Genomic DNA, 72,089 nt, shown 5'->3' on the forward strand with positions numbered 1-72,089 from the left:
GAGCCAAGATCATGCCACTGCAATCCAGCCTGGGTCACAGAACGAGACTCCGTCTCAAAAAAAAAAAAATGTTGAATATTGGCCCCCACTCTTCTGGCTTGAAGGGTTTCTGCAGAGAGATCTACTGTTAGTCTGATGGGCTTCCCTTTGTGGGTAACCTAACCTTTCTCTCAGGCTGCCCTTAATATTTTTTCTTTCATTTCAACCTTGGTAAATCTGACGACTGTGTATTATGTGTCTTAGGGTTGCTCTTCTCAAGGAGTATCTTTGTGGTGTTCTCTGTATTTCCTGAATTTGAATGTTGGCCTGTCTTGCTAGGCTAGGGAAGTTCTGGATAATATCCTGAAGAGGGTTTTCCAACTCGGTTCCATTCTCTCCATCACTTTCAGGTACACCAGTCAAACTTAGGTTTGGTCTTCTCACATAGTCCCATATTTCTGGAGGCTTTGTTCATTCCTTTTCATTTTTTTTCTCTAATCTTGTCTTCACACTTTATTTCATTAAGTTGATCTTCAATCTCTGATACCCTTTCTTCCACTTGATCGATTTGGCTATTGATACTTATGTAAGCTTCACAACGTTCTCGTGCTGTGTTTTTCAGCTCCATCAGGTCATTTATGTTCTTCTCTAAACTGGTTATTCTCGTTAGCAATTCCTCTAACTTTTTTCAAGGTTCTTAGCTTCCTTGAATTGGGTTAGAACATGCTCCTTTAGCTTGGAGGAGTTTGTTATTACCCACCTTCTGAAGCCTACTTCTGTCAATACATGAAACTCTTTCTCCATCAAGTTTTGTTCCTTTGCTGGCAAGGAGTTGTGATCCTTTGAAGGAGAAGAGGCCTTCTGGTTTTTGAAATTTTCAGCCTTTTTGTGCTGGTTTTTCCTCATCTTCATGGATTTATCTACCTTTGGCCCTTGATGCTGGTGACCTTCAGATGGGGTTTTTGTGTGGATGTCCTTTTTTGTTGATGTTGATGTTATTCCTTTCTGTTTGTTAGTTTTCCTTCTAACAGTCAGGACCCTCTGCTGCAGGTCTGCTGGAGTTTGCTGGAGGTCCACTCCAGACCCTGCTTGCCTGGGTATCACCAGCGGAGGTTCAGTTGGAAATGCAGAAATCACCCACCTTCTCTGTTGGTCTCGCTAGGAACTGCAGACCGCAGCAGTTCCTATTCAGCCATCTTTCCAGCCATGGTAAGTTAAAACTTTTAACAATCTCAATGGTTCCCCTTGTTCATACACAAAATCAGTATTTTCTCTCAGATACTAGTACAAACACTAAGAGCCAAATTTTTAGAATTCAGTATTGGGGTTTACATCTAGCAGAATTTCACAGGATCTCCGACTATTAGTTTGGGAATAGATCAGAGAAAGGCTCATAGGGAAGGTGAGTGACAGATCAAAGGGGTTAGGAGAGGATTGTTTCAGTAGTACTAGGCCAGCTCTAGCTTTTGTTCCCCTTCTTCTATAGAAGGTGAGGCAAAGCATGAATCATACATCATGAAGTTTATGCTATCCTCCTTGCTCTCCTTGAATTTTAACTGATATCTAAAGGCAATCAAATATACAAACAATTCACAGATACCAATCTCTAAGAGAGAAAACAATATAAAGATGATATCCCAAAAGAAACTGTCAAGGCTGAAGAGGTTTAATTAGAGAGTAGCTTGGGACTATATTGATATTTTCTCTCTTCCTTTACAAAGTGGAAACAAATCACAGCAAAGACATACAACTATGTATCAGAAGCACTAACGCCTACAGAAATGTTATCTGAAAGAAATTTAAAAGCAGTAATTAATACCTATACCTCACAAAAAGTGTTTTATATCAACTCTTATCCCTTATAGAACACCTACAAAAGACCTTTTAAATGACTGCATGGTTTCATAAATTAAGCTTATATTTTCAAATTTCAATATTAAATATTCATTAAATAAGTGAACATATTTGCTCAAATACTTTAAATGTTGATGAAATAGGTTAAAATCCCTTCTATGGATTTCTTATGATAACTCTATAACACAGAGTTTTACTTGAGGAAGAGGATGTAAACTGGAGAATAACAATTATATCTTTCAGCTCTTTTTTTTTTTTTTTTTTTTTTGAGACAGAGTCTCACCCTGTCACCCAGGTCGGAGTCCAGTGGCGTAATCTCGGCTCACCGCAACTTCTGCCTCCTGGGTTCAAGCAATTTTCCTGCTTTGGCCTCCCAAGTAGCTGGGACTACAGACACACGCCACCACACCTGGCTAATTTTTGTATTTTTAGTTGAGATGGGGTTTTACCATATTGGCCAGGCTGGTCTCGAACTCCTGACCTCAGGTGATCTGCCCCACTTGGCCTCCCAAAGTGCTGGGATTATAGGCATGAGCCACAGCACCTGGCCTCTTTTTTTTTATTTTATTTTATTGTTATTATACTTTAAGTTTTAGGGTACATGTGCACAATGTGCAGGTTTGTTACATATGTATACATGTGCCATGTTGGTGTGCTGCACCCATTAACTCATCATTTAGCATTAGGTATATCTCCGAATACTATCCCTCCCCCCTCCCCCCACCCCACAACAGTCCAACAGTCCCCAGAGTGTGATGTTCCCCTTCCTGTGTCCATGTGTTCTCATTGTTCAATTCCCACCTATGAGTGAGAACATGCGGTGTTTGGTTTTTTTGTCCTTGTGATAGTTTGCTGAGAATGATGGTTTCCAGCTTCATCCATGTCCCTACAAAGGACATGAACTCATCATTTTTTATGGCTGCATGGTATTCCATGGTGTGTATGTGCCACATTTTCTTAATCCAGTCTATCATTGTTGGACATTTGGGTTGGTTCCAACTCTTTGCTATTGTGAATAATGCCACAATAAACATACGTGTGCATGTGTCTTTATAGCAGCATGATTTATAATCCTTTGGGTATATACCCAGTAATGGGATGGCTGGGTCAAATGCTATTTCTACTTCTAGATCCTTGAGGAATCATCACACTGACTTCCACAATGGTGGAACTAGTTTACAGTCCCACCAACAGTGTAAAAGTGTTCCTATTTCTCCACATCCTCTCCAGCACCTGTTGTTTCCTGACTTTTTAATGATTGCCATTCTAACTGGTGTGAGATGGTATCTGATTGTGGTTTTGATTTGCATTTCTCTGATGGCCAGTGATGATGAGCATTTTTTCATGTGTTTTTTGGCTGCATAAATGTCTTTTTTTTTTTCCCAGTTTTTCCCCGTTTTTTTTTCTTTTTTTTATTTTTTTTTTTTGCACACAAAACAATAAACATTTTCTAAAGGTACATACAAACAAAAAGATGCATATCAAACATATTAGGAAGGTTGCACATGGGAAGACGGGGAATAGAAATGGGGGGTGGGAATTAAAGAAAATAAATGAGAGAGGGACTTTGTATGGATCAATGATAATAACTCAATCCTCTATTTGACAAAGAAGAAGGAGAAGGAAGAGGAAGAAAAAGAAAGTGGGATAAAGGATCAGAAAGGGAGGAAAACAGAAAAAATTAGAGTATGACTCCAGGGTAGACCTGTTTTGCTGTCGCTTGGTTGGTTGGTTGGTTTGTCAGTTGTATTTTTCATATGTTTCGCCATGTTGGCCAGGCTGGTCTCGAACTCCTAGCCTCAAGTGATCAACCCGCCTCGGCCTCCCAGAGTACTGGGACTACAGGCGTGAGCCACCACGTCCAGACCCCACATTGCTTCTGGCCTCTGTGGTAGACGTCCCAGACGGGGTGGCCAGGCAGAGGCACTCCCCACATCCCAGACGGGGTGGCCGGGCAGAGGCGCTCACTTCCCAGACGGGGCGGCCAGGCAGAGGCACTCCTCACTTCCCAGACAGGGCGGCCGGGCAGAGGGGCTCCTCACATCCCAGAAGGGGCGGCCGGGCAGAGGCGCTCCTCACTTCCCAGACAGGGCGGCCGGGCAGAGGCGCTCCTCACTTCCCAGACAGGGCGGCCGGGCAGAGGGGCTCCTCACTTCCCAGATGGGGCGGCCAGGCAGAGGCGCTCGTCACATCCCAGACGATGGGTGGCGGGCAGAGGCGCTCCTCACATCCCAGAAGGGGCAGCCGGGCAGAGGCACTCCTCACTTCCCAGAAGGGGCTGCCGGGCAGAGGCGCTCCTCACTTCCCAGAAGGGGCGGCCAGGCAGAGGCGCTCCTCACTTCCCAGACGGGGCGGCCGGGCAGAGGCGCTCCTCACATCCACGCCACCGCACTGCAGCCCGGGCAACAGCGAGCACCGAGTGAGCGAGCCTCCGTCTGCAGTCCCGGCACCTCTAGAGGCTGAGGCGGGCAGACCACCGGAGGTCAGGAGCTGGAGACCAGCCTGGCCGACATGGCGAAACCGCGCCTCCAGCCAAAGGAGAAAAACCAGGGAGGGGTGGTGGCACGCGCCGGCAATCCCAGGCAGCCTGCAGGCCAGGGCAGGAGAATCACAGGAGCCGGACACAGGGAGTCTGCAGCGAGCCGAGTGTACTCCAGCCTGGGCCACAGAGGGAAGAAAAGAAAAGGAAGGAAGGAAGGAAGGAGGGAAGGAGGGAAGGAGGGAAGGAGGGAAGGAGGGAAGGAGGGAAGGAGGGAAGGAGGGAGGGAGGGAGGGAGGGAGGGAGGGAGCCATAAATGTCTTCTTTTGAGAAGTGTCTGTTCATATCCTTTGCCCACTTTTTGATGGGGTTGTTTTTTTTTCTTGTAAATTTGTTGGAGTTCATTGTAGATTCTGGATATTAGCCCTTTGTCAGATGAGTAGGTTGTGAAAATTTTCTCCCATTTTGTAGGTTGCCTGTTCACTCTGATGGTAGTTTCTTTTGCTGTGCAGAAGCTCTTTAGTTGAATTAGATCCTATTGGTCAATTTTGGCTTTTGTTGCCATTGCTTTTGGTGTTTTAGACATGAAGTCCTTGCCCATGCCTATGTCCTGAGTGGTATTGCCTAGGTTTTCTTCTAGGGTTTTCATGGTTTTAGGTCTAACATGTAAGTCTTTAATCCATCTTGAATTAATTTTTGTATAAGGTGTAAGGAAGGGATCCAGTTTCAGCTTTCTACATAAAGCTAGCAAGTTTTCCCAGCACCATTTGTTAAATAGGGAATCCTTTCCCCATTGCTTGTTGTTGTCAGGTTTGTCAAAGATCAGATAGTTGTAGATATGTGGCATTATTTCTGAGGGCTCTGTTCTGTTCCATTGGTCTATATATCTTCTGTTTTGGTACCAGTACCATGCTGTTTTGGTTACTGTAGCCTTGTAGTGTAGTTTGAAGTCAGGTAGCGTGATGCCTCCAGCTTTGTTCTTTTGGCTTAAGATTGACTTGGCGATGAGGGCTCTTTTTTGGTTCCATATGAACTTTAAAATAGTTTTTTCCAATTCTGTGAAGAAAGTCATTGGTAGCTTGATGGGGATGGCATTGAATCTATAAATTACCTTGGGCAGTATGGCCATTTTCACAATATTGATTCTTCCCACCCATGAGCATGGAATGTTCTTCCATTTGTTTATATTCTCTCTTATTTCATTGAGCAGTGGTTTGTAGTTCTCCTTGAAGAGGTCCTTCACATCCCTTGTAAGTTGGATTTCTAGGTATTTTATTCTCTTTGAAGCAACTGTGAATGGGAGTTCACTCATGATTTGGCTCTCTATTTGTCTGTTATTGGTGTATAACAATGCTTGTGATTTTTGCACATTGATTTTGTATCCTGAGACTTTGCTGAAGTTGATTATCAGCTTAAGGAGATTTTGGGCTGAGACAATGGGGTTTTCTAGATATACAATCATGTCATCTGCAAACAGGGACAATTTGACTTCCTCTTTTCCTAATTGAATACCCTTTATTTCCTTCTCCCGCCTAATTGCCCTGGCCAGCACTTCCAACACTGTGTTGAATAGGAGTGGTGAGAGAATTTTTTTCTTTTTGAGACAGGGTCTCATTCTGTTGCCGAGGCTGGAGTGCAGTGATGCAATTGTGGCTCACTGCAGGCTGGACCTCCTGGGTCCAAGTGATCCTCCCATCTCAACCTCCCAAGTAGTGGAACTACAGGCACAAGCCACCACACCTAGCTAGTTTTTGTATTTTTAGTAGAGAATTTGGCGTTTCACCACATTGCCTAAGCTGGTTTCAAAGTCCTGAGCTCAAGCAATCTGCCTGCCTCAGCCTCCCAAAGCACTGGGATTACACGCATGAGCCACTATGCCCGGCCTCTTTCAGTTCTTTCATAAACAATTTAATCCCACAAGACCCATGATCCTAAATAGTAGCTTCATTGTGAATAAATGCTTTTTGGTCTACTTTCAAAACATAAAGTATCCTCTGTATAAGATGCTTCTGATGCCCTGCCCACACCTGCTTAGCCTCACTTCTGATTCCAGTCACGACTGTGAAGGATAGTTCCTAGCAGACCACAATTCTCTCATGTGGTCAGTGTCATACCCCACATCTTTCTCTGTATGCTATGGGGCTTCTCCAAAGCCAGGAATGACACAGGGAGCCCACTAGGTATATGCATATCCGTGGAAGTTCAGAGGAGTTAGTGCCCAAGATTAACCCACAACCAATGGGGACAAGGAGCTGGCAAACAATTGCTCCTTCCAGTAGACCTTTAGGTAGGGAACTCTAAGGGACATTCAACACAATTCTCAAAAAGTTCTGAGCAGCATCATGCCCCAGCTGGGCTCAGCAGTGACCCTGATAATGCAAGCTTATCCTACATTATTCTTTCCACCTTTTCTTCTGCCCAGTCCCTCACCCCTGCTCCCTGGTGTTACCACCCAGATGAACTACCTAGAGTTGTTGTCTCTGGCTCTTGCTTTTAAGGAGAATCCAAGCTAAGACTGTTTATACCAGGAATGGGCCTAGAAAACAGATCCTTAGGATGATACTGTTGAACTGGATCACTCACAAGCTAGATGGAAATGAGGGTCTATTTTTGGTGATAATCCCTGGTGTATGGTATCTCTCTAGTGTGGATTAGATGAGGTACAGGTAGAAGAGCTTATTGTGAACATCAATTCCCAATTTCGCATTCAGTTACATCATGCAGATAATTTGAAAACAGCCAGGTGACAGTATTTACACCACGGAAATGGCAAGCACTACAATTTCGGGTTTCCCCACCCCGAGTGTTCCATAGAACACCGGCTTCTCCAAAGCCACAGATGATACAGGGAGCCCACATGTGCATATCCACAGAAGTTCAGAGGAGTTAGTGCCCAAAATTAACCCACAACCAATGGGGGCAAGGAGCTGATAAACAATTGCCAGCTCTTATACAGAATTTCAGCCAGCGTTCCAGTTTTCAGCTTCCCTCTCCACATAATCCTATTTTTTAGAAGTACCTGGTACATTTTCCAAGTTTTATGGCCTGAATCACTAAATCCAAAGCTATTCCTGGTGCGGTGGCATAAATTTGCTGCCTTTACTGTAGGATCAGTCCTTATCCAAGTGCAGGAAGCCTGTTTGTAATAATTAGAGGCTTAGGAAAGTTTCTAAATACATATTTATACAACAATTTGCCAGTGCTCAGGTAAGAATTTCATATACCAAAACCTTAAACCTTAATTCCTACTACACAAATTCGTATTACATTTTATTACACAAAAATATTCTTGTTAAAAATTTTATAATTTATAAAATTATATCTATTTATTCTCCCACTATAATGTACTATCAACTTTTTACTTTCTCAGGGTATACACTATTTGATAAGACAACAGATTCGTAGTTTTGCATGAGTCACTTAACTATACATCCATCCACTTATATATAATATTAATTTATTAATTTACCTTTTTTTTTTTTGAGACGGAAGTCTTGCTCTGTTGCCCAGGCTGGTGTGCAGTGGCACGATCTCGGCTCACTGCAAGCTCCACCTCCCGGGTTCAGGCCATTCTCCTGCCTCAGCCTCCCAAGTAGCTGTGACTTGGGACCCGCCACGAAGCCCAGCTAATTTTTTTGTATTTTTTAGTAGAGACAGGGTTTCACATGTTAGCCAGGATGGTCTCGATCTCCTGACCTCGTGACTTGCCCACCTTAGCCTCCCAAACTGCTGGGATTAAAGGGTTGAGCCACTGCGTCTGGCCTTATTTTACTTTTATATAGTAAGATCTGCCTGTCTAATATGCTCTAAGAACAAGACACTTTTATTTCCCCCAGTGTTATCATTTGTCACACATCAGAGTCCCCTACCTAAATCCAGAACAAAAACAGTCATAACTATACAAAAATTAGCCGGGCGTGGTGGCGCGCCTGTAGTCCCAGCTATTCGTGAGGCTGAGAGGCAGGAGAATTGCTTGCATCCGGGAGATGGAGGTTGCAGTGAGCCAAGATCGCACCACTGCACTCCAGCCTGAGTGACAGAGCGAGACTCTGTCACAAAAAAAAAAAAAGTCAGAATTATTATCTTAACAGAGCCAAGATAACCAAGGGAGGGAAAAAAATAAAGAGATAGGCATAGAGAGAAAAAGAGATGAGAGTCAGAGGGAGGGTCTAAGGAGAAGAGCTTATGCTAAAACCTACGTTCTAAATATTAGAGGTTGGTTCTAGAAAAGGCAAAAGACTTAAGAAGATTCCACCCTGCCCCATGGCACTCCTTATTCGCCAAAATCTTGATTTGTTTAAGTCTTATTGTAAATATGTAAGGTGTACCTTCCTCAACAGTGACTAGAATTTTATATATATATTATATATATATAATATATAATACATAATTATGTAATTATTTTTAGTACATATATGTAATATATAATATATACTATATGTAATATATAATACATACAATACATATTACATATTACATTATATTATATTATATATAATATGTATATCCATATATTTATAAATGGAATTATATTATATTATATATCATATATTATATATGATATATTATATATCATATATCATATCATATATAATATATCATATAGAATATAATATATATCATACATATGATATATCATAGAATAGAACATATATATCATACAATAATATAAAGTATATGATATATCATATATTATTATATATGATATATTATATTATTATATATCATATGATATATATTATATATGTGTATATATACCTATATGTATATATGTATGTTACATATTATATATATTATATATTATACATAATTACATAATATACATAAGCTGTACCTTCCTCAACAGTGACTAGAATTTTATATATTATATATGATATATATTTACATATTATATATCATATATAATATATCATATACATATGTGTATATATGTATATAATGTATTATATATATTATATATAATTATATGATACATAAGCTGTACCTTCCTCAAGTGACCAGAATTTTCTATATATTATATCATATATATTATATGATATATTATATATTTATATATTATATTATATTATATTATATATAACATATCATATATAACATCATAAATTATGTAATATATTATATATAATAGATCATATATAGTATGTAACATATGATATATCATATATATGTAATATATGATCTATTATATATTCTTATATATGATATATTAATATATCATATATGATATGTTATATAAGATATATTAATATATCATATATGATACGTTATATATGATATATTATATGTAATATAATAATATATAAATATATCATATATCATATATCATATATATAAAACTCTAGTCACTATTGAGGAAGTCACAGCTTACTTATATAATTACATATAATATATAATACGTAATATACATATATACATATATGTATTATATATAATATACATTATGTATAATATATATCATATATTATTTTATGTATAATATAATATATATCATATATTATGTATATTATATATTACATATTATATTATGTATCATATATTATGTATAATACATGATACATAATATATGTATTATATAATATATGTATATTATGTATTATATATCATATATGATATATGATATATAATAATTATATATAATTATACATATATTACATATATAATATATAATATGTAATATACATATATACATAGGTAATATATAATATGTAATATACATATATATACATATGTGTATATATATTATACTTTAGAGTTTCTAAGAATATAGGCTGGGCCCAGTGGCTCACACCTGTAATCCCAGCACTTTGGGAGGCCAAGGCGGGAGGATCACCTGAGGTCAGGAGTTCAAGAGCAGCCTGGCCAACATGGTGAAACCCCATCTCCACAAAAATACAAAAATTAGCCCGGCATGATGGCAGGTACCTGTAATCCCATCTACTTGGGAGGCTGAGGCAGGAGAATTGCTTGAACCTGTGAGGTGGAGGTTATATATACATATATAAAATATATACTACATATATGCATACATATGTATATATACATATGTATGCATATATGTATATGTGTATATATTATAGATCTATACATATTTTTTCTTTTTTGAGATGGAGTCTCACTCTGTTGCCCAGCTGGAGTGCAATGGCACAATCTCGGCTCACTGCAACCTCTACCTCCAGGTTCAAGCGATTCCAGGTGATGCCAATGCTGCTGGTCTGGGACCCACACTGTGAGAAACACTGGTCTAAATAATTACACGTAATTATTATGTATATGCATGTATTTGTATACCTACATTTCATTAACATATGTAATTAATTTTTCATTGTTTTATTATCTTCTAATTAATATATTATCTGTAATTATTAATCACAGCTGTGTGCTAATTTATAAAGCTCCATAGTTAGCTAGATTTGTTAGGTCTGACTGACTGCTATGTGGTACTTACTTACATGCTGAAATAAAAATGAAAAATAGGCCATCTGTATATTTGATTAATCGAATAGGACAACAAATCTGGCTTCACTACTGACTACAGCTAACCAAAGCTGCCAAGAGTTGGTTTTCTAGAGGAAATGATGTCTCCTTTAAAGCTTCCATATTAATTTCTAAATCTCAGTTACAAAGTAAATGAAAAACTGTTAGTAAGTAAAGCAGGAATTTGAAGGCAGTCTAATTTTTTAAATTAGAGTTTTAATTTTTAAAATATTTAAAAATTAAATGTTAAGAAGAGTTTTGAAGGGAAAAATACTTTAAAATGTTTAAAAGCAGACTCTGGCCCTTTTCCTATTCCCTTTTCTTACTGTCCCCTAAAAGGTACCAGAATTATTCTCCATGTAATTCCACCCAGTTTAAGCCTGTTCATAGGAGAATCTCCAACACAGAATGACAATGATAATCATCCAATGGCATGTGACAAATGGCAGCATAATGAGCTGCTGAAAGAAAGAAACATTTACAGATCTATTAACTTATTTGTTAAATAAACAATTTCTTGATGAGATTTTTCCTACTCTCTAGCCTATATTTTCAAAGTTCTGTAGCATTACATTTCTAAACATCCCAAAACAAAAACAATAAAGACAATGTTAATCTAATTTTTAATACAAAAATTGTCCTAATTTAATTTCTATATTGCTAAATTCAAAGAACACAATAGGCAGGAAGGACATTAATACACTTTTGTGATTTTCTGATAAGAAAAGTATAAACTATCTACAAAGTAGTTCATTTTTAAGGAATTGCACAGTCAGAATATAATAAATTGGTTATTTCCAGAGTTACTAATACATAAAGACCAAATTTTGAAGCAAAGATAAAAGTTTATGTTCTATGAAAAGAACCAGTATCAAGTTTTCACAATTTACAGTGATTAAAATGTTTTAGAACTAGATAGAGGAGGTAGTTGTACAAAGTTATAAATGTACTAAATGCCGCTGAAATGTCCACTTTAAAATAATTAATTTTATGGTTAATCATGTTATGTCCATTTCACCTCAATTTTTAAAAATATGTAAAAATAAAAACAAAAAATAATGGCAAGACAACTTTCACAACTTTCAAGTCATTTTGAGATTCTTGCTCCTAACACTGTACAAAAGAAAAAAAAATGTAAGAGGAAAATGTTAGAGTTCTTATGTATAAACCAAAAAATAAATAATCCTGAATGCTAATCCTAGAAAAGTATTTCATTTGGTGTTCCCCACCCACCAGGATCTTCATTTACACTCCCTTCTCTTGTGGAGGGAGAGTCTCAGTCTAACTTCATACATGTTCTTTTAGAGTCTAAGGAAAATCTTAGAAATTTCTAAGTAAAACTTTACACATACTCGAGCTAAAAAGCAGAGAGGGTAAACAGATTACTTTTAACTAGATCAGATTCAGATGGCTTGCATATTTCCAAATAAATACAAAATGTAGCCCTCATTGGACCTTTCCTTGGGCATTTTTTTTAAAGAATGTTAAGATTTGTGGTGAAATTTTTGTTAACCCTGCCATTTTTTTAGCCAGTCACACTATCAAACACATCCAAGAATAAAGACATTTTCAGATGTGCAAAGTTTAAAAATAATTTTTGTCTCTCCTGTGCCCTTTCTGAGGAAGCTGCTGGGGTACACTCTTCTCTAAACTAAGAGAGTAAACCATGAAAGAGGAAGACATGATCCAAGAAACAACAGAAGACATTACGGAAGAGAACTGAAGGGAGATCCCAGGATGACAGGTGAGTAGTAGGCTTAACATTGGAGCAGAAGGATAGAGGCTCTAAGAAGGGATATCTAAATGAATAAAAGAAAGAAAGAGAGAGAGGGAGAAAGAAAAAGATAAAGGAGGGAGAGAGGAAGAAAAACTTAACAGATAATCTGATGTTTAAATATAATGAGAGATTTATAATTCTTTCAATTTGGTGATGAATTAGTGATAATCAAATAGAAAACTAAGCAGACAAAAGGGTACAGTATAATCATTAATCCCTGGGAAAAACAGAAGTTCTAGTAGAAAGGAAATTTAATTATAGCACACTATGTGGCTTGGCTGTGAAAAATACATACACAGTCATAATATTTAATAATATAAACATTGAATATTGATTTAACCAATTATCACATCCTTTAAAAGATATGGGAAAGGAACAATGTATAAAAAAGCTGACCGCTTACATTTCATAGTAGAAAGTCAAGAGATAAAATCTGAAACTAAAAACTCAAGAAATAGTTGTATAAAAATATTATTTAGAAAAATAGAAGTAAATACCAGAATAAGCAATTAAGAGTTAAAGGTGGTTATTATACCCAGAATGAGACATGAAGTTGGAAAGAATGGTGTAGGAAATGCTGTTTTTTCATTAAGTCTTATGATAGCCGGATGTGGTGGCTCACACCTGTAATCCCAGCACTTTGGGAGGCTGAGGCAGAAGGATCACCTGAGGTCAGGAGCTCGTGACCAGCCTGGCAAATAGGGTGAAACCCTGTCTCTACTAAAAATACAAAAATTAGCCAGGGGCTGAGGCGGCAGAATCGCTTGAACCTGGGAAGCGGAGGTTGCAGTGAGCCGAGATCGCAACACTGCACTCCAGCCTGGGTGACAGAGCAAGACTCTGTCTCCAAAAAAAAAAAAGTCTTAAGATATTTTGCTTTTAGGCCAGATGCAGAGGCTCACGCCTGTAATCCCAGCACTTTGGGAGGCCGAGGCGGGCAGATCATGAGGTCAGGAGACTGAGACCATCCTGGCTAACACGGTGAAACCCCGTCTCTACTAAAAATTCAAAAACTTAGCCCGGCGTGGTGGCGGGTGCCTGTAGTTCCAGCTACTCGGGAGGCTGAGGCAGGAAAATGGCGTGAACCCGGGAGCTTGCAGTGAGCCGAGATTGCGCCACTGCACTCCCGCCTGGGCGACGAGCAAGACTCCGTCTCAAAAAAAAAAAAAAAAAAAAAGATATTTTCCTTTTAAACAATTGTTCACATCATTGGTTTTTTTTGTTGTTGTTGTTTTGCTTTGTTTTGTTTTGTTAGTAGCTGGGATTACAAGTACCCGCCACCAAGCCCGGCTAATTTTTTTGGTGTTTTTTGGGGGGTTTTTTTGTAGTTTTAGTAGAGACGGGGTTTCACTATGTTGACCAGGCTGGTCTCGAACACCTAACCTTATGATCCACCCACCTCGGCCTCCCAAAGTGCTGAGATTACAGGCGTGAGCCATCGTGCCTGGTCCATCTTTTCTTTTTTTTAAGTTTAATTGAAAAATAATAAGACTTGTTATCAATTGTTGAACTTGAGATTTTGTATTTGTATAAATTTAAGGGGCACAAGTGCAGTTTGGTTACGTGGATGTATTGCATAATGGTGAGGTCGGGCCTTTTAGTGTGTGAACTTCTATTTTTCAAATCAAACAAGAGTACTATGGTATATAAAACAATTCAAATTGTGCTTAAATTAAAACATGTTTATGCATATATAGATATGTATTCATAAAATCTTATTTCGGCATTTGAATAGGACATAGTCTTATGAAAAAAGTATCATAAAAATCTCAAAAATCATAATGTTTACAACCATTGTTGACTTTATCTTCTTGATAAGTAAAAACCTGCTACTAATTTCACCCAAGTTGAGAAGCCACTCGTGGTCTAAGCAGTTCTGATTCTTGACATAACTTTCTAATTAAAAATGCATTCTGTTTTAGGACAAAAACATAACCCTTCATTTCAGAGCTCATCAGTAATAGAATGGCCTTAAATCTCACTACATACTTACTTGAATAATGAGCCAACAACACAAAAATGGGCAGCAGTTTTAAAATCAAGATGTTCTTCTAATAGAGTATGAAATTAGATAAAATGTCTTCTAACTATTTCTCTCACAACATTAGTTTCTCATTATGTTTTCATTTGTCCATGTAAGCCTATAAAAAAAACTGAGTATCAACACTGTGTAATATAACCTAAGAAAATATTTAAAATTAGGTTAAAGCTGGCAAATTGAACGCAGCCTTCTCCCTCTCTCTCACTCACTCACACACACACACACACACACACACAAACTTTCTCTCTCTCAAGACTCCGTTAAAAGTGTAGAATTGAGCAAAGAAGTCAAGCTCCAAAATACAGAGCAAACACACCAAGGTATGTAACAGCGTTTATGGGGAAAATCCACACAGATGTGAATAGTAGCAGCTGCACATTCCAACGCCCCACTACGTAACGAAAAATGTAAATGTTTTATCTATGTCAAATAAGTAAATGGTCAAAATCAAATTATGTAGAAGGATTATAATGAGTTAACCAAGTACCTTTATTACATACCTAAACATTTAAATTTTAAGTTAAAAATTAATATTTAAAGCTAAGTTTTAGAAAAGCTGAGATTAAAAAATGAAATGACCCACATAAATTTTCTTTGAAAAGTTGCTACTATTCTTCCAGTTCATAAGATTTGGTTTTGCCCAAAAGGGTTCCAAAGTCAGATCATGACAAATCTATTTGAATGTGTCAAAGGTATTTCAGACATAATACATCTAAAATGGAATTCTGGGTTCCTCAACCTACTCTACATTTGTAGATCATACCCATCTTCCAACAAGGGACCTTTATTCAAGATTTAGGAAGGAGGCTGGTCTCTGCTTGGAGAACAGCCACAAAAAGGACTGCTGGTGGTATGCAGGCTATCCTATTGCTTAAAGCAAATCACTTCTGGCCCTAAATTGTACTCACCACTTAGCTGGATTCACCATCCTTAGAAAATAGTTTAGCAACATCTTTCATTACTGGAGCATGTTCCCTTGGAAATGTCACTTACCTTTCCGACAAATACTCACTCCACTACAAGTGTCACTCCTTCCTACCATATTTACCTCTCTTCCTGCCAGGTATTTTAGAAAACACAACTTAATCCACCCTATTACATTGCCACTCATGCTTTAATAACTCTTGTAAGGGTACATTCTGGGCAGCTACCTGGCAGTCAGACCCTAAATTTGGCTGTGGCTTTAAGAGATTAAAAAATAGCAAAAGAAGCCACAGTCCCTATCCTTCAGAAATTTATAGTTTCCCTTTCCATGAAAAGGTTCACTTGAGCCCTTTAGAGGGAGACAATTTTCACAAAATACTTAAATTTTCCTTCAGGGAATTTATTGTAAAGTCCCATAACAACCACACTGGATTTTTAAAATTATATCTAGCCTAAACTTTTATAGGTAGAGTTTAAGTCCCTTCTATCTACTATGTAATACCCACTTATAGACATAAGATCTTATTAAATAGCCTTCCTCTTTTCTCTTTTCCTGGCCAATCAACAAAATTACCATAACTTCTGTTCAAATATTAACCCCACATTTTAATTAATTCAAATTAACTTTTTAAATATAAAGCCAAGAACTCTGTGAAGTTAAAGCTCCTGACTGTGGTCAGAATCAGTGTGCAGATAAGACTAAAAAATCAACAATTACATATGTTCTGAATCTGGAGTTCAGAGTTGAAGAATCTACTATTTTTGAGAATTCAAGTCAAATATATAAAAATTTATTCAGTGACTACCAGGCAAGGCTCCAGTAGGGTGAATAAAAATAAATATAAGACTCAAAGATATATATGATCCTGGGGAAAGGAAAAGTCTAGCAGAGGAGAATAATATGAAAGATTGTACCTATTATATAGAAATAATTAACATGAGTTAAATCATTAGTCAAAATAAGAAGATACTCTCTCTTGCTTATTGACCAAGATTTGAAAGAATGATACAAGTGTAGACATAAGGAAGTCAAAGCTCTAGAGAAGCAGATACCAGGATAATTCCTGGTAAGAATATGAACTGGGAAAACATTTCTGGAGGGCAATTTGGCACTAAAATCCTTTTAAAAGTACATACTTTGACCAAAAATAATATATCTAAGGGCTTGTCCCAGGGAAATAACCAGACAAGTCTTTAAAGGATTTACAGGAAGCAAGCAATATGGTTTATAACCATGGAGAATTATAAATAATCTAAATGTCCTATAACATGGGTTTTTTTAAATAAAACCTATGATACATACACAGACATTAAAATGATGATATAGCTGATTATACATACATATATAAATATGGAAATGTCTTTAAGATAAAGTAAATTTTACAAAACAGTTTTTTAAAAGGTACGCAGTGTTTCTTCACGTAACATGTATCACTGTTTCTAATGGTACACAATGTCCTCGACACTGTGACACAATAGGTCTAGAGCAAGGTTGGAAATGTAAACTTTTAACATGTCCACCCTTCCAGTGAGCACACACACACACACACACACACACACACACACACAGGCTGTCTTAGGTGATCTTAATGTAAGTGTTCTATAGAGCATCCTTTGAGAAATGGCACATTAACATATCTCAAGTCTGGGAAGGAGTATATGTGCAAAACAGGAACATGATGAAATAAGAATCTGGAGTTTGGAGTGAGTGTTGAAGTAGAAAGAATAAGAGATAAAAGAATCAGGAAATAAAATATAATACATCAACTCAATGGACAATTATGCAGTCATTAAAATAATAACCATGATGACAGAATGGATATAAGTTATATTAATCAACAACAAAAAACAAAAAACTCAGATCAAAAATGGGTAAAGGACTTGAATGATCATTTGTCCCAAGGAAATATACTAATGGCCAATAAGCACATATAAAGAGTTCAACATCATTAGTCATTAGGTAAATGCAAATCAAAACCACAATGAGATACCACATCACATCTACTAAGATGGTTAAGTTTTTAAAAAAAGAAAGAAAGAAAGTGTTGACTAGGATATGTAGAAATTGAAACCCTCATATATCACTTGAGGAATTGTAAAATAGTGCAGTGCCGTTGCTATGGAAAACAGTTTGGTAGTTCCTCAAAAAGTTAAACATAGAATTACCATACAACCCAGCAATTCTACTTCTAGGTATATACCCAAGAGAATACCTGAAAACAGATGTTCAAAGATTTGTATATAAATGTTCACAGCAACAGTAGACATAATAGACAAAAGGTAGAAATAATCCAATGATTAATGGATAAACAAAATGTGTATTCTCACGTATTGAATTATTATTCAGCCATAAAAAGAAATTAGGTGATACTTGCACACCAATGTTCACAGTAGCATTATTTACAACAGCCAAAAGCTAGAAGCAACCCAAGTGTCCATTATCAAATGAATGGATAAACAAAATGTGATATATACATACAATGAAATATTATTCAGCCAAAAAAAGAATTAAATTCTGATATATGCTATAACATGGACAAACCTTGAGAACATTATGCTAAGTGAAATAAGCCTGACACAAAAGGATAAGTATTGTATAATTCCACTTATATGAGAGACCTACAGAGACAGAAAGTAGAAGTTACCAGAAACTAGGGGCAGGAAGGAAAGTGGGGTTACCATTTATTGGCTACAGAGTTTCTGTTTGGGATGATTAAAAAGTTCTGGAAATGGGTAGTGGTGATGGTTACAAAACATTGTAAATGTATTTAATGTTTCTGAGTAGTTCAATAACAAGTAGTTAAAATGGTAAATTTTATGTTATGCATATTTTACCACAATTTTTTTTTTTTTTTGAGATGGAGTCTCTCTCTGTCACCCAGGCTGAAGTGCAGTGGTACGATCTCGGCTCACTGCAATCTCCGCCTCCCAGTTTCACGCCATTCTCCTGCCTCAGCCTCCCAAGTAGCTGGGACTATAGGCGGCCGCCATCACACCTGGCTAATTTTTGTACTTTTTAGTAGAGACGGGGTTTCACTGTGTTAGCCAGGATGGTCTTGATCTCCTGACCTCGGGATCCACCCCCCTCGGCCTCCCAAAGTGCTGGGATTACAGGCATGAGCCACCACACCTGGCCCATATTTTTTAAAAGAACAAAGAAATATTAGATTTAAACTACACACTAGACTTAAGAGGCCTGACATTTACAGAATATTTCACCAACTGCTACAGAATACACATTCTTTTCACCAGCACACAGGACATCCTACAGAAAAGACCATATATCAGGCCACAAAACAAGTCTGAACAAATCCAAAAAAGAAGAAATCATATCAAGTACCTTTTTATTTTAATTTTTTTTTGGGGGGGGCAGAGTCTCACACTGTCACCTGGCCTGGAGTGCAATGGCATGATCTCAGCTCACTGCAACCTCCACCTCCCGGGTTCATGTGATTCTCCTGCCTCAGCCTCCTGAGTAGCTGGGATTACAGGCACACACCACCACACCTGGCTAATTTCAAGTACCTTTTTAAAGCACAATGGAATAAAACTAGAAATAAAACCACAATAACAAAAGAAATGTTGGAAACTTCACAAGCACATGGAAATTAAATTACATGCTCCTGAATGACCAACAGATCAATGAATAAATTAAGAAAGAAATATTACAATGTCTTGAAATAAATGAAAATGAAAATACAACATACCAAAATCTACATGATAGAGGAAAAGCAGTACTAAGGGAGAATTTTATAGCCATAAACACCTATATCCAAAAAATAGAAGGACTTCAAATAAACAACATAACAATGCACCCCAAGGAACTAGAAAAGCAGGAACAAACCAAACCCAAAATTAGTAGAAGGAAAGAAACAATAAAGATCAGACCAGAAATAAAAGAAATTGCAACAAAAAAATGCAAAGGATCAACCAAATTAAAAGTTAGTATTTTGGCAACCCCATCAAAAAGTGGGCAAAGGATATGAACAGACACTTCTCAAAAGAAGACACTTATGCAGCCAACAGACACATGAAAAAATGCTCATCATCACTGGCCAAAAGAGAAATGCGAATCAAAACCACAATGAGATACCATTTCACACCAGTTAGAATGGTGATCATTAAAAAGGCAGGAAACAACAGGTGCTGGAGAAGATGTGGAGAAACAGGAACACTTTTACACTGTTGGTGGGACTGTAAACTAGTTCAACCGTTGTGGAAGACAGTGTGGTGATTCCTCAAGGATCTAGAACTAGAAATACCATTTGACCCAGCCATCCCATTACTGGGTATATACCCAAAGGAGTATAAATCATGCTGCTACAAAGACACCTCCTACAGGCACATTAGGAACAGCAATATGTCAGTACCCCCACTGGGACAGAGCTTCCAGAAGAAGGAGCAGGCTGCTATCTTTGTTGTTTCACAGCCTTCATTGGTGATACTTCCAGGTATGAAGAAAACGAAGGCAACTAGGGTCTGGAGTGGACCCCCAGCAAACCACAGCAGCCCAACAGAAGAGTGAACTGACTGTTAAAAGGAAACAAACAGAAAACAACACAACACCAGGAGGGGCTGACAGACACCTCATACAGGCGGGTGTCCCTCTGGGACAAAGCTTCCAGAGGAAGGATCAGGCAGCGATATTTGCTGTTCTGCAATATTTGCTGTTCTGCAGCCTCTGCTGGTGATACCCAGGTAAACAGGGTCTGGAGTGGACCTCCAGCAAACTCCAACAGACCTGCAGCTGAGGGACCTGACTGTTAGAAGGAAAACTGACAAACAGAAAGGAATAGCAACATCAACAAAAAGGACATCCACACCAAAACCCCATCTGTACGTCACCATCATCAAAGACCAAAGGTAGATAAAACCACAAAGACGGGGAAATAACAGAGCAGAAAATCTGGAAACTCTAACAATCAGAGTGCCTCTCCTCCTCCAAACGAATGCAGCTCCTCACCAGCAATAGAACAAAGCTGGGAGGAGAATGACTTTGACGAGTCGAGAGAAGAAGGCTTCAGATGATCAAACTATTCCAAGCTAAAGGAGGAAGTTCGAACCCATGAAAAAGAAGTTAAAAACCTTGAAAAAAAAAATTAGATGAATGGCTAACTAGAATGACCAAGGCAGAGAAATCCTTAAAGGACCTGATGGAGCTGAAAACCAAGGCATGAGAACTATGTGACGAATGCACAAGCCTCAGTAGCCAATTCAATCAACTGGAAGAAAGGGTATTAGTGATGGAAGACAAAATGAATGAAATGAAGCGAGAACAGAGGTTTAGAGAAAAAAGAATAAAAAGAAACGAACAAAGCCTCCAAGAAATATGGGACTATGTGAAAAGACCAAATCTACATCTGATTGGTGTACCTGAAAGTGATGGAAGAATGGAACCAAGATGGAAAACACTCTGCAGGATATTATACAGGAGAACATCCCCAATCTAGCAAGGCAGGCCAACACTGAAATTCAGGAAATACAGAGAATGCCACAAAGATACTCCTCAAGAAGAACAACTCCAAGACACATAACTGTCAGATTCACCAAAGTTGAAATGAAGGAAAAAATGTTAAGGGCAGCCAGAGAGAAAGGTCGGGTTACCCACAAAGGGAAGTCCATCAGACTAACAGCTGATCTCTCGGCAGAAACTCTACAAGCCAGAAGAGAGTGGGGGCCAATATTCAACATTCTTAAAGAAAAGAATTTTCAATGCAGAATTTCCTATCCAGCCAAACTAAGCTTCATAAGTGAAGGAGAAATAAAATACTTTACACACAAGCAAATGCTGAGAGATTTTGTCACCAACAGGCCTGCCCTAAAAGAGCTCCTGAAAGAAGCACTAAACATGGAAAGGAACAACCGGTACCAGCCACTGCAAAAACATGCCAAATTGTAAACACCATCAAGGCTAGGAAGAAATGGCATCAACTAACGAGCAAAATAACCAGCTAACATCATAATGACAGGATCAAATTCACACATAACAATATTAACCTTACAGGTAAATGGGCTAAATGCTCCAATTAAAAGAGACAGACTGGCAAACTGGATAAAGAGTCAAGACCCATCAGTGTGCTGCATTCAGGAAACCCATTTCACGTGCAGAGACACACATAGGCTCAAAATAAAGGGATGGAGGAAGATCTACCAAGCAAATGAAAAACAAAAAAAGGCCGGTGTTGCAATCCTAGTCTCTGATAAAACAGACTTTAAACCAACAAAGATCAAAAGAGACAAAGAAGGCCATTACATAATGGTAAAGGGGTCAATTCAACAAGAAGAACTAACTATCCTAAATATACATGCACCCAATACAGGAGCACCCAGATTCATAAAGCAAGTCCTTAGAGAACTAGTAAAAGACTTAGACTCCCAGCACCCAGATTCATAAAGCAAGTCCTTACAGAACTAGTAAGAGACTTAGACTCCCACACAATAATAATGGGAGACTTTAACACCCCACTGTCAACATTAGACAGATCAACGAGACAGAAAGTTAACAAGGATATCCAGGAATTGAACTCAGCTCTGCACCAAGTGGACCTAATAGACAGAACTCTCCACCCCAAATCAACAGAATATACATTCTTCTCAGCACCACACCGCACTTATTGCAAAATTGACCACATAGTTGGAAGTAAAGCACTCCTCAGCAAATGTAAAAGAACAGAAATTACAACAAACTGTCTCTCAAACCACAGCGCAATCAAACTAGAACTCAGGATTAAGAAACTCACTCAAAATTGCTCAAATACATGGAAACTGAACAACCTGCTCCTGAATGACTACTGGGCACATAACGAAATGAAGGCAGAAATAAAGATGTTCTTTGAAACCAATGAGAACAAAGACACAACATAGCAGAATCTCTGGGACACATTTAAAGCAGTGTGTAGAGGGAAATTTATAGCACTAAATGCCCACAAGAGAAAGCGGGAAAGTTCTAAAATTAAAAGAACTAGAGAAGCAAAAGCAAACACATTCAAAAGCTAGCAGAAGGCAAGAAATAACTAAGATCAGAGCAGAACTGAAGGACATAGAGACACAAAAAACCCTTCAAAAATTCAATGAATCCAGGGGCTGGTTTTCTGAAAAGATCAACAAAATTGATAGACCACTAGCAAGACTAATAAAGAAGAAAAGAGAGAAGAATCAAATAGATGCAATAAAAAATGATAAAGGGGATGTCACCACCGATCCCACAGAAATACAAACTACCATCAGAGAATACTATAAACACCTCTATGCAAATAAACTAGAAAATCTAGAAGAAATGGATAAATTCCTCGACACATACACCCTCCCAAGACTAAACCAGGAAGAAGTTGAATCTCTGAATAGACCAATAGCAGGCTCTGAAATTGAGGCAATAATTAATAGCTTACCAACCAAAAAAAGTCCAGGACCAGATAGATTCACAGCCAAATTCTACCAGAGGTACAAAGAGGAGCTGGTACTATTCCTTCTGAAACTATTCCAATCAATAGAAAAAGAGGGAATCCTCCCTAACTCATTTTATGAGGCCAGCATCATCCTGATACCAAAGCCTGGCAGAGATACAACAAAAAAAGAGAATTTTAGACCAATATCCCTGATGAACATCGATGCAAAAATCCTCAATAAAATGCTGGCAAACCGAATCCAGCAGCATGTCAAAAAGCTTATCCACCATGATCAAGTGGGCTTCATCCCTGGGATGCAGGGCTGGTTCAACATATGCAAATCAATAAATATAATCCAGCATATAAACAGAACCAATGACAAAAACCATATGATTATCTCAATAAATGCAGAAAAGGCCTTTGACAAAATTCAACAGCCCTTCATGCTAAAAACTCTCAATAAATTAAGTATTGATGGGACGTATCTCAAAATAATAAGAGCTATCGATGACAAACCCACAGCCAATATCATACTGAATGGGCAAAAACTGGAGGCATTCCCTTTGAAAACTGGCACAAGACAGGGATGCCCTCTCTCACCACTCCTATTCAACATAGTGCTGGAAGTTCTGGCCAGGGCAATCAGGCAGGAGAAGGAAATAAAGGGTATTCAATTAGGAAAAGAGGAAGTCAAATTTTCCCTGTTTGCAGATGACATGATTGTATATCTAGAAAACCCCATCGTCTCAACCCAAAATCTCCTTAAGCTGATAGGCAACTTCAGCAAAATCTCAGGATACAAAATCAGTGTGCAAAAATCATAAGCATTCTTATACACCAATAACAGACAAACAGAGCCAAATCATGAGTGAACTCCCATTCACAATTGCTTCAAAGAGAATAAAATACCTAGGAATCCAACTTACAAGGGACGTGAAAGACCTCTTCAAGGAGAACTACAAACCACTTCTCAATGAAATAAAAGAGGATACAAACAAATGGAAGAACATTCCATGCTCATGGGTAGGAAGAATCAATATCATGAAAATGGCCATACTGCCCAAGGTAATTTATAGATTCAATGCCATCCCCATCAAGCTACCAATGACTTTCTCCACAGAATTGGAAAAAACTACTTTAAAGTTCATATGGAACCAAAAAAGAACCTACATTGCCAAGTCAATCCTAAGCCAAAAGAACAAGGCTGGAGGCATCCTGCTACCTGACTTCAAACTATACTACAAGGCTACAGTAACCAAAACAGCATGGTACTGGTACCAAAACAAAGATGTAGACCAATGGAACAGAACAGAGCCCTCAGAAATAATGCCACATATCTACAACCATCTGATCTTTGACAAACCTGACAAAAACAAGAAATGGGGAAATGATTCCCTATTTAATAAATGGTGCTGGGAAAATTGGCTAGCTATATGTAGAAAGCTGAAACTGGATCCCTTCCTTACACCTTATACAAAAATTAATTCAAGATGGATTAAAGACTTAAATGTTAGACCTAAAACCATAAAAACCCTAGAAGAAAACCTAGGCAATACCATTCAGGACATAAGCATGGGCAAGGACTTCATGTCTAAAACACCAAAAGCAATGGCAACAAAAGCCAAAATTGACTAATGGGATCTAATCAAACTAAAGAGCTTCTGCACAGCAAAAGAAACTACCATCAGAGTGAACAGGCAACCTACAGAATGGGAGAAAATTTTTGCAATCTACTCATCTGACAAAGAGCTAATATCCAGAATCTACAAAGAACTCCAACAAATTTACAAGAAAAAAACAAACAACCCCATCAAAAAGTTGGGAAAGGATATGAACAGACACTTCTCAAAAGAAGACATTTATGCAGCCAACAGACACATGAAAAAATGCTCATCATCACTGGCCATCAGAGAAATGCAAATCAAAACCACAATGAGATACCATCTCACACCAGTTAGAATGCCAATCATTAAAAAGTCAGGAAACAACAGATGCTGGGGAGGATGTGGTGAAATAGGAACGCTTTTACACTGTTGGTAGGAGTGTAAACTAGTTCAACCATTGTAGAAGACAGTGTGGCAATTCCTCAGGGATCTAGAAGTAGAAATAGCATTTGACTCAGCAATCCCATTACTGGGTATATACCCAAAGGATTATAAATCATGCTACTATAAAGACACATGCACACGTATGTTTATTGTGGCACTATTCACAATAGCAAAAACTTGGAACCAACCCAAATGCCCAACAACGATAGACTGGATTAAGAAAATGTGGCACATATACACAATGGAATACTATGCAGCCATAAAAATGGATGAGTTCATGTCCTTTGCAGGGACATGGATGCAGCTGGAAACCATCATTCTGAGCAAACTATCATAAGGACAGAAAACCAAACACCACATGTTCTCCCTCATAGGTGGGAATTGAACAATGAGAACACTTGGACACAGGGCAGGGAACATCATACCCTGGGGCCTGTCATGGGGTGGGGGTGGGGGGAGGGATAGTAACAGGAGAAATACCTAATGTAAATGATGAGTTAATGGGTGCAGACCAACATGGCACATGTATACCTATGTAACAAACCTGCACGTGGTGCACATGTACCCTAGAACTAAAGTATAATAAAATAAAATCTAATAAAATAAATAAAGAGAGGGAGAAAAATCTACCAAGCAAATGGAAAACAGAAAAAAGTAGGGGTTGCAATCGTAGTTTCTGACAAAACAGACTGTAAGCCAACAAACATCAAAAAAGACAAAGAAGGGCATTACATAATGGTAAAGGGTTCAATTCAACAAGATATAACCATCCTGAATTATATGCACCCAACACAGGAGGGCTCAGATTAATAAAGCAGGTTCCTAGAGACCATCAAAGAAACGTATACTTCCACATAATGATAGTGGGAGACTTTAGTATTCCACTGACAATATTAGACAGATCATTGGGACAGAAAATTAACAATGATATTCAGGACCTGAACTCTGCACTGGATCAAATAGACCTGATAGATATCTACAGAAGTCTCCATCCAAAAGCAACAGAATATACATTCTTCTCATTGCCACATGGAACATATTCTAAAATCAATCACATAATCAGAAGTAAAATGCTCCTCAGCAAATGCAAAAGCACTAAAATCATAACCATCTCTTGGGCCACAGTGCAATCAAATTAGAAATCAAGACTAAGAAATTCATTCAAACCCACACAATTACATGTAAACTGAATAACCTGCTCCTGAATGACTTTCAGGTAAATAATGAAAATAAGGCAGAAATCAAGAAGTTCCTTGAAATTAATGAGAACAAAGATACAACATACCAGAATCTCTGGGACACAGCTAAGGCATTGTTAAAGGTGAAATTTATAGCACTAAATGCCCACATCAAAGTTAGAAAGATCTCAAGTTAACAACCTAACATCACAACTGAGAGAACTAGAGAACTAAGAGCAAACAAATCCCAAAGCTACTAGGAGACAAGAAATAACCAAAATCGGAACTGAACTGAAAGAGACTAAGAAAGGAAAAATCATTCAAAAGATCAATAAATCCAGGAGGTGGTTTTCAAAAAAAAATAAAATAGACTGCTAGCTAGACTAATGAAGAAAAGAGAGAAGATTCAAAAAAACACAATCAGAAACAACAAGGAGGATCTTACCACTGACCCCACAGAAATACAAACAATCCTCAGAGAATATTATGAACACCTCTATGCACACAAACTAGAAGATCTAGAAGAAATGGATAAATCCCTGGACACATACACCCTCCCAAGACTGAACCAGAAAAAAAATTGAATCCCTGAACAGACCAATAACAAGTTCTGAAATTGAATCAGTAATAAACAGGCTACTAACCAAAAAAAAAAAAAAAAAAAAAAAAAAAACTAAAAACTCAGGACCAGACAGATTCTCAGCTGAATTCTACTAGATGTAGCTAGAAGAGCTGGTACCATTCCTGCTAAAACTATTCCAAAAAACTGAGGAAGAGGGACTCCCCCCTAACTCATTTTATGAGGTCTGCATCATCCTGACACCAAAACCTGGCAGAGACACAACAAAAAAAAAAGGAAACTTCAGGCCAATATCCTTGATGAACATTGATGCAAAAATACTAGCAAACTCAATCCAGCAGCACATCAAAAAACTTATCCACCATGAACAAGCAGCTTTATCCCTGGGATGCAAGGTTGGTTCAACATACACAAATCAATAAATGTGATTCATCACATAAATAGAACTAAAGACAAAAACCACACAATTATCTCACTAGATGCAGAAAAGGCTTTTGACAAAATTCAACACTTCTTCATGTTAAAAACTCAGTAAACTAGGTATTGAAGGAACATACCTCAAAATAATAAGTGCCATCTATGACAAACCCACAGCCAATATCATACTCAATGGGCAAAAGCTGAAAGCATTCCCCTTGAAAACCAGCACAAGACAAGGAAGCCCTCTCTCACCACTCCTATTCAACATAGTATGGCAAGTCCTGAACAGGACAATCAGGCAAGAGAAAGAAGCATCCAAATAAGAAGGGAGGAAGTCAAAGTATCTGTCTGCAGATGACATGATTTTGTATCTAAGAAACCCCATAGTCTCAGCCCAAAAGCTTTTTAAGCTGATAAATAACTTTAGCAAAGTCTCAGGACACAAAATTAATGTGCAAAAATGACTAACATTCCTATACACCAATAACAGTCAAGCTGAGAGCCAAATCGGGAATGCAATTCCATTCACAATTGCCACACAAAAAATAAAATACATAGGAATACAACTAAACAGCAAAGTGAAAGATCTCTATAAGGAGAACTACAAAACACTGCTCAGAGAAATCAGAGATGACACAAACAAATGGAAAAACATTTCATGCTCATGGATAGGAAGAAACAATGTTGTTCAAATAGCTATACTGCCCAAAGCAATTCATAAATTCAATGCTATTCCTATTAAACTACCATTTTTCTAGTTCTTCAAACAACTAGAAAAAACTGTTTTAAAACTCACGGAGCCCCAAAAGAGCCTGAATAGCCAAGACAATCCTGAGCAAAAACAACAAAGCTGGAGGCATCACACTACCTGACTTCAAAGTATACTACAGGGCTACAGTAACCAAAACGGCAGGGTACTGGAACAAAAACAGATACACAGACCAATGGAACAGAACAGAGAACACAGAAATAAAGCTGCACACCTACAACCACCTGATTTTCAATAAACCTGACAAAAGCAAGCAATGGGGAAAGGATTCCCTATTCAATAAATGGTGCTGGGGTAACTCGCTAGCCATATACAGAAGATTGAAACTGGACCCCTTCCTTAGACCATTTACAAAGATTAACCCAAGAAGAATCAAAGACTTAAATGTAAAACCCAAAACTATAAAAACCCTGGAAGACAACCTACACAATACCACTCTGGACATAGGAATGGGCAAAGATTTCATGATGAATACACCAAAAGTAATTGCAACAAAAGCAAAACTTGAAAAATGGGATCCAATTAAACTAAGAGCTTCTGCACAGCAAATGAAACTATCAACAGAGTGAATAGACAACCTACAGAATGGGAGAAATTTTTTCCAAACTATGCAACTGAGAAAGGTCTAATAGATAGCATCTATAATTTACAAGAAAAAAACAACCCCATTAAAATTTGGGCAAAGGACATGAACACTTCAAAAGAAACACACTTGTGGCCCACAATCATATGAAAAAGGCTCAGCATCACTAATCATTAGAGAAATTCAAATCAAAACCACAATGAGATACCATCCAGAATACCATCCAGATACCAGTCAGAATGGCTATTATTAAAAAGTCAAAAAATAATAGGTGCTGGTAAGGTTGCAGAGAAAAAGGAACACTTATACACTCTTGCTGGGAGTGTAAATCAGTTCAACCATTGTGGAAGACAGTGTGGCAATTCCTCAAAGACTGAAAAACAGAAATACCATTTGACCTAGCAATCTCATTCCTGGATATATAGCCAAAGGAATATAAATCATTCTATTATAAAGACACATACATGCATATGTTCATCGCAGCACTATTCACAAGAGCAAAGACATAGAATCAACCTAAATGCCCAACAGTGGTAGAATAGATAAAGAAAATGTGAAGGCCAGGCGCAGTGGCTCACACCTGTAATCCCAGCACTTTGGGAGGCTGAAGTGGGCAGATCATGAGGTCAGGAGTTCGAGACCAGCCTAGCCAACATGTCAAAAATCCCATCTCTACTGAAAATACAAAAAAAATTAGCCAGGCGTGGTGGTGGGCACCTGTAATCCCAGCTACTCATGAGGCTGAGGCAAGAGAATCCCTTTAACCTGGGAGTCAGAAGTTGTAGTAAGCCAAGATTGTGCCACTGCACTCCAGTCTGGGTGACAGAGTGGGACTCCATCTCAAAAAAAAAAAAAGAAAGAAAAGAAAGAAAGAAAGAAAGAAAAGAAAAAAGAAAATGATATATATATACACTATGGAATACTATGCCACCAGAAAAAAGGAATGAAATATGTCCTTTGCAGGAACATGGATGGAGCTGGAGGCCATAATCCTTAGCAAACTAACACAGGAACAGAAAACCAAATACTGCATGTTCTCACTTATAAGTGCAAGTTAAACGATGAGAACACATGGACACATAGAGGAAAACAACATACACTAGGGTCTATTGAGAGGTGGCGTTTGGGAGGGAGAGGATAAGGAAAAATAATGGGTATTAGGCTTAATACCTGGGTGATGAAATAATCTGTACAACAAACTCCCATGATACAAGTTTACCTATGTAACAAATGTGCACATGTACCTCTGAACTTAAAAGTTAAATTTTTTTAAAAAAATGAGGAGATCCAAATAAAATCAGAAATGAAAAAAGAGACATAACACCTGAGACCACAGAAATACAAAGAATAATTAAAGACAATTATGAACAACCATATGCCAACAAATTGGAAAACCTACAAGAAATGAATAAATTCCTGGACAGATACAACCTACAAAGATTGAACCATGAAGTAATAGAAAACCTTTAGTAAAGCAATAATGAGTAATGACATCAAAGCTGTAGTAAGAAGCTTCCCATCAAACAAAAGCCCAGGACCTGATAGCTTCACTGCTGTATTCTACCAACCATTTAAAGAACAATTACCAATTATACTCAAATTCTTTAAAAAAAAAAAAAAAAAAAAACTGGAAAGGAGGGCATACTTCCAAACTCATTATATGAGGTTAGCATTACCCTGATACCAAAACCAAACAAGGACACATACAGAAAAGAAAACTACAGATCAATATCACTGACAAACCTAGATGTAAAAATCCTCCACAAAATAGTAACAAATTTAACAACACGTTAAAAAGATAATTCACCACGATCAAGTGGAATTTATCCCAGGGATGCAAGGATGGTTCAACAAATGCAATCAACATGATATACCACATTAACAGAATGAAGAGCAAAAACCATATGATAATCTCAAGACATAGAAAAAAGCATTCAATAAAACTGAACATCCCTTTACAATAAAAACCCCCTCACGCAACTGGATCTAGAAGGAGCATATCTCAAAATAATGAAGGCCATGCTTGACAAACCCACAGCTAATACTCTACTGAAGAGGAAAAAAGTCTTGATCCTCTAAGATGTGGAACAAGACAAGGATGCCCACTTTCACCACTTTTATTCAACATAGTCCTGGAATTCCTGGCTACAGCAATTAGGCAAAACAAAGAAATAAAGGGCATCCAAACTGGGAAGGAAGAAGCTAATTATCCTTAATCACAGATGACATAATTTTATACTTTAAAAAAACCTGAAGACTCCATGAAAAAAACTGTTAGAAGTGATAAATTCAGTAAAGCTTCAGAGTACTGAATCAACATACAAAAATCAGTAACTTTATATATGTCAAAAGCAAAAAATCTGAAAAAGAAATTAAGAAACCAACCCCATTTATAATATCTACAAAGAATATAAAATACCTAGAAATCAGTTGAACCAAGGAAGTGAAAGATTTATACAAAGAAAACCATAAGACACTGATGAAAGAAATTGAAGAGGACACAAAAAATAGAAAGATATTCCATGTTCATGGATTGGAAGAAATAATATCATTAAAATGACAATACTGCACCAAGCAATTTACAGATTCAATGCAACCTCTATCAAAATACCAATGACATTCTTCACAGAAATAGAAAAAACAATTCAAAAATTTACATGGAAACACAAAAGCCCCCAAATAGCCAAAGACATCCTGAGGAAAAACAACAAAGCTGGAAGCATCCCACTTCCTGACTTCAAAATTTACTACAAAGCTATAGTAACAAAATCAGCATGGTCCTAGCATAAACAGGGACACAGACCAATGGAACAGAATAGAGAACCCACATATAAATTTATGCATTTACAGCCAGCTCATCTTCAACAAAGTTACTAAGAACATACAGTGGGAAAAGGACAGTCTCTTCAATAAATGATGCTGGGACAACGGGATAACTATATGCACAAGAATGAAACTGAGGAAGTGGGGCGGAGCTGAGATGGCTAACTAGAAACAGCTACAGTGGGAGGCTCCCACCAAGAAGAACCAAAACAGCATGCAAATCCTGCATCATTAACTAAGGTATCCACATTCTATCATCAGGACTGACTAGGTGTTTGGTGTGACCCATGGAGAGCAAAGAAAAGCAGAGTGGTGCCTCAGCCCACCTGAGAGCCACATGGGACAAAGGGAGCCCCCACCTGCAGCCAAGGGAGGTGGTGAGCAGTCGTGCTACCCAGCCTGGGAAACCATGCTTTTTCCATGGATCTGTGCAACCTGAAGATCAGGAGATCCCACTCATGAGCCCATGCCACCACCAGGGCCTTGGGTCCCAACCACAGAGCTGTGCAGATTTTCAATAGCCAATCAGCTGGAGTCTGCCTAAGACAACTGAGCTCCACGGGGAAGAGACAGCAGCCATCATGCAGCTGCCTAAAATGACTAAACTCCGGGGAAGCAGCGGGGGCGGGGGCCGGCAGGAGAAGGGCAGCAGCTATCACTGCAGGTGCAGACCGCCATTTTTCCCCTGCTGGTGCTGGGGAAACTAGATGGCTTGGACCCAAGAGGTATTCCCCACAGCACAGCACACCGCCTATGGCAGATCACAGCCAGATTGCCTCTTTAGGCCAGACCCTGACACATCCCTCCTCACTGGGCAGGACCTCCCTGCAGGAACTTCAGCAACTCTAGCCGGGGGCTTAGGGACAGAACTGTGCTCTCCCTGGGCCTGAGCCCCTAGGGGGTGGAGTGGCCATGGTCTCCATGGACCAGCAGACTTCGTCTTTCCTTCTGCTAGCTCTGAGGAATCTGAGCAGACCAGACGAATGGGTTTCCCCCCAGTGCAGCACACCCCCTCCACCAAGGGGCAGCCAGCGTGCTTTATTAAGTGGGTCCTGGATCCCATGCCCCCCAACAGGGGTCACCAGACACCTTATACATGAGCATTTCTCTTGGCATCAGGTCAGTGCCCCTTTAGGACAGAGATCCCAGAGGAAGGAGCAGGCTCCCATCTTTGCTGTTCTCCAGCCTCCTTAGGTAACACCTCCAGGTGCGAGAGGGACCCAGGTGAATAGGGCCTGAAGTGAAACCCCAGCAAACCACAGCAGCCCCACAGAAGAGGGGCCTGTTAAAAGAAAAACAAACAAACAGAAAGCAACAACAGCATCAACAAAAAGGTCTTCACAAAAACCCATCCAAAGGTCAGCAGCCTCAAAGATTGAAACTAGACAACTCATGAAGATGAGAAAGAATCAACGAAAAAACGCTGAAAACTTAAAAAGCCAGAGTGCCTCTTCCCCTCCAAATGATCACAACACCTCTCCAGCAAGGGCACAGAACTGGGCAGAGGCTGAGATGGATGAATTGACAGAAGTAGGCTTCAGACAGTGTGTAATAACAAACTTCACTGAACCAAAGGAGCATGTTCTAACCTAATGCAAAGAAGCTAAGAACCATGATAAAAGGTTACAGGAGCTGTTAAATAGAATAACCAGTTTAGAGAGGAACAATATGACCTGATGGAGTTGAAAAAGATAGCACGAGAACTTTGTGATACAAGTATCGATAGCTGAATCAATGAAGCAGAAGAAAGAATATCAGAGCTTGAAGACTATCTTGCTGAAACAGAGCAGGAAGACAAGATTATGGAAAAAAGAATGAAAATGAACAAATAAAACCTCTGAGAACTATGGGACTACATAAGAAGATCAAACCTATGATTTATTGGAGTACCTGAAAGAGACAAAGAATGGAATCAAGTTGGAAAACACACTTCAGGATATCATCCAGGAGAACTTCTCTAACCTAGCAAAACAGGCCAACATTCAAATTCAGGAAATACAGAGAACCCCAGCAAGATACTCCATGAGAAGATCACCCCAAGAAACATAACCATCAGATTCTCCAAGGTCAAAATGAAGGAAAAAATGTTAAGGGCAGCCAGAGAAAAAGGCCAGGTCACCTACAAAAGGAATCCCATCAGACTAACAGCGGACCTCTCAGCAGAAACCCTACAAGCCAGTAAAGAGTGTGGGCCAATATTCAACATTCTTAAAGAAAAGAATTTCCAACCCAGAATTTCATATCCAGCCAAGCTAAGTTTGTAAGCAAAGGAGAAATAAAATATTTTTCAAACAAGCAAATGTTGAGGGAATTTGTCACTGCCAGGCCTACCTTGCAAGAGCTCCTGAAAAAAGCACTAAATATGGAAAGGAAAAACCAGTACCAGCCACTGCAAAAACACACTGAAGTGCAAAAACCAATGACACTTTGAAGAAACTGCATCAAGTAGTCTGCAAAATAAGCAGCTAGCATCATTATTACACAATCAAATTCACACATAACAATTTTAACCTTAAATGTAAATAGGCAAAATGCCCCAATTAAAATACACAGACTGGCAAATTGAATAGAGTCAAAATGAATTGGTGTGCTGTCTTCAAGAGACCCATCTCATGTGCAAAGACACACATAGGCTCAAAATAAAGGGATGGAGGAATATTTAACAAGCAAATGGAAAGCAAAACAAAAGCAGGGGTTGCAATCCTACTTTCTGACAAAACAGACCTTAAACCAACAAAGATCAAAAAAGACAAGGGCAGTACATAATGGTAAAGGGATTAATTCAACGAGAACTAACAATTCTAAATATATATGCACCCTATACAGAAACACCCAGATTCATAAAACAAGTTCCTAGAGACCTACAAAGAGACTAAGACTACCACACAATAATAGTGGGAGACTTTAACACCCCACTGTCAATATTACACAGATCATCGAGACAGAATATTAACAAGGATATTCAAAACTTGAACTCCGCTCTGGATCAAGTGGACCTGATGGATATCTACAGAACTCTCCATCCAAAGAAAACAGAATATACATTCTTCTCAGTGCCACATGGCACATACTCTAAAATTGATCACATAATTGGAAGTAAAACACTCCTCAGCAAATGCAAAAGAACTGAAATCATAACAAACAGTCTCTCAGACCATAGTGCAATCAAATTAGAACTCAAGATTAAGAAAGTGACTCAAAACCACACAACTACATGGAAATTGAACAACCTGCTCCTGAAGGACTCCTAGGTAAATAATGAAATTAAGAGAGAAATCAAGAAGTTCTTTGAAACCAATGAGAAAAAAAGAGACAATGTACCAGAATTTCTGGGATGCAGCTAAAGCAGTGTTAAAAGGGAAATTTATAGCACTAAATGCCCACATCAGAAAGCAAGAAAGATCTCGAATTGACACCCTAACATCACAAATAAAAGATATAGAGAGGCAGGAGCAAACAAATCCAAAAGCTAGCAAGACAAGAAATAACTAAGATCAGAGTGGAACTGAAGGAGACAGAGACATGAAAAACCCTTCAAAAAAAATTAATGAATCCAGGAGCTGGTTTTTTGAAAAAAATTAATAAAATAGATAGACCATGGGCAACCCGCTCAGGTCCCCTTCCATGCTGTGGAAGCTTTGTTCTTTCACTCTTCACAATAAATCTTGCTGCTGCTCACTCTTTCAGTCTGCACCACCTTTTAAGAGCTGTAACACTCGCCGTGAAGGTCCGCGGCCTCATCTTGAAGTCAGTGAGACTATGAACCCACCAGAAGGAAGAAACTCTGGACACATCTGAAGGAATAAACTCCAGACACACCATCTTTAAGAGCTGTGACACTCACCACAAAGGTCCGTGGCTTCATTCTTGAAGTCAGCAAGACCAAGAACCCACCAGAAGGAACCAACTCTGGACACAGCAGGACATGAGACTTCTAGTGCTCACTCAGAATCATTTCTGCACCAACCATGGCCATCTTTATGGAGCTCAGTACCAAAGCCAAGATGCCCATTGTGGGCCTGGGCACTTGGAAGTCTCCTCTCGGCAAAGTGAAAGAAGTGGTGAAGGTGGTCATTGATGCAGGATATCACCACAATGACTGTGCCTATGTCTATCAGAATGAACATGAGGTGGGGGAAGCTATCCAAGAGAAGATCCAAGAGAAGGCTGTAAAGCAGGAGGACCTCTTCATCATCAACAAGTTGTGGCCCACTTTCTTTGAGAGACCCCTTGTGAGGAAAGCCTTTGAGAAGATCCTCAAGGATCTGAAGCTGAGCTATCTGGACGTCTATCTTATTCACTGGCACAGGGATACAAGTCTGGGGATGATTTTTTCCCCAAAGATGATAAAGGTAATATGACCGGTGGAAAAGCAATGTTCTTGGATGCCTGGAAGGCCATGGAGGAGCTGGTGGATGAGGGGCTGGTGAAAGCCCTTAGGGTCTCCAATTTCAACCACTTCCAGATAGAGAGGCTCTTGAACAAACCTGGACTGAAATATGAACCAGTGACTAACCAGGTTGAGTGTCACCCATACCTCACGCAGGAGAAACTGATCCAGTAATGCCACTCCAAGGGCATCACCATTATGGCCTACAGCCCGCTAGGCTCTCCGGATAGACCTTGGGCCAAGCCAGAGGACCCTTCCCTGCTGGAGGATCCCAAGATTAAGGAGATTGCTGCAAAGCACAAAAAACCACAGCCCAGGTTCTGATCCGTTTCCATATCCAGAGGAATGTGATTGTGATCCCCAGGTCTGTGACACCAGCACGCATTGTTGAGAACATTCAGGTCTTTGACTTTAAATTGAATGATGAGGAGATGGCAACCATACTCAGCTTCAACAGAAACTGGAGGGCCTGTAACATGTTGCAATCCTCTCATTTGGAGGACTATCCCTTCGATGCAGAATATTGAGGTTGAATCTCGTGGTGAGATTACACAGGGGATTCTCTTTCTTCACTGAAGTGTGACATCTCCACTCAAGTCCTATTTTAGCCAAGCTTATCTGAGATCACAGTGAACTTCGTCCTGTTGTAGGCCAGAATCAAGGTGCTGTTTTAGACATTTATTTCTGTATGTTCAACTAGGATCAGAAAATCACAGAAAAGCATGGCTTGAACAGGCAAATGACAGTTTTTTCCACTTATCTGATCTGAACAAATGTTTGTCAAGCACCAGAAACTCTGCCAACACTGAGGATGTAAAGATAAATAATAATAAATAATGATTGTAAAAAAAAAATTGATAGTCTGCTAGCTAGACTAATGAAAAAGAAGAGAGAGAAGAATCAAATAGACACAATAAAAAATGATGAAGGAGATATCACCAATGACTCCACAGAAATACAACCAACCATCAGAGAATACTATAAACACCTCTACGCAAATAAACTAGAAAATCTAGAAGAAATTGATAAATTCCTGGACACATACACCATCTCAAGACTAAACCAAGAAGAATTCGAATCCCTGAATAGACCAATAACAAGTTCTGAAATTGAGGCAGTAATAAATAGCTACCAACCAAAAAAAAAAAAAAAAAAGCCCAGGACCAGATAGATTTACAGCCAAATTCGACCAGAGGTTCAAAGAGGAGCAGGTACCATTCCTTCTGAAATTATTCCAGACAACTGAAAAGGAGGGACTTTTCTCTAACTCATTTTATGAGGCCAGCATCATCCTGATACCAAAACCTGGCACAGATACAACAAAAAAAGAAAATTTCAGGCCAATATCCCTGATGAACATTGATGCAAAAGTCCTCAGTAAAATATTGGCAAACCAAATCCAGCAGCACATCAAAAAGGTTATCCACCATGATCAAGTCAGCTTTATCCCTGGGATGCAAGGCTGGTTCAACATACACAAATCAATAAATGTAATTCATCACATAAACAGAACTAAAGACAAAAGCCACGCAATTATCTCAACAGATGCAGAAAAGGCCTTTGATAAAATTTAACATCCCTTCATGTTAACAACTCTCAATAAACAAGGAATTGATGGAACACATCTCAAAATATTAACAGCCATTTCTGACAAACCCACAGCCAATATCATATTAAATAGGCAAAAGCTAGAAGCATTCCCCTTGAAACCTGGCACAAAACAAGGATGCCCTCTCTCTTTCTCACCACTCCTATTCAACATAGTATGGAAGTTCTGGCCAGGGCAATCAGGCAAGAGAAGGAAATAAAAGGTATTCAAATAGGAAGAGAGGAAGTTAAACTGTCTCTGCAGACAACATAATCCTATATTTAGAAAATCCCATTGTCTCAGCCCAAAAGCTCCTTAAGCTGATAAGCAGCTTCAGCAAAGTCTCAGGATACAAAATCAATGTGCAAAAATCACAAGCATTCCTATACACCAACAATAGACAAACAGCCAGCCAAATCATGAGTGAACTCCCATTCACAACTGCTACAAATAAAATACTTAGGAATACAGCTAAAAAGGGATGTGAAGGACCTCTTCAAGGAGAACTACAAACCACTGCTCAATGAAATAAGACAAGACACAAACAAATGGAAAAACATTCCATGGTCATGGATAGGGAGAATCAATATCATGAAAATGGCCATACTACCCAAAGTAATTTATAGATTCAATGCTATTCCCACTAAACTACCATTGGTGTTTTTCACAAAATTAGAAAAAAACTACTTTAAAATTCTTATGGAACCAAAAAAGACCCCATATAGCCAAGACAATCCTAAGCAAAAAGAACAAAACTGGAGGCATCATGTTACCCAACTTCAAACTATACTGCAAGGCAATAGTAACCAAAACAGCATAGAACCGGTACCAAAACAGACACATAGACCAATGGAGCAGAATAGAGATCTCAGAAATAAGGCCATACATCTACAATCATCTGATATTTAACAAACCTGATAAAAACAAGCAATGGGGAAAGGATTCCCTATTTAATAAATGGTGCTGGGAAAATTGGCTAGCCACATGCAGAAAATTGAAACTGGACCCTTTCTTTATAATTCATACAAAAATTAACTAAAGATGGATTAAAGACTTAAATGTAAAACCAAACACTATAGAAACCCTAGAAAAAAATCTAGGCAATACCATTCAGGACATAAACAAAGATTTCATGACAAAACATCAAAAGCAATTGCAACGAAAGCAAAAATTGACAAATAGGACCTAATTAAATGAAAGAGCTTCTGCACAGCAAAAGAAACTATCATCACAGTGAACAGACAACCTATGGAATGGGAGAAAATGTTTGCAATCTATCCCACTGACAAAGGTCTACTATCCAGAATCTACAAGGAACTTAAACAAATTTACAAGAAAACAACAAAAAACCCCATCAAAAATTAGGCAAAGGACATGAACAGACACTTCTCAAAAGAAGACATTTACATGGCCAAGAAACTTATGAAAAAAAGCTCAACATTATTGATCATTAGAGAAATGCAAATCAAAACCACAATGAGATACCATCTCATGAGTCAGAATGGCAATTATTATAAAGTGAAGAAACAACAGATGCTGGCAAGGCTGTGGAGGAACAGGAATGCTTTTACACTGTTGGTGAGAATGTAAATTAGTTCAACAATTGTGGAAGACAGTGTGGTGATTCCTCAGGGATCTAGAACCAGAAATACCATTTAACCCAGCAATCCCATTACTGAGTATATACCCAAAGGAATATAAATCATTCTATTATAAAGATACATGCACACATATGTTTATTGCAGCACTATTCACAATAGCAAAGACATGGAATCAACCCAACTGTCCATCAGTGATGGACTGGATAAAGAAAATGTGGTACATATACACCATGGAATGTTCTTCAGCCATAAAAAGGAACAAGATCGTGACCTTTGCAGGGACATGGATGGAGCTAGAAGCCATTATTTTCAGCAAACTAACACAGGAACAGAAAACCAAATACCGCACGTACAAGTGGGAGCTGAATAATGAGAACACATGGACACAGGGAGGGAAACAACACGCACTGGAGCCTACTGGGGGGGCGTTGGGAGGGAGAGCATCAGGATAAACAGCTAATGCATGTGGGGCTTAACACCTAGGTGATGGGTTGATAGGTACAGCAAACCACCATGGCACATGTTTACCTATGTAACAAACCTGCATATCATGCAAATGTATCCCAGAACTTAAAATAAAATGAAATTTAAAAAAAGAAGGAATCAAACTAGACCCCTATCTCTCACCATACACAAAAATCAAATCAAAATGGATAAAAGACTTAAGTCTAAGACCTGAAACTATGAAACTAGTGTTAATAGAAGAAAACATTGGGGAAATGTGCCAGGACATTGGTCTGGGCAAGATTTTCTGTGTAAGACCTCAAAAGCACAGGCAACCAAAGCAAAAAAGACAACTGGGATTTTATCAAGATAAAAGTCTTCTGTACATCAGAGGAAACAATCAACAAAGTGCAAAAATAACCCACAGAACGGGGGGAAAGATCTGCCAACTACCCATCTGACAAAGGATTAATAATCAGAGTATATAAGGAGCTCAAACAACTCAATGGAGGAAAAAAAAGACAATAATCTGATCAGAAAATGGGCAAAAGAGCTGAACAGACATTTCTCAAAAGAATACACACATGGCTGCACATGGTGTCTCAAGCCTGTAATCTCAGCACTTAGGGAGGCTGACATGGGAGGATCAACTGAGGACAGAAGTTTGAGACCAGCCTGGAAAATATAGCAAGACCCTATCTCTACAAAACAAAAAAATTAAAAAATTACCCATGCCTGTAGTAGTCCTAGCTACTTAGGAGGCTGAGGCGAGAGGATCACTTGAGCCCAAGAGTTCAAGGCCACAGTGACCTATGATCACTCCACTGCACTCCAGCCTGGGTGACAGGGTGAGACCTTATCTTTTAAAAATAAATAAATAAATAAATAAAAATTTAAAAAAAAAGATGATGATATACAAATAGCAATGGGTGTATGAAAAAATGCTCAATATCACTAACCGTCAGAGAAATGCATATCAAAACTACAATGAGATATCATCTCACCCCAGTTTAAATGGTTCTTATAAAAAAGACAAGCAATAACTGATGCTGGCAAGGATGTAAAGAAAGGGAAACCATTATACACGATTGGCAAGAATGTAAATTAGTATAGCCACTACGGAAAACAGTATGGAGGTTCCTCAAAAGACTAAAAATAGAACTACCATATGATCCAGCAATTCCACTACTGGGTATATATCTGAAAGAAAGAAAATCAGCAGGGCATGGTAGCTCATGCCTGTAATCCCAGCACTTTGGGAGGCTGAGGCAGATGGATCATTTGAGGTCAGGAGTTTGAGACCAGCCTGGCCAACATGGTAAAACCCCATCTCTACTAAAAATACAAAAACTAGCCAGGTGTGGTGGCACACGCCTGTGATCCCAGTTACTCATGAGGCTGAGTCAGGAGAATCACTTGAACCAGGGAGGCGGAGGTTGCAATGAGCGGAGATCGCACCATTGCACTCCAGCCTGGGAGACAAAAGTGAGTCTCTGTCTCAAAAAAAAAGAAAGAAAGAAAAGAAAGAAAATCAATATGCCAAAAAGATATATGCACTCCCATGTTTATCAAAGCACTATTCACAATAGCCAAAATATGGAATTGATCTAAATGCTCATCAATGGAAGAATGGATAAAGAAAAAGTGGTATAAATATTATCCAGCCATAAAAAAGAATGAAATCCTGTCATTTGCAGCAACATGTATGGAACTGAAGTTCATTATCTTGGGTGAAATAAGCCAAGCACAGAAAGACAGATATTGCATGTTCTCACTCATATGTGGGAGGTAAAACAGTAGATCTTATGAAGATAGAGAGTAGACTGGTGGTTACCAGAGGCCGGGTAGGGTGGGGGGAACAGGGAGATGAAAAGAAGATGGTTAACGGGTACATATTTACACCTATTCAATAGTTTAATAGAAGAAATAAGACCTAGTTTTTAGAGAGATCAGTAGGGTGTCTATAGTCTACAGTAGTCTATTGTACATTTCAAAAAAGCTAGAAGAGAATAATTCAAATGTTTCTAGCATAAAAAAGACAAATATTTAAGGTGATGGATATCCTAACTACACCGATTTAATATTTACAAATCATGTATTAAATTATCATATGTACCTCAAAACAATGTACATCTATTATGCATCAATAAAAATAAATAATTTTTTAAAAGGGAAGTAACAATATTTTCAAAACACTAAAAAATAAACGAAGTAGCAATACATGCTATAACATGGATAAACCTTGCAAAGGTGCTAAGAGAAAAAAATGGACACAAAAAGCCACATATTGTATAATTCTATTTACATAAAATGTAATAGATAAACAGAATATAGAGACAGAAAGCAGATTAGTGATTGCAGGGGCTGAGGAAAGTGGGAAGTGAAGAGTGGTTGCTTAATGAGTACAAGTTTTCCTCTTGGGCAGATGAAAATGCTCTGGAATATACAGTAGTGACATTAACACAATCTTATGAATGTAATGGAAACCACTGAATCACACACTTGAATGGTTAAAATGGTGAATTTTACATCAATATAACAAAAGTAGAAAAATTACCATATACACAGTTACAGCTATGTAAAAATATATATATAAGTGTAGGGGAAAGGACTAAAAGAATAGTTTTTAAAAGACTTAGGTGGGTTGAGGTTTTTTTCTATTTCTCAAACTTTTTATTAACATTATATTGTTTTCACAATAAAAAAAGGATAATTATCATATATTGAGTACCTACTACATATTAAGCACTGTGCTAGGCATTTTGAATCAAGAGTGTTTTCCAGCCTGCTGGGTAAACAGAAAACATCTGACAGAAACATGGAAGACAGCAAAGGTATCTAGTTCTAGGGGGAAAAACTGAATGCCTTAGTTATCTATTGCTGTATGACAAACTATCCCTAAACATGGCAGCTTTAAACAATAAATATTTAGCAAATATCTCTGTGTATTTAAAGGCATGGGCATAGATGAGCTCTCTAAGCTCAGCGTGGTGGTTAATTTTACGTATCAGCTTGACTGGGCTAACGGATGCTGTGATGGTTAATACTGTCAACTTGATTGGATTGAAGGATGCAAAGTATTGTTCCTGGGTGTGTCTGTGAGGGTGATGTCAAAGGAGATAAACATTTGAGTCAGTGGACTGGGAGAGGCAGACACACCCTCACTCTGGGTGGGCACCATCTAATCAGCTGCCAATTCGGCTAGAATAAAACAGGCAGAAGTTGGAAAGAGCAGACTTGCTGAGCGTTCCGACCTTCACCTTTCTCCTGTGTTGGATGCTTCCTGCCCTCGAACATCAGACTCAAAGTTCTTCAGCTTTTGGACTCTTAGACTTACACCAGTGGTTTGCCAGGGGCTCTGGGGCCTTTGGCCACAGACTGAAGGCTGTTGCACTGTCAGCTTCCCTACTTTTGAGGTTTTGGGACTCAGAGTAATCCACCACTGGCTTCCTTACTCCTCAACCTGCAGACAGCCTATCGTGGGACTTTACCTTCTGATCGTGTGAGTCAATTCTCCTTAATAAACTCCCTTTAATATATACGTCTATCCTATTAGTTCTGTCCCCCTGATTAATACAGGTGTCCAGATATCTGGTAAAATGTTATCTATGGGTGTGTTTGTGAGGTTATCTCCAGAAGAGACAAACATCGGCATCAGTAGACTGAGTAAAGAAGACTACCCTCACCAATGCAGGCAGGCAGTATCCAATCCACTGAGGGCCTAAATTGAACAAAAAGGCAGAGGAAGGGCAAATTCTTTCTCTCTCTTACTAAGCTGAGACATCCATCTTTTCCTGCCCCCAGACATCAGCATTCTTGGTTTTTGAGCTTTCAGACCCGAACTGAACTATACCACCAGTATTCCTGGTTCTCCAGCTTGCGGATGGCAGATCTTGAGACTTCTCAGCCTCCTTAACCACATAAAGTAATTCCTATAATAAATTTCCTCATGTGTATATGTATACACACACACACACAGACACACACACGCACACACACACACATATATATATACACACACACACACATATATCTTAGCGACTGTGTTTCTCTAGGGAACCCTGACTAATACAGTCAAGGAAAAAGACTTGGTTTTCCTATATAATTTAATAGCCCCCCCAAAAAAATAAGAACTAGTAAAAGGGATGACAGTATCTTGTAAAGAAATAAAATGGTGCTATAATTATAATTCCTTAAAGTTACAAGATGGGTGGTCTGCGGATCTAATTGTGCCCCAATTATAATCCCAATACATTGATCATAGCTGTATTTTAATGTAATCCTTAAAATTGTCCATTTCAGTTGCCTTCATAAAAACCCCACTACATCAACCCCATATATAAAGCTTGTCCATAGAGTTTTATAGGGAATCAATTCAATTCTATAAATAACTGGGTATTTCATTCTTAATAAGCTTATTCTGCCCTTCAACATCTGATTTGGTTTAAAAAAATAGATTAAGATGTCTTTGGTAAGCCCAGATCTCTGCTATTACAAAGTCAAAGAAAACTACTTTTTTGAGAATTTGAGGTTGAATACTACACTGGCATCACACATTTAAGAAAAGAAGACCCCATCCTTCTTGATTCTTCTTCTTACTTCTTAATTGGCCATGGCATTAAGAGACTGCTTAGGTAGGAAAATCCTGTAAGTAAGCTGCCCTAGTGCTAACTAGGATATGTCTTCAATCTTCTTCAAACATGTATGTATAAGTACCACAGTGACTAAAATCCAACCCACAATTAATTGCTGAAGCTTTAAAAGTACGGTTATTTGCAATGCAGCAATTCCTTGATAATTATTTCCATCACTTTTCACAATACCTTTAATTTACTGACTAAATCTTAATGAAGTTTTTATTGACAATAATTTCATAATTTTCTTTGTCCAATTTGTACTAAGTCCTCTCATATATGGTATCCAAAACATATACCTAGAGTTATTCTCCAATTCATATAAAATTACAGAAAAGAAATCCTAATTAGTGGCAAAGCCTCTAAAACTCTGCAGTTTTGTCAAACCTATTCCTTTTGAGTGAAGTGCAAAAGCACACAAGGCAGCTAAGTTAAAATTACCATACTTTTATCACCTCTTGTTGGTTACTACGTGTTTTGTGTGAAATTTTCATAATACAATTGTGTAAAAGAAAGAACAAGGATTTGGGGTCTGATTGGCCTAGCCTGAATTGTGTGGTAGGCAAAAATCTAAGATGTCCCCAAGATTCCTGCCCCTGCTGTTACACTCCCTAAATAATCCCCTTCACTTGTGCAGGACTTGTGAATATAATAATCACTTTCATAATTGCATTCTATTATATAAAACTCCATTGTAGCAGACTACAGAGGAATTATTGTGCTGACCTTGAAGAAGCAAACTACCATGTTGTGGAAACAGCCACACGGCAAGGAAAAAAGTGGGTAGCCCATAGGAACTGAAAATGCCCCTCTACTGACAACCAGAAAGTCTTACAATCATAGGAGCTGAATTCTGCCAACAACTAGTTATCTTAGAAGAGGACCCCAAACCTCAGATGAGATTGCAGCCCCAGTCACCACCTTGAGACCTGATGAGACCCTAAGCAAAGAACCCAGTCAACACATAACCACACTCCTCACCTACAGAAACTCTGAGGTAATAAATTTGTGTTGTTTTAAGCCACTAAGTTTATGGTTCTTTCTTATGCAGCAATAGAAAACAAATACAATCACATGCCCACTCCTTGGCCAGAGGAGGGTGGGATACCTTGATTGACAGACAAAGTAAGGTTTCATCCAATGGCAGAGGGGTGGTGCCCCTTAAGTACAATTAAGGTGTCAGTATCAGTTGGGAGGATAGATATTGGAATAAAGAACAAAAATTACCCATCACAACACATTCATTATCTGACATCTCATATGCCTTCAACATTCAACTCATGACTCTTCCCTACTGGAGGCATTGTCTACTGCCATCTACACATCTCAATTTATATGCTATTGTGCCAGAGACTAACAAATAATACATGAGGGCAACAAAATGAGTGAGAACACTAAGCTAATATTACAAGTTACACCCCTGTCTGCCAATACACTCATGTGTCGCTTAATGATATGTTCTGAAAAATCCATCCTTAGATGATTTCATCATTGTGCAAACATTATAGAGTGTACTTACACTAACCTAGATGGTATGGACTACCACACACTTAGTCTATATAATACAGCCCATGGGGTCCCCAACTGGTACCGGTCCGTGGCCTGTTAGGAACCAGGCCACACAGTAGGAGGTGAGCGGGTGAGAGAGTGAAGCTTCATCTGTATTTACAGTCATTCCCCATTGCTCACATTACCGCCTGAGCTCCACCTCCTGTCAGATCAGCATTAGATTCTCATAGGAGCATGAACCCTACTGTAAAGTGCACAACTTACTGTGATGTAGGTTGTGTGTTCCTTATGAGAATCTAATGCCTGATGATCTGTCACTGCCTCCCATCACCCCCAGATGGGACCGTCTAGTTGCAGGAAAACAAGCTCAGGGCTCCCACTTATTCTACATTATGGTGAGCTGTGTATTTCATTATATATTCCAATGTAATAATAATAGAAATAAAGTACACAATAAATGTAATGCGCTTAAATCATCCCAAAACCATACCATGGAAAATTATCTTCCACAAAACTGGTCTCTGGTGCCAAAAAGGTTGGCGACCACTGGAGTAGCCTATTGCTCCTAGACTACAAACCTGTACAGCATATTCAGTAGGCAACTGTAACACAATAGTGTTTGTGTATATAAATATATCTATCTAAACATAGAAAAGACACAGTGAAAATACAGTATTAAAGTTTTACGGGACTGCTGCTATATATGTGGTCCACCATTGACCCAAATGTCGTTATGAGGCGCATGACTGTAATTAGCTATGTGAACTTGGGCAAGCTATTCATGGGCCACAGTTTCCTGCCTGTAGATGAAGAGATTGGAATAACTTTAATGATTCTTCCAGCATTAAACTTCTATGATTTTATAAAATGCTCCCAAAACCATCAAAATAATTTAAAATAAATTTCTGATTTGCTATAAAAGAACAAAGAAATGCCATACTGCTCCCAATCACATGCCCTGTTCCTCCCAGTATTCTGTCTGCCTCTGAACATGGCACCAAGAAAGGTTTTCTGAGAAAGCCAAAACATATTTGCCTTCCACACCCAAATTAGCTTAATTGAAACCGCCACATAAAAGAACAGAAACACGGGCCGGGCGTGATGGTTCATGCCTGTGATTCACTCGGGAGGCCGAGGCGGGCAGATCACGAGGTCAGGAGATTGAAACCATCCTGGCTAACACAGTGAAACCCTATCTCTACTAAAAATACAAAAAATTAGCCAGGCATGGTGGCAGGTGCCTGTAGTCCCAGCTACTCGGGAGGCTGAGACAGGAGAATAGCATGAAACCACGAGGCGGAGCTTGCAGTGAGCCGAGATTGTGCCACTGCACTCTAACCTGGGCAACAGAGCAAGACTCCATCAAAAAAAAAAAAAAAAAAAGAACAGAAACAGGGAGTGGCAGGGAGGAGATCATCAGGATCACCACTGGACCTTTACCAACTGAAATTTGCATATGGTTGCAAAACAATTTTTATGATATTATTGTCATGAATTAGGAACACATGAATTTTACTTCTGTATTCCTAACTTGCCACTCACTGCATTAAATGACAATGCTAAAGACCTAAGGTTGGAGCCAAAAGAACTCATTTGGATTTGAAAATTCACACTTTTGGGGGGGGGTGGGAAATCAACAATTTTGATCTCTTGGCTCATTCTAGCACTATGATAAATCAGCAAAAAAAAAAAAAAAGATTATTTCACTGTTTTAAAAGCCTACAATAACTCAAACAAGCTAAAAGTTAAATGTTAAATATAGGTATTTTCCTGGAAATGTTGCAAAGACATTTTAATCACAACTGTTCTCACAAAACACACAATAACTTTATAATCGATTATTTTCCCCATAGTCTTGCTTTCCCCTCCCCCCCCCCAAAAAAAGCCCTCTCAAAGTAAAAACTTTTATTGAGCAATGTTAGCCATAATCAATTCCCATTACTGTCAAGCTTTTAAGCGAGTGAAGAGGATTCTTTAAAGGGGAAGGGAAGGTTATGGAAGAAAAGGAGCTTTGAGTAAACATTATCATCATTCAATTGCACAGAAGGAAAGATAAAAAGGGCTTCAAGATCAAAATACAACGAGTAAAATTACGTAAGGTTAAATTCTAAGTTATCACAGGGCATAGGTAAGGGTGGAGACCACCCCTCACATTGTCTTATGCCCAATTTCTGCCTCCAAAGAAAGAAGTAAAAACTAAAAGGCAGAAATGAAATCCACAGGCAGACAGCCCGGTGCCACACCCTGGCTCTGGTAGTTAAAGATCAACCCCTGACCTAATCAGTTATGTTATCTATAGATTAGGGACATTGTATAGAAAAGCACTGTCCTATTCTGTTCTATTCTAATTACCGGTATATGCAGCCCCCAGTCACGTACCCGCTGCTTGCCCAATTTATCACGACCCTCTCACGTGGACCCCCTTAAGAGTTGTAAGCCCTTAAGTGGGCCAGGAATTGCTCACTCGGGGATCTCGGTTTTTCAGACGTAAGTCTTGCTGATGCTCCCAGCCAAATAAAGCGCTTCCTCCTTTAACTTGGTGTCCAAGGAGTTTTGTCTGCAGCTCGTCCTGCTACATAGGTACAATCTAAGAACAAGATTTAAAAAACAAAAATGTAGTTCTTGGACAATATCTATTGGAAAAATTGCAAGTGAATTTTGTGTTTACGATAAAATTCATGCCTGGCAATGTTGGGAATTACTTTGTTCACATGCAGTATTCATAGAGAAAATGGGATCCCTCCTGTAGCTGTGCCAAAATAAAAAATATATATAAAATTCCTAAAAGAACAATCTCGGACAAAATTTATCCTTACAAGTCTCAAATAATCTGCTCTCTTCCACAATTAAATGGGTGTAGACAGTCAGCACCATAATTTGGTTTCGAGAAACGGTATGGAAGGTCTCAAGAAAAGTTACACACCTTATCAAGCGGAGTCACTTAACATAGAGGCTTCCAAAGGTCGAGTTGCCTTCCTGCCTTATTATGAAATGTACCATTATGAGAAGGGCAGTGGGGTTTCCATGAACACTCCTAGAAACTCAAACTAGTAAAAGGCCTTCTGTTACTTTTCTCAAATTGCCCATCAACAGAACTTGGCGCTTCTGTGGCGCCACGTGACAAGGGCTGCGCATGCGCTCTGGAATCAGCCGCGCCCACCCGCGGCACAACCCCGGGCCTCAGTGCCCTGAGGTAGGCGAAGACAGCACAGACCTCGCTTCTCAGGGCTTTAACGAAATAACGCGGGTAAAGCTCCTAGGGCAGAAGCCACACAGAACACCAGAAGGCATTAATGGCATTTAAAGGTATTCAATGCAGACTAATGCGCAGAACTTGGTTCTCAGACCACGTCCGCGGCCACCCCTCTCCTGAGAGAGCAGAGAGCACACTTGCGGCCCGACGGTCTCCCAGTTGAGCTCGGCAATGAAGGGATCACTGGGGATTTAAAAAATGGGAGACGGCTGCTTGGGCAGAAGCCCGAGGGGGCTGGGAAGGGGGAGGGACGAGCCCACAGGCAGCATCCCGACACCTCACTCTTCCAGCCTCAATGCGCAGAAGGAAGTGTTCTGAAGGCGACGCCCCCAGTCTTGGCGGGAAACGCCGTAGAAGACGCTTCTCTCGCAGAAATGCCAAATTTTCGGGAGCGCGGGCCCGCAGCACGTAACAGAACACATCTTTTTGTTTCACGGCCCTCTCGTAGACCTAATAAAGAAGCGGGAGGGCGAAAACCAGGTCAGCGACCAGAAGCCAGGCAAGGTTGCGATTTTCAGAGCACAGCGAAGGGAAGAGTTTCTAAGTTCTGAATGTACCTCTATTTGGGGTGGTTTCTATTATTTCTTAGCGTCTACCCTGTAGTTGCCGCACCCCGAGCCCTCAGCCCCGCGGCTTCGCATCGAGCGGAACTCAGAGGGTGCGCGCTCCGCCTTCTTGTGGGCCTGGCGTGAGCGCAGTGTTGTTACACTAAAGTGTCTCCGCCTGCCGAGTGTCCCTGTGGCAGCGATGGCCGAGTGGTTAAGGCGTTGGACTTGAAATCCAATGGGGTCTCCCCGCGCAGGTTCGAACCCTGCTCGCTGCGGAAGTGGTTGCTTGTATTTTTTCGATTTTTTTTTAATAGACACCTTCAAATGAAAACTTTTACTCTTCTCTGTATTTTCAATGCCTGCCAGCTAAATGGCGCGCCTACGGAGTGGTTTTATACTCCATAGAAAAGCCAATAAACGTCAGTGCTGCAAACATGCACTGTTTACACCAAGAGGAAAATCCTTCCACTGTCCTAAAAGGCAAGGTAACTCTTTGTGCTCCATGAGAAGAGCAAGGTGGCAAAATAGAAATAAAATGAATATAAATATTGACGCAAGTTTTCGGGCTATCACAGCCTGAGCAAGCTATCAGCTCACTAAAACTAAGAACAAATCTATGCCACCTTCCCTTCCATCCCAGAATCACTACCAACGGTTTCCAGACCACATCCAAAAGTGATATGAAATGGGAAATAATAAAGGCAATTTTAAAGTTCTACTTATAAAACAAATACATCCACATAATGGAACACTATGCATGTAAGCATTAAAATGATGTTAATGATGTGTGAGGGCCTTCCCAATGCATTGCCAAATGCAAAAAGTAGGACAGATCAAAAAACAGCATATCATACTATGATCATATTTTTGTTATGCAATTCATGTATATACTCATCTATGTGGGAAGAATGGGAGAGAAAGAGAGATGGAGAATGAATGGAGGCTGGAAAGAAATATACCAAAATGTTAGCAGGGATTATTATCCCTGGGTGGTGTGATTTGGGAAGATTTTTATTTTCTTAAATAATTATTTCCTTAACTAGGTTTTCTAAAATTTCTACATGGACCCAGTATTATGTTTTAAATAAGAAAATTGTGAGGTTAGTCTTTGGGACCCTACACATCCCCTGTCTGCTACCTTTAACCCACTTTCACCATCTCTCTCCCACCCCATGCTTCCCAGGTGCTCTTATGGACATACCTGATACCTCAAGGCTAGGGATAGTTTTCTGTGGTATCTAAGCGGATTCCACCCACACAGCCCCATCCTATTTGAGACTTGGCTGAACACACACACTCACCACATTTACATTTTCAATCCATCCTCTCTGCCCAATCTCCACCCTTTCTGCCCCCATTTAGGTCACAAGCAGCTGTATTAGTTTCCTAACTGGTCACCTTTCCTTTATCAGTCAGGATTACATTCAGCTTCAAATAACAGAAAATGCAATTCTAGCAGCTTAAACTCATAGGGATTTGTCTCAAAAAACCTAGGAGATTAATACCATTCCTGTGTCCAAGAGAATGAAATAGTGTGTAACTTACTTGTTTCCATTTAAAAATTTAAAAAAATACCTGACACTATAGTAAAATGTCAATACTGGCCGGGCGCAGTGGCTCGTGCCTGTAATCCCAGCACTTTGGGAGGCCAAGGCGGGTGGATCACCTGAGGTCAGGAGTTCGAGACCAGCCTGGCCCCATGGTGAAAACCCCATGTCTACTAAAAATATGAAAATTAGCTGGGCATGGGGGCGGGGACCTGCAATCCTAGCTACTCAGGAGGCTGAGGCAGAGGAATCGCTTAACCGGGAGGCAGAGGTTACCGTGAGCCGAGATCCCGCCACTGCACTCCAGCCTGGGCAACAAGAGTGATACTCCATCTCAAAAAAAAAAAAAAAGTTAATCCAAGAAGGAGAGATATCCAAAATCCAAAATTATAAATTAAAACATTCCATCAAAAAGGCAAATTAATGATCAATTTTATTTCTAAATGGTACTCTCCAAGCTGTAAAGGTAGCTTCATTTGACAACTCTTTTTTCTTGTTTAATCATATCTTATTGTTTGAAGAAATTTTTTCAAATAAATAGTCACTTGTCACCATTTTTAAAAAAAGAAAGAAAGAACAAAGAAATCTGGGAATAGGAAATTCTCAGATGGAACAGGAAACAGGCCTCTTTCCAGCTTTCTCCTCTGCCATTTTTAATATGCATATACAGCTTTTCATCTCATAGTCCCAACATGGTTGCTATACCTTCAGATCTTACACATGCATTCAGCCAAGAAGGGGAGAGAGAAGAACCCTCTTTTATATCTCATTTACCCAAACTGTGTATCATGGCTATCATTAGCTAGAAGGAATCTTGAGGAAGTTTAGCTGGGTATATTGCTCCCCAAATTGAAATTGGGAAGGAAAATTAGATGGTATTAAGTGAAAATCAGTTATGTCTACCACAGTCATATAACAGGAAAGTCAAAGCTTATAGACATTGGGCCTTCAAGACAAGTCCCCTGCCTTCCTTTCTGGCCTTCCCACCCTTCTCCTTCTCCTTTGGAGTTATTGGAAGACCTCCCAGCACTGCATGCTGGCTCATACCTTTGGGCCTTTTTAACATGTTCACATGCAACTACCTGGAATATCTTCATCCTTGTCCCCTCACTAGAGGAAGAGGGCTACCTAGCATTTGAAATCTCTTCTTCTTTAGGGGACTTGCTTTCCTTTTGAACCTAGGTGTGAGGCTGTAATCCACTCCCAACCCCACTCCCAGCGTAGAAGCTGAAAAAGTCACATACTTGCTGTCTCAGCCTCCCTTGCAGCTGAGGAGGCAGCATGTGACCTAGGCTCAGCCAATCAGATGTGCCCATCCCCAATTTTCAATCAAAAGCTATTATTAATAATACAAAAAGCAGGTAGGATAGAAATCTGTCCTTGCAGTGGGCAGAGGCAACAATGACACTCACAGGGATTGCCAGGGCCAGAGCTGCAACTAGAGTTTACAGCTGTTCAGCAACAAACAGTAGGGTCTGCACGAGACTAATTTTGTAGCATCATTCTGCTGTGATCTTGGACTCTGCCTACCCTAACTTACTGCTGTTCTACTTCCCAAAACTGATTTCGCAGCCTTCTTGGCAATTCTACAAACTATTCAGTATACTTCCAGTAAGTTCCTATGAGTTTCTGCTTAAATCAGCCCCATTCAAAAAAAAATTTTTTTTGGCTTCCAAAAGTTATAGATATCACCCCCTCTCACCCCATCATTGTCTGCTGAGAAAACTCATATTCTTTCAACTCCCACTTCTTAGGGAAAGCATTCCTGCAAAATCTCCCAGGCTGATTCAGAAGCCACCCCTTAGGCAGGATGCGGTGGCTCACACCTGTAATCCCAGCACTTTGGGAGGCCAAGGTGGGCGGATCAGCTGAGGTCAGGAGTTCAAGACAAGCCTGGCAAACATGGAAAAACCCTGTCTCTACTAAAAATACAAAAATTAGCTGGGCATAATGGTGCACACCTGTAGTCCCAGCTACTCAGGAGGCTGAGGTAGGAAAATCGCTTGAACCCAGGAGGTGGAGGTTGCAGTGAGCCCAGATGTGCAATGTGCCATTGCACTCCATCCTGGGGGACAGAGCAAGACTCCATCTCCAAATAAATAAATAAATAAATAAAGCCACCCTATTTTTTATATTTTTTCTTTTTTTCTTTTTTTTGAGGCAGGGCCTTGCTGTGGTCACCCAGACTGGAGTACAGTGGCAATCACAGCTCATTGCAGCCTTGGCCTCTCGGACTTAATTGGTCCTCCCACCTCATCCTCCTGAGTAGTTTGGACTGCAGGTGCACACCACCATACCTAGCTAATTTTTTTTGTAGAGACAGGGTCTCACTATGTTGCCCAGGCTGGTCTCAAATTCCTGGCTCAAGGGATCCTCCCATCTCAGACTCCCAAAGTGCTGGGATTACAGGCCTGAGCTACACTGCTCAGCCTCCGGAAGCCCCTTTAATTCTCCCATTTCCTATTATAGCAAGGCTCACATTGCACTATTTCCGCCTGTTTGCCTTTCTTATCACTAAATGGTAAACTCCCCAAGAACATGTAAAGGGATCATATCTCTCATTTTTGTGCCCCTACATACCACAGAGAAGGGACTCAAATTTTTGATGAAGAAATGAATGAATATATGTCAGCACACGTCCATACTTCACCCCTAGAATGCCCAAAAAAAGTGGGAGAGAAAGGAGGGGCTTAACATGTTGTTCTCCTTTTGAAGGTCACTAATCTTTGCCTTAGTATAATTTATTGTAATGTTGAGTATCCCCCACCTAGAATAGTTTTAATATAAAAGAGGGCAGAGGACAACAGCCTATGTACCCTTACTTCCCTTTCCATATTTTTTCCTTACCTTTTCTTCCCATTCTTTGTCTTCTAGCACTGAAAGGGCAGACAGAACCAGGAGGCAAGTACAAACAGACCTCTGCCTCCATGGGTCACCCCCACCTTTGTCTCCTTGAGGATGTTCACTTTCCATCTGGCCTCCATGCAACTCAAGGTTTAGCTCTCTCCATGGTGAGCAAAGAAAAATCCATGGAAGGGGTGGGGGTGGATGTGGAAGAGGTTCTGCAGTGCACTCTTCTCAGAGGAAACCATTTCCACTCCTCTTTCCACATTTCTCTTCTCCAGAGTTCTCTTACCCACTACCAACCCTCCTGTGCATCCCCTCAAGCCAGCTTTTTCTGACCCAACCTCACATGATGAACTGTCTTGAGGATTTTCTCTCAAGACCCCAACTTTTTCATTCTTTTATGTTACACAGCAATTCAGCCTTGTGCCTGTGCCTCAATATGCCTGCAATCAGACCCCTCTTCGAAGGCAGAGGAAGTTATAATATCAAGGTCCCCTTCTCCCAAATGTTTTTCTACCTACTTCCTTTAGTAGAAATTAAATCCTGCAACTTTCTGATCAGTGTTCAAAGGTTTTAAACATAAATAGACTGAAGTGAATTTTTTGCAAATTGTAATCAGTTAATCTGTAGGAATGCTGAATTTACAATTATCCTTCCCTTCTAAATCCAGGTCCCAAATCCATTCCAGTTTGTGGCATTTCCAGCCATGGAGCAGGACACACCCACTTGGAATGATCCTGATATTTCCCTATTCCTTAACCCATTTCCTATTCAACCCAAGTGCCATTGAGTTTGTCCCTAAGTATGCTGAGAATCCACTTTGTTCCATATTTACTACCACCACCCAGTCCAAATCAACACTACCTCTCATCTCAACTACTTCTCGGCCTCTTAATTATCTCCTCCAATCCACTCTTCCTCCCCTCCAATCTGTTCTCCATAAAATAAATTTTTCTTTTAAAATGCACCTTTGGTCTTATAACCTTCCTCCTGAGAACTCTTCTGGGGATTTCCATGTGCTTTTACAATAAAGACTAGAATCGCTAGCATGACCCCATAGCTCTCCATGATCTTGCATGGCATAATTACTGGGCCTCTCCCCGTCATTCTTTAGCCAAATGTACTTTCTTTTCTTTTAGTTCTTGAAGAGGCCAAACTTTTTCCCACCTTAGGAATTCTGTACATGTTCCAATGTCTCCGTCCCCATCAAACTGATCAGTCCTCCTTCTTATGTAATTTCATACCATTTTACTCTTTTTCTTCACAATGCATCAAGCTTTGTGATATTTTAGTGTGAAATATTTGCTTAATGTCTGTGTGTGTGTGTGCACACGTGTGTAAAACCACAAAATCCCCTTATCTGCTATTTAATGGGCCTTCAATAAGTAATATTGTTGAGTGAATTTTGTGATTGTGAGGATCAGAAAACAAGAGGTCTCAGAACATCTGATGGGGTGGGAAACAGAGGGTAAACTCTGTTTTCCTGCAACTTTGGGGATGAATCAAAACTGTGCCTGAAGAGATCTGTGCCCTGACTGCATAGATCTGCAGGAATATTGCAGCTCAACCATTTGCTATATTGCAGCACTGTTTAGCGTGATTTATGAAGCTGTTGTTCTGTTTTAACTCAATATGTTCATTGTAAAGGAGTTTCATCCTCAGAGGTTTCGTTAATGGAGGCACTGTTGTGTAATGAGGCAGTAGAAAAAGGAAGTGAGAGATAGGGCTGGCCTACAACCAGTGTAAAGCTTGCATTTCAAGTCCCCTCTGGAGGGAATGCCCATTTCTGGAGTCTTGTTTCCCAGTATGCCCATGTCCCCAAAAACATCTGGTCTAAGGCTCTTTCTACATACTAGAGTGCAAACAACTAATAATAATACCTAAGTCTTAGCTCCTGCAGGGGTGAGAGAGACAGAGGCTCTGACACTGGAATTTTCAGGTAAAACAGATATCCTCTTCTATCTGAAGCACTGATTAAGAAAACATAGAGCTTTCAGCTCTTGTTCCAATGACTAGTTTCTTTCCCAATCTGCATGAAGTTGGTCAGTCAAGCTCACCCAAGCTTATAGACTAGAAGCCCCAGGAAATGAATTATTTCTGTTTCCTTCCCACCATCCCACACACATGCTCTTAAAATATCCATTCCCTTCCCTCGTCTCGGGTCCTAGGTCCTGAGACAGGCTCTCACAGCCCAGAGAGTGGTTGTGATGGACTTAGTCTTACCTTAACTGCTTTGTCTGGTGCTGGGCTGCCAAGGGAGGCATGCATGAGCAAGGCCAGTTCTCCATTCATATCTCAGACTATTTAGAAGAATCCAGTGACAGAGGACGTGGCCTGTGGGCTTTATGCCTGTGATGCTTTCTGCTGCTTGAGGTCAGGGTGGAGAAGAGACTAGGGCTGACAAGCTTCTCACTCAGGGGCTGAGGTAGGGCACAGCTCCTGTCTGCTGGACTCATAAATCTCCTGGTCCCCACCCCAGGGATCTCAGAGCCCCCTTTGTTCTTTTAATTTTTATTCTAATAAAACCTCCTACATAACATAGGTCTACAAAGACTCTTGGGGAATATATTTCCCTCCCAAACATATTCATTTGAGACACAATTATCAAAACATTTGTTCAGGCCAGGCACGGTGGGTCCCACCTGTAATCCCAGCAGTTTGGGAGGCCAAGGCAGGCAGATCACTTGAGGTCAGGAGTTTGAGACTAGCCTGGCCAACACGGTGAAACCCCGTCTCTACTAAAAACACAAAAACTATCTGGGCGTGGTGACGCATGCCTGTAATCCCAGCTACTCGGAGGCTGAAGCCAGAGAATCTCTTGAACCCGGGCAGTGGAGGTTGTAGTGAGCCGAGATTGTGCCACTGCACTCCAGCCTGGGCAACAGAGCAAGACTCAGTCTCAAAAAAAAAAATTGTTCAGCACACGAACTCTAGACACATTTTATCTGACACCGCAAGTCATTCCAAGAGATGAATATACACAGTGTCCCTCTGAAAGCTACTTGTCTTCCAGATGTAAAGACATATACATCACTGGAGACAGAATGCTAGTGTTTTGCAATAACCTGTGCTTAGGATGTTGGAGCACAGAAATGCTGCACTTAACTTTGGTACCCACCTCTAGTGCAGGGATTAGTTAGCAACTTTTTCTACAGGTCAACCAGTAAATATTTTAGGTGTTGCAGACCATATGGTTTCTGTTGCAATTACTCAACTCTGCCTGTGTATCACAAAAGCAGCCATAGATAATCTGTAAACAAATGAGTGTGACTGTGTTCCAATAAAACTTTATTTACAAAAACAGTGGGCTGGATTTGGCCTGTGGCTATAGTTTATTTCTGCTCTAGAGGACTCTCCTCACTATAATAAAAAAGTTCTTCCCAAGTTATCACTGTGAAGATATCATTAAGTGGGACGCTGTCAAGAGGCTGGTTAACGTTTCACTAGTTCTTCCTGGTTTATATAAATCCGAGAAATCTCATGAGTTCCATTAACACAAAGATACCAAGAAAGGACGTGAATGTTTTTTAAGATCATTTTATCTCAATACATCAGAATGGCCCAAATCCTTCCAGAATCCTCTCCTGCACACTGTGATTGTCTGCTCCACTTGCCAGCGGATGGGGTGCAATTCCTGGAAATGCTTACCTAGTTTCTCCTTTCTCTGTAGTTATACTGTATCTGCTGTTGTAAACAAAGCTTTTCAGCCCTTGAGCATGTTAAGATGTAACCTGAAACCAGGTTTGCAAGTTTATTTGTGAAGTAATTTGAAGGAATAGGAAAAACAGACGCTTTGAAGTCAGAGCAACCAAGCATCAAATATAGGCTCCTTCCCTTTCTTGCTATGTAACTTTGGGCAGTTTGCATAACCTCTCTGAGCCTTAATTTCCTTATCCACTAAGTGGTAATAATTACTTCTACCTCATGGCATTGTCAGCAGTCACTGCCATTTTCTAAGTTCTAACCACAGGTCAGGCACTGTGATGAGTGTTCATTCATTTAACATCCAAAACAGACCACAGCTAGTTTACAGATGAGGAAGTGAAGATGAGATCACATGCTGGTATTCTCTTCCCCTTTCGCCAGAATGGGTCCCTCATAGAGGTATCTGCAACCAACTCAAGGGAGCCACTGGGCAGGGATAAAAAAAGGCCATTTGACTCATGTTATTGAAGGAGTGGAATGTTCTTTGCTCTTTTGTCTCTCTGAGCTGGATAAAGGCAGGAACAAGTTCCCTGGGAGTTGATGTACAAAGCTGCCCAGAGTTGACTCTAGCTGAGGATGTGTTTGGGACTGCATGAGGCCGTCTCTGAGAGGCTAACAGCAGCTGCTCTGACATTCTCTCTGATCTAGGCCTTTTTTTTTTTTTTTGGTGCCTATTATAGCTCATGATTGGTTTTACAATATAATTCCCCAGCCTGTGTAACATTCATCATTCCAGGTTCAGCTCTGAACACTTTTTAAAAAATATACATCAACTGCATGATATGTGTCAATGACCCCTGAATGTGAGATATTCTATCCTTGAAAGGAAAGACTTGGAGGAGCCTTCTCTCCTGGCATCCCTGGACTGGATAAGGCTGTTTAGTCACTATCACCATTGCCTCTTTCTTTTTTTTTTGTTGTTGTTGTTGTTGTGAGAAGGAGTTTTGCACTTGGTGCCCAGGCTGGAGTGCAGTGGCGCAAACTCTGCCTCCCAGGTTCGAGCGATTCTCCTGCCTCAGCCTCCCAAGTAGCTGGGATTACAGGCATGCACCACCACGCCCGGTTAATTTTGTATTTTTAGTAGAGACAGGTTTTCACCATGTTGGCCAGGCTGGTCTCGAACTCCTGAACTCAGGTGATCTGCCTGTCTCGGCCTCCCAAAGTGCTAGGATTATAGGCGTGAGCCACCACACCCAACCACCATGGCCTCTTTCTAGACACCGTTCTGACCACCTCTCTCTCCTGCCCGCAGATGTCCAGTAGACAGCTGGCAGAGTAAAGGCCAAGCTTCCCAGTTTCATTCACAAGGCCCTTCATAATTTGGCCCTAACATCTTTTCAACTTTGTCTCATTCTACTGCCCAGCATGACTCCATAAGACCAGTTAGGCTGCCTTACACACTCCCACAGAAAAGAATAGCAATTTCTGGTACTTTCACACATTGACATCCTTGGCTAGAAACTTCTCCAGTCCTTAATGGTTTCCTGGAATATACACACTCCTCAACATGCACACACACACACACTCCACACACATGCACACACATAGATTTAAGAACATACACACAAATAAATTTAAATAGATATAAGCAACTAATTTATGTTCGGTCTCATTTTCAAGAAATACTCCAAGGCCAGCTATGGTAGCTCATGCCTGTAATCCCAGCACTTTGGGAGGCTGAGGCAGGCGGGTGGCTTGAGGTCAGAAGTTCGAGACCAGCCTGGCCAACATAGTGAAACCCCATCTCTATTAAAAATACAAAAATTAGCTGGGTGTGGTGGCGGGCACCTGTAGTCCCAGCTACTTGGGAGGCTGAGGCAGGAGAATCACTCGAACCCCGGGAGGCAGCGGTTGCAGTGAGCCAAGATCACACCACTATTCTCCAGCCTGGGTGATGGAGCAAGGCTGTGTCTCAAAAAAATTAAAAATGATAAAGATATACTCCAGAAAAGCTAGGTATACTTGAAAAACAGTCAAGAATTAAAACACCAAGAATCTTATTTCATGTCAAGACAAAGCAGTGATTTTTGTTATTAAATAATATTAATTTGCTTATTGAATAGGTAATATATTCTCATCGTTCAAAAATCACAGTGGCTCCCTCTCACCCCTGTCCTCCTGCCACCGAGGTCCCCTTCCCAAAGGCCATCAGTTATCAGTTTCTCACTTTTTATTTCAATGTATTCTTTATGCACATACAAGAACATATACATATTGTACACAAATGTTAGCATATTATTCAAAATGTTCTGAACCCTGCTTTTGTTATTTAAAGGTATACACTATCTTTCTGTATGAAGAGTTTGCTCATTAAAAGTGGCCTCTGCTAACTCAAATGCCAGCTGCAGGTAGAGCTCACTGCCTCAGAATAAATAGATCATTATTTATTTAACCAAATCCCTATTGAAGACCATTAAAGTTGTTTCTAATCTTTTGATTTCCCAAAAACAAATGCTTCATTAAAAAAAAAAAACTCTTGTATATGTGAAACTTTCTAAAGCAGGAATCTTAACCCGTCATCCAGAATTAGAAGGGGTCAGCCCTTTGTTCAGGTATCAGGAATTGGGCACAAGAAATCACTGCAGTTCAGCAGTCCTAGAAGCACAGCCTACACAAATACCCTAGAAAAAGGAAGCACACTCACTCCCACCTCAGTCTATTCCATTTCCAGGGAAAAGGAAGAGCCAGAAGGAAAAGTATTCTTTTACCTTATGACTTCTCAAACAAGTCAATTCTTAGAAACTGTTCCTTTCTTTACTATTTCTGTCTCCTCTCCCTTCTCCTTAGCTCCATAAGCTCCCCAGAAATGACTGGACTTCCTGGAATTTTTTATTAACAATTCAAGATGCTCCAGTCGTAATTTCTGTGACCATAGCCTCTACTAACTCAAATACCTTCTGGGTGTAACACTCACTGCCTCTGGCTCATAAGAGGGACAGATAATGACTGGAGTTACAGAGAAAGTAGGTCTGCAGCCTTCCCTGCAGAGTAGCAAGGGTCATTTATAAAGCAAGAGAGGGATGGGAGATCCATGAGACCCACTCTCAGTTCCACTTCCACTTGCAGAACCTTTCAGGGGTAAGATGTATAACTCTGAATTTTTTTCAATACCCACATGTATATCATGACACAATCCCAACTCCTTTGCAAGACTGACTTGAAGGTACATTCATTCTGGAAACCAATTTATTTCTAAAATGCAGTCAAAAAGGCTCAGAGATGCTGTTATCTACTGCTTCTCCTATTCCTGCTTTTGCCACAAAAATTAGCCAATATATCGTTCAAATCTACTTGTGACTATTTGATTTTGGTTTACATTCATCCAGGCTTGAAAAATGACCAGGGCTGAGGCATATTGATGCCTCCTGAGCCACTTATTTCTAGTACGTATTAATACATCAGCAATACCTTCAAGTAGTATGTCTTTCTGAGTTATTCTTTGGTTTTTTTTCCCCACTGCTTTTTAAACTTCTTTTTTAAAAAATAACACTTAAACCATTTTTCTCAAGATTGTCTCTATAAAACATCCAACCTGTTACCGGCTAGGCCGTATCTTCACATCTCAGTTTTTTAGTTGCTCTTTTTCACTCTCTATTATTATTACTACTACATTTGAGGATTTCTCAGTGAGGGTAATGTTTGGCTACTGGGGAAATAGGGAGGTTTTCATCTTTCCAGCTAAAATCTACCACAAAGCTGTAACATTTTCTTGTCATGACTCTTCAGGCTGCAATGTCACAGGTTCTGGTGGATGCTGTCTACATTTTTTAAAAGATAAAAGTATCAGACTTCTTATATGAGTCAGGATCTCAGCAGGAAACAGAAAGCACAGTCAATTTAGAACAATTCTATTCAGATTTAATAAAAAGACTACAAAGGTATAGGGAGAGTATAAAGAAACCACAAGGGACACTGAGATGCCATCACCCCTAAGAAGGGAGAGGGCAGCCTCCAGATTCCTGAAGGAGAAAGTTCTGAGGCGAGAGCTGCCCCTGAGGAAGAATAAACGTATACTCCTAAATTGCATTGCTAAAGAGGACACAACCAGGGCAAGGTGATCCTTCTGGGAGGGAGCTGGGGTGATAATACACCACCTCACTCATCTCCCTTCTTCTGCTCCCCAGTTAGGCCTCCCTGTTGGCCAAATGCAACTACTCAACCTCTGTGTCTGAGAACAGGACATGGAGTGGGTCTGGAAAGACAAACAGGAGATAGCTGGGACTCTGACTTACAAAAAACTTGGGAAATAGAGAAAATAATCATCCATAATCCAGCACCTTAACATATTGATCTTTCCTATATTTATATTGTCTAATATATGGTTATATTAAAAATTAAATCATTAGGGGGATGGTGGCATATGCTTGTAGTCCCAGCTACTCAGGAGGCTAAGGCAGGAGGCTGACGTGGGAGGATCACTGGCGTTCAGGAGTTTCAGTACAGCCTGGGTAACATAGCAACTCCCTGTCTCAAAAAAAAAATTGCCAAGGCTGGAGTGCAGTGGCACAATAACAGCTCACTGCAGCCTTGAGCTCCTGGGCTCAAACCATCCTCCCACCTCAGCCTGCAGAGTAGCTGGAACTAAAGACATGCATTACCATGCCCAGCTAATTTTTTTCTTTTTTGTATGGATGGGATCTTGCTATGTTGCCCAGGCTGATCTGTAACTCCTAAGTTCAAGTGATCCTCCTGCCTCTGCCTCACAAAGCACTGGGATTACAGGCATGAGCCATTGCCCCCAGCACCCCCCCCAAAAAAATTCTTAACACTATGGCTAATCATTTCAAAAAATAAGAATTACGAAATTACAAATTAAATCATTAAATCATTGACTATTTCAAACATAGAGAGATGCACAAAAGATAACATCATATATTTTGTATTTTTCATTAAAGTTATCTTACGGGCTTTTTGCTGCTCCTTTGCCTTCATAATCATGCTTTTTTTTTTATTTTTCCTTTTTGGTTCTGTCTCTGGAGACAATCATTGTTTTTAACAGCTCTATAGTAGACTACAAAGTAGCTGCATCAAATTTAAGAAATCAACTGTTGCACACTTAAACTCTTTTTTTACTTTGCATGTAATGTTATGTGTATCTTTATGATACGAGCTTTTTTCCATAATTTGTGTCATTCCTTTAGTCCTAGCTCTATAGTTCCAAGAATGCAAATATTAAGGCAGAGGATATGAACATGTTTATGGCTCTAAATATGTATTTCTAAATTGCATTGCTAAAGAATTATACCCATGTTTAGGGCCACCAAGAATGTATAAGAAAACTGGAATCATGGAACCCTCATCTACATTGAGTATTATCACTTACAGCTTTTTTTTTCCCCTTTTTTATTTTTTGCTCATTTACTAGGCAGACACACTCAGTTTTGTTTGGTTTGCTTTTCTTTGATTACTAGTTGCTACTAAATTGAATTTGCTATTCAATTTCTGGCTTTCTAACTTTCTACAAAATCAGTTATTAGGCCCTAAAACTGCAGCTGAAATTGACTCTTGGGAGCATCCTTACTGAAACAATTGAGCATCATGGTGGTAAGATAGTAATTTCAAAGGAAAGAGGCTAATAAATTTCAAGTTGAGGGTATATAGTCTTAATATCTACTTTTTGGAAAGTTTATAACTCTGTTAGATTTTAAGATTTATCTACCCCTTCCCCATTTTACCCATCTTGCCCCACATTCCAGCATTAAAAATAACTGATACAAAGCAAAATGCAGCCTGAAAGATAACAGTAACTAACTCACATCACTTTCTGCTCCTCATTGACAATGTAATGGTTCAGAATCCACTTTGGGAGACATTAGGGGTAGCTGGGCTTAACTGACTGATTCTGAGATACATGTGTCTATTGTGATCTAAACTTTCACTCCTCACTCTTTTCTTACCTCACAGGCTATTTGAGGAATTATCTTCCTTGACCCACCAGGCTCCAAGGCTGTAGAAGGTTCTTCTTACATCAGAGGTTCTCAAACATTAGAAGAATCATCTAAGAGAGCTTATTAAAAACACAATCCCTGGACCTCACTGTTGGAGATTCTGATTCAGTAGATGTGGGGTGAGCCTAAGAATCTACACTTTTTAAAACAACTGAGATGCAGTGCTGTCCTGATCACACTTTGGGAAACTGGTATAGATCCTTGGCATAGAAAGCATATCTATACTGAGAATATTCGAGGTGGCAGGGGAAATGAGGCTGGGAGGAGGGAGAAGGGGAATATAGCCCAGCAACAGCTCCTTCTCAGGCCATTCTCCAAAAGTATCATTGTGAAAGAAACTATAAGATCATGATTTGGTGGTAGAAAAGGTAATCAGTGTATAGCAACGTTTCTTTTCTTTTTTTTTTTTTTTGAGACAGGGTCTCACTTTGTCACCCAGGCTGGAGTGCAGTGGTGCACATCTGTAGTCCCAGCTACTAGGGAGGCTGAAGGGGGAGGATGGCTTGAACTCGGGAGGTTGAGGCTTAGGCTGCCATGAGCCATGATCATGCCACTGCACTGTCTCACTCTGTTGCTCAGGCTGAGCGCAGTGGCGTGATCACGGCTCAACGCAACCTCAACCTCCTGGACCCAAGTGATCCTCCCACCTCAGCCTCCTGAGTAGCTGGGAATACAGGCATGCAACCATGCCTGGCTGATATTTTAATTTTTTTGTAGAGGTGGAAGGTCTCACTATGTTGCCTAGGCTGGTCTTGAGCTCCTGGGCTCAAGCAATCCTCCCACCTCAGCCACCCAAAGTGCTGGGATTGCAGACATGAACCACCATGCCCAGACTGTGGCAACATTTTTGTATGCTAAGGATATGGTGGTCAACAAAACAGACACATCGCTACCTTGTTGAAGGCCACCATCTAGTGATAATTCATTATAACATCATTTAGTGATATTTAACATATTTTCAGTGTTGTATCACCTATTTCATAACATCCTAAAATGTTCATCTAAGCTTCCACATCAATCTTACTTCTGGCCACAATGCTTTCAGATAGCAAAAAGTTTCAGATTCTTGGCACACACATATTCCCTTTGGGAACAAAAGTATTTCTCTTCTGCACTGACAGCACTGGCCTGGGCAATTGCAGAATTGCTAGATTGTTTAAGATTTCTTCAAGCCCTGCTAGGTTTTATTCATGAAATGTCTGCAGTGGACAACAATAATAGCAGACCACACCGTAGAGTTATAGAAACAACCAGATCTGGAGTCTTTTTGCACCATCACAGCTACTTGGAAATGCTTTCTAGGTGGAGTCTTCTGCTACTATTAGCCCTATGCTGCCATCTTGTGGCCTTCTAAAGAAACGTGCCCAGAGTTTACAGACGTGAAGATTTTTTTCTGGAGATCATATAAATATTTTGCGGGAGGGAGAAACCTTTACGCTTCCTTATCATGTCGTCTATCAACTTTTCATCTAGGTAGAACCTACTTTGGGAAGCTTTGAAAGTGGAATAAAAAATTCTAAGCAGAGAAGCTTAGATCTTAGCAATCACCTTGTAAAGAGATGGCTGGCGGGGGGGGGGTTATTTTATTTTACTTTTTTGAGACAGGGTCTTGCTCTGTTGCCCAGCCTGGAGTACAGTGGCACAATCATAGCTCACTGCATCTCAGCCTCCTGAGTAGCTTGGACTACAGGTGAGTGCCACCACGCCTGGCTAATTTTTGTATTTTTTGTAGAGATGAAGTTTCATGTTGCCCAAGCTGGTGTCGAACTTCTGGGCTCAAGTGATCCGCCTGCCTCGGCCTCCAAAGGGCCGGGCTTTTTGTAAGACAAGTTTGCCCAAATGCTAAAATCTTGATGTACATTCTGCTAAAATCACTATAATATCAGATTATATATTTATCATAGGGTAACTTTGCATCCTGAAATTCTTGTTTTTTCTGAAATGGAATCACTCCTAAGGAAAACTTTCATTCCATGCTTTGCAGAAACCAGCATGCATTTGTTTGAAGTGCTTCCCAGGATCATTTTTCTCCAGGGCTTCAACTGTACATGCATATCTAGAGTGCTGATGTCTTTCCCTGAGCAAAGAAAAATCCTTCTTCCAAGTTCTTGTTAAACACCCATTGTACTGTATTACTTTCTTGTTTCCTCTCTGAAACCAGTTGTAAAGTTTAACCCTCAGCACTAAAAAGCACAAAGTCTAACCTGGACAAGCGCTTTAGTTGTCCTCAGCACAGTTCTAGGCATTGCAGCAAATGTGTAACCAATGCCATAGCACGGTTAGGGTGGAAGCCCTGGTGCTGGGAGTAAGGAGGGGGATGTCTCCGAGACTGATCTCCAAATAGGAATGTGGAAGGACAGTCCCTAGCAGAGCCCAGAGTAAAGAGTTAAAACAGATACACACAGATGTATGACTTCTTCTCTAGTCCTCTGAAAGAGAATTTTTACCAAATGTTTGTATAGATTTACCATAAATACAATGTGGTTATGTTGGCTACTTTCATTAAGCATCTGCTACGTTACAAAGCCAGGTGCTCAGAGAGGAGATCCAGTGGTGAACAATACACTTCCTACCTCGGAGAGCTCCCAGGCTTGCCATAGCTACAGATGATAGCAGAGGACAAGACAGTGTGATGCACGCTAGAGCAGGTGCTGGCTGAAGAAGCCCCCGAGCCAGTGTAAGAGAAGTAAGGAAGGCTTCCTCATGTAACTCATCTCCCTCACTTTCCTGAGGAGAAAACAAGTCTTCTGTATGTAACAGCTTGTCCACCATCTCCGAGTTAGAAAATGGCAGTGCTAGGACCAAAAACCAGGTCTCATGACCCCTAGAGGAACTAACAATGGCTTAAAGGAGCATGGCTTATTCAGGACATGCAAGAGGCCTGGTGAGGCTGTGTAGAGTTGAAGGTCCTTGTCTATGCCTTTGTCTAGTTTTCTAGGAATCTCTCTTTCCTTATCTCCCCATCAACCTCTCACTTTTGGATTTTCAGTTCTGTGTCATCCTCCTTATTCAAAGTAACAGAGCAAGCTGGGTGTGGTGGCTCATGCCTATAATACCAGCACTTTGGGAGGCCAAGTCAGGAGGATTATTGAACCCAGGAGTTCGAGACCAGCCTGGGTAACATAATGAGACCCTATCTCTATTTTTTTAAAAAATACAAAAATTAGCTGGGCGTGGTGTTGCATGCCTGTGGCCCCCATTACTTGGGAGGCTGAGGCAGGAGGATTGAGTGAATCCAGGAGGTTGAGGCAGCAGAGAACTATGATTGCACCACTGCACTCCAGCCTCAGCAACAGAGAGCTATGACCCTGTTCAAAAAAAAAAAAAGGAACAGAGAATCATACCCAAAGTGGACACATAATAAAGGTGTTTAGATTATTTAGAGGAAGCAGAGAAAAAGAAGAAGAAAAAGAATTTAAGGGAAGAAAGTAGTTAATCTTTTTTTTAAATTTTTTATGATAGAGTATATTAGTTTCCTAGAGCTACCATAACAAAGAACCACAAACTAAGCAATTTAAACCAAAAGAAATTTTTTTATTTATTCTTTTTTTGAGACAGGGTCTCTCTCTGTCACCCAGGCTGGAGTGCAGTGGTGCAATCTCAGCTCTCTGCAGCCTCGACCTCCCAAGCTCAAGCAATCCTCCCTCTTCAGCCTCCCTAGTAGCTAGGACTACAGGTGCACGTCACCACGCCCAGCTACTTTTTGTATTTTTTGTAGAGGCGGGGGTTTCACCATGTTGCCCAGGCTGGTCTTGAACTCCTGAGCTCAGACAATCCACCTGTCTTGGCCTCCCAAAGTTCTAGGATTACAGGCGTGAGCCACTGTGCTATCCTAAACTAAAAGAAATTTATTGTCTCAGTTCTGGAGCCTAGAATTCAAGGTGTTGGCATGCTCCTTCAAAGGGAGAGTGCTTCCTTGCTCCATCACAGCTTCTGATGGTAGCCATCAATATTTGACATTCCTTGGCTTGCAGTTCCATCGCTCCAGTCTCTGCCTCTGTCATCACATGGCTTCTCCTGTGTGTCTCTGTCTTCACATGGGGTTTTCCTCTAAGGATACCAGTTATACTGGGCTAGAGCACACACTAATGACCTCATCTTAACTTGATTACATCTGCAAAGACCCCATTTCCAAATCAGGTCACATTCGGAAGTGAGAGGGGACTAGAATTTCAACCTACCTTTTAGGGGAACATAATTCAATAACATGGAGTATTTCAAGCATAACACATATGCAAACATATTTAGAAGTAGAGTCTAGTATGATGAACCTTTAAGTATCCATCTCCCAGGTTCAACAATCATCAATTCTCTACCAATCTCATTTCATCTGTACCCCCATCCACTCCGCCTCCTCTCCTGTATTATTCTGAAGCAAACCTCAGACCTTATATCCTTTCACCTGTAAACATCTGATCTATCTCCAAAGATAAAGACTCTGTTTTAACATAATCACAATAACATTATTACACCTTAAAATGTTGATCAATAATATCCAGTCAGTATTCAGATTTGCATTGTCTCATAAATTACCTTGGTTTTATAACAGTTTGAATCAGCATTCAAATAAGGTCCTCAGAGTCACTGATATTTAAACCACCTTCCTAGGAGGTGGGCTAACAATCTCAGCATCTTTTTTCTCCCTCTGGTGGAGTTGAACACTAGATTACTTCACTCACTGAAATTGACTGTGGGAGTGGGGGTTTGAGGATTTCTGAACTGCTCTGAATGATAAGAATTTAAAGTGGATGGAGGGAGATCTTAGTGGGAGGGAAGGAGTGAAAAAGAGAGACAGAAGAGGTAAGGTGAAGAGAGGAGCCAAGAGGAAGATGGTGGATCCAGGAGCCTCAAATCCACGGTGAAAGGAGCCTGCGGAAAGGCGGTGAGGTGGCTTAAACAGCAGTGGGGAGATGCTAGCTGGCAGACTTTTAAGAACAAGGAAGTCTAATGTGCAACTGTACATGCCCTACACATCAGCCACCTAGAAACTTTCACTTTCCAAACACACTAAGTGCTGTGAAGCCTCCACGCTGTTCCTTCCACTAAAAATACCCTCTTGCCTCTCATCCTAGCTCTTCATCCTGGAGAACTCCTATGCATTCTTCAAAAGCCAGTGCAGATATCCATACCTCCATGAAGACCTCTCTGACTCCTCCCCCACAAAGTTGGCTTGCTCCTTTATCTACCACTCTATAAGGCTTTGAACATGTTTCTACTATAGCACTTCTCAAATTGCCCTGTCATCATCTACATGCATGTCCGAGTCTCCCACTAAACTATGGGCTCTTTGAGGGAAGGGACAATATTGGTTCACCTTTTTATCCTGAGTCCCTACCAGAGTGCCTGGCACATTCAATGAATGCTTACTGAATGAAAGAAATTTCAGAAGAGGAGGAAGAGAGGAAGAAATTAGAAGAGGAGGAAGAGAAGAAGAAAAGGGAAGGGAAAGCAAAGACAAGATCAAAACGAGGAGAAAGAAGAAAAGGAGGCAGGAAAGGAAGATATAAACAAGACAAACAGCTGACCTTGGCAAGTGTTAAAGCAAACTAAACATGGCCTGAGAAGGATTCCGTACTTGTATATTTGAGTCCTTCTGGACAAACCAAAACCTAGCTTAATAGGTGGACAAAATTGAAAACCTAACTTAGTAGTATGTACCTGTAACAGTGGTTGAGTGTTGGCCAATCCCAGCAGCCATACTTCAGCCACTCATAGACTGCTGAGTGTTCAAACTGTGTTCAAATAAGGCAAACGTGGAGCTGTAACCAATCCAGCCATTCTGTACCTCACTTCTAATTTCTGTACATCATTTCCCTTTTTTTGTCTATAAATTTTCTTCCACCACGTGGCTGCATTGGCGTCTCTGTGAATCTGCTATGATTCTGGGGTCTGCCCAATTCATGAATCATTCATTGCTCAGTTAAACTCCTTTAAATTTAATCTGGCTGAAGTATTTCTTTTATCACAAGGCAGAACAGGCCAGTGTGATCTCTAGGTTGCAACACCAAGGTGAAATTAGGTCTTCAGGAATGTTTCCTTGGCCAGTACAGTGTATAATGTATAGCTTTTTTTTTTTTTTTTTAGACAGAGTCTCCCTCTGTCCCCTATGCCGGAATACAGTGTTGCGATCACAGCTCACTGCAGCCTCAACCTCTGGGTTCAAGTGATCCTCCCACCTCAGCTGAGACTACAGTCATGCACCACCACACCTGGCTAATTTTTTTTTTTATGTTTTATAGAGAGAGGGTCTCACTGTGTTGCCCAGGCTAGTCTTGAACTCCTGGGCTCAAGCAATCCTCCCTCTTTGGCCTCCCAAAATGATTACAAGTGTGAGCCACCACACCTGGCCTCAGTACATCATTTTTTAATTTTTAATTTAGTGATCAAAATTTAAGAATCATATAAAAATCCAAATTTCTAGCTCCTCAAACAAAAATAGAACTGCCTAGCCCAGCCTATCCTGGGCCTAGCCTCCTCCCTAGTAACTACTGGCTGGATCAAAACATGCTTTTTCTAGGTTACCACAGTCCCCACCACTTCCTACTGTAGCCCCAGCATGCAGATTGAGTATCATTGGCCACTTATTGTGTTTGTGCTCCTGGTTCTCTCATAATTGGCCTACTTCACTCATTTACTTTACCCGCCTGGCTCTTATAAACATTAGCTTGTCAACTTTGTCTCAGGCAATCTGCTCCTCCCAGATGCCCTATGGTTATAAAAGATAATGGTAATGATTATTGTAAAGCTGCACTGTCGTATAGAACTTACTGAGATGATGGGAATGTTCTATAATCTGTATTGTCCAATATGGGAACCACTAGCTCCATGAGTACTCGAAATGTGGCTAGTGTGAATAAGGAACTATATGTTGAATTTTATTTAATCTTAATTAATTTTAATTTTCATAGCCATGTATGCTTATTGGCTATCATATTAGAGATACATTTCTAGGGCAGTGCTTCTCAAGGTTTATTGAGCATGGAAACACCTGGGGATCTTCTTAAAACACAGATTACAGTTTAGCAGATCCAAAGTGGGGCCCAAGATTCTGCAAGTCTAATAAATTCAAATGCTTATGATGCTGAGCTTTGGACAACATTTTGAGGAGCAAAATTCTAAAACAGTTCTGCTAAAACTTTAGCATGCAAAAGAATCCCCTGGAGAGGCTGTTAAAACAAATTCCGGCCAGGCATGGTGGCTCACACCTGTAATCCCAACATTTTGGGAGGCCAAGGCAGGCAGATCACAAGGTCAGGAGTTCAAGACCAACCTGGCCAAGAGACCAGCCTGGCCAATATGGTGAGACCCCTTCCCTACTAAAAATACCAAAATTAGCCGGGCAATACAAAGAATTAGGCAGGTACCTGTAATCCCAGCTACTTGGGAAGCTGACAGGAGAATGGCTGGAACCTGGGAGGCGGAGGTTGCAGTGAGCCAAAGATCCTGTCTTTGCACTCCAGCCTGGGCAACAGGGCAAGACTCCACCTCAAAAAAAAAAAAAAAAAAAATTCCTGGGCCTTAGACCTCACAGATTCTGATTCAGTGGGTCTGGGGTGGGGTCCAAAAACTCGCATTTGTTACAAGCTTCTGGATGATGCTGGAGCACTATTCTAGAAAATTGGAAAGTGATGAAAAAAAAGTTTTAGTGACTCTAATTTTCTTTCCCAGTTGCTACTTGCGTTGGTCCATTTGTGCCATTATAACAAAATACCACAGACTGGGTGGTTTACAAACAACAGAAATTTATTTCTTACAGTTCTGGAGGCTGGGAAGTCCACCACCATGGGTTTGGTGTTTGGTGGGGGCCCGGTCTCTGCTTCCAAGATGGTGCCTTGTTGCTGCATCCTTAGGTGGGAGGAACACTGTGTCCTCGCATGGCTGAAGGAAGAGGAAAGCAAGAAGGCAAACTCTCTCTGAAGCCCCTTTTATAAGGGCATTCATACATATATAAGGGTAGAGCCTTAAGGACTCTTAACCACAGAACCAACCCAATCAGGTTCTACTTTGTGTGATAAAATGGTGAGTTGTTTTTCAATTGCCATGGACCCCCAGGTTGCAAGTTATGTAACCTCATCATGCTCAGATGAACCCAGCATGCAACCACAGGTGGAACCTAAGTGCTTGGACCAAGGAACCAGAACTGAATTAAGAAGCAAACACATCATGGCATGATCCATGATCCAATCAGATCAAGCCCTGGCCTCACTCCATGGCATGATCCAGTCAGATCACACCTCCCAGCATCATCTCATGGCAAGATCTAATCAGATCATGCCTTATTACCCTCTGCCTATAAAATCTGCCCCAGCTGCCAGGTTGGAGAGACAGATTTTAGCATTGCCTCCGATCTCCTTACCAGTTGATTTACAATAAGGCCTTTCTTTTCTCAAAAGCCAGTGCCACAGTATTGGCTTCTATGGGTGTTGGGCAGCAAGCCCATTGCTTGCTCTATAGCAACTTAATCACTTCCCGAAAGGTCTCACCTCCTAATATCACCAAAATGGAAACTAAATTTCCACATGAATTTTGGAGAGGACATCACATTAAAACTACTAGCACTACTAGCAGGCCACGGTGGCTCACATCTGTAATCCCAGCACTTTGGGAGGCCGAGGAGGATGGAGCACCTGAGGTCAGGAATTTGAGACCAGCCTAGCCAACGTCGTGAAACCCTGTCTCTACTGAAAATACAAAAATAGCCAGGCATGGTGGTGCACGCCTGTAATCCCAGCTACAGGGGAGGCTGAGGCAAGAGAATCCC

At 40.1% G+C, this 72,089-nt stretch overlaps 1 non-coding gene and 1 pseudogene across 1 annotated transcript; both read left to right on the forward strand.

The window, feature by feature from the left end:
• The first annotated feature begins 35,282 nt into the window (after positions 1-35,282).
• LOC100607641 lies at positions 35,283-36,281 on the forward strand (annotated as a pseudogene).
• Positions 36,282-49,474: 13,193 nt separating this feature from the next.
• TRNAS-UGA lies at positions 49,475-49,556 on the forward strand. Its single transcript has one exon. It is a non-coding gene; the product is annotated as a tRNA-Ser (tRNA).
• Positions 49,557-72,089: the final 22,533 nt, after the last annotated feature.

Source organism: Nomascus leucogenys, chromosome 18, assembly GCF_006542625.1.
Source record: "Nomascus leucogenys isolate Asia chromosome 18, Asia_NLE_v1, whole genome shotgun sequence".
Lineage (NCBI taxonomy): Eukaryota > Metazoa > Chordata > Mammalia > Primates > Hylobatidae > Nomascus > Nomascus leucogenys.